At 34.6% G+C, this 59,400-nt stretch overlaps 1 protein-coding gene across 1 annotated transcript; it reads left to right on the top strand.

Moving 5' to 3' along the window:
- The first annotated feature begins 8,069 nt into the window (after positions 1–8,069).
- LOC105272444 (growth arrest-specific protein 1) lies at positions 8,070–36,487 on the top strand. Its single transcript, XM_011314592.1, has 5 exons — positions 8,070–8,359; positions 20,622–20,904; positions 21,456–21,667; positions 23,201–23,457; positions 35,907–36,487. The coding sequence occupies exons 1-5, from the start codon at positions 8,328–8,330 to the stop codon at positions 35,909–35,911; spliced, it is 789 nt and encodes a 262-aa protein (XP_011312894.1). The 5' UTR covers positions 8,070–8,327; the 3' UTR covers positions 35,912–36,487.
- The last annotated feature ends 22,913 nt before the right edge of the window (positions 36,488–59,400 follow it).

Here is a 59,400-nt window from a genome sequence, read left to right as displayed (position 1 = left end):
ACCCTATCTGAAGAATTATCCAAAGTCAATCTCGATCTCCACCCCCAAATTTACACTGATGGGTCAAAAATCCAAAAGGGCTCCTGTGTGGGCTTCGCAATCGTTATTCCTTCCAAAAATATCATCATCAAACACAAAATTACTTCCTACGCCTCGATTTTCACAGTGGAAGCTCTAGCTTTGCTATCCTCCCCAAAAGCCATTGATTCCCTAAAAATTGAGCGCTCCGTTATCCTCTCTGACTCCCTCAGTGTCCTCATAGCCCTATCCCACCTCTCAAACTAAAAGTCTTCCTGGCACATAATTTACGAAATTATGGATCTTTACTCAACTTTTTCCCTCAACGGATATCAAATCTCTCTCATTTGGATTCCCTCTCACGTAGGAATTCCAGGCAATGAAGCTGCAGATCTGCAGGCCAAAGATGCCATTACTAATGGTACCCTCCAAAATTCCTGTATTCCCCACTCTGACATCAAAGAATCATTCACGAGAAGCATGAAGGCCAAAACCTCCAAATTACTCAGAACTCAAAGCACCCGCAAAGGCACCCACTATTTCAAACACTTTTACAAAGGTTTTCGCCCCTCCTGGTTCCACTCCCTTAACATTGACAGGACCCAAATTTCCTCAATCTCTAGAATGAGATCAAACCATTTCAACCTCAATGACAGCCTTTTTCGCAAAAAAATAATTGACTCCCCGCTCTCCGAATGTCACCTTCCTGAAACCCTCTCACATATCTTCTGGTTCTGCCCTCTCTATACGAATGAACCCCTTTCCTCCAAACTCTGAAAAAACTAAACATTTCCTCATTCAATATCCTAAAGCTAATCTCCGACCCAAGCTCCAAACTAGCTTATCTCATTCACAACAACTTAAAATCTATCCACAAATCAATCTAATCCCTAGTTCGAATCTTTCCCGCCTTCTCTCTGCGCTACCTCTCTACCTACCGTATCACCTCCCACCCATTCTCACGTAACGTTCCCACATTGGGAACAACGACCGCAAGATTGAAAGTCAGTGCCAACTTAAAAATTAGAAGAAGAAGAAGAAGAAGTTAGACTAGTTTTAGACACGACTAAATGTCTTAAGAACGTTATATCAAGACTCCGGTAACAGTGAATAAAGTTCTTTTGCTAATTTATTAAATAATCGAAAAACGATCAAGTTATTCGGGTACACAACACTAGACACTTGAAATAATTCAGCAATAACATTAAAAAGACCGTAGCATACTCAGCGTTTAGATTCCCTTAACTCTTTAAATCACCATGTAACCTCAACTGTGTATTTTTGCCCAACCTAGACTGGGTTACTCGATACCACTAGAGTTTAACTCTGGGTATGAACCATCAGGGTAGTACCTATCATAATCAGAAAATCATTGAATAAGACATGCCTAGTCATGGAGCTCTAGTCAATTTTCCATGATGATATGTCAGTTCTTAAAATTATTAGGGAGGAACATAATGTCAAATGTATAACTTAAGAAACGAGTCTTGTATAAATACTAAAACCTAAGAATACCAGTTCGTTCGATTAATTGAACAAATTAATGATACGAATGCGAGAATGATTGATACATGGTAAATTAAATTTTAGGAGAACTAAAATCCAGAGAAAAAAATGCACTGGATTATAGCTTAAACTATAGTTTAGCTTGTTTTTTCTGGGAATTTCCGTCATGTCAAATTTTCATTTACCACGTATAATCGATTCTAGTTTTAGTGACTAATCTATTCAACAGTCCTACCAACTGGGATTCTGGTGTATTACCATTCATTCAATATTCAGTTTTTGAGTTATACACATGACGTCAGGGTTTATTCCGATAATTTCTAAACTTGACATACTATCGTGAAACATAATCGGAACTCCTTGGTCAAATATTTCACACTGAATGGTGTTCTGATTGTTACCGATACTGATGAGTTCAGTGTCTTCGTAGTTACTAAGTAGGGAATAAGCAGTAGCATTGAAAATTAATTGCAAACATATTGTGATACTATAACGTTATTAAATGGAAAAAGTAATGACAAGCATCTAATCAATATTCATGGTTTTCATGAATTCGAGAAATTTTAGCTCGTCTAAAAAAATGAACTATTCAAATATCGTTTACTGTTTTTCTGAGCCACATACTTTTTGATTCATCTATTATTTAATACACTTGACGAAACGAACAGTTAAAAAAATATATTGTTATTTTCCATAGGTGAACTTTTCCATTTAGACTGTTAAATTCCCAATTCATTGACGATACGTTTCATATTATTCAAATTTCTGACGGCAAGCGTCCCACCTTTCCAGTGCGGATGCCCATATTTCTACCACTCTATCACTTGACCTTTGTTCGAGTTATTCCGCGCTTACGAAAACATTTCGAACTGACTGTACTCAAGCCCTAATTTGTTTTCGATATTCTTCAATTCGATTGTCTCGCAAACACCATTTTGTTTTTTTTTAATTTCATCAATGCGATTTTTGAGCGGTAGCCATTATGTTCTCTTTCATATATAAGACGAACTTTATATTATGGTTTTTCAATTCCATTTTCTTCATTTCCGTCCTTTTTTCTGCAGAATTGCTATGGTAATGAACACTATGATTAATTGCGATAATGCCTGTCATTTAACCATTTGTTCTATTTAAAAATTTATCAGCAATCCATTGCCTAGGTTTGAATATGTGTGCTTAGTGAGTAAGATTCGATTTTCAATTCCAATTATGATCTCTGCCGGAATTCTTTCCAGAGCCCGACATAATAGTCATGAAATTTCATATAACCAAAAATTTTCAATCTTTTGTATTCGTCTTCATTGCTCTTTATTCTCCTGTAAAAATTCTCAACTATTTATGCGGGAAAATTGTCCGTGGACTTCTAATAGTTTTCCATTGAAATTCCAAATATGTTCTCCTTTTTCATGATCTTCACTAGTCCATTCAAGGATTCCATTAATCAGAAACTTTTGTCCTTCATCTACAATCTAATCAAATTTTACATAAGATTCCACAATATTATTAATTTCGTTTCATGCGAGAAGAAAAACTTTTTTAGAATTGAGGAAATTTTTTTCTCTTAATTCTCCTTTCAACCAATGGGATTAGAAATGTGATATGATTGATACCTTTTCATTACACTCACTCTCCGTTTTTTTTTGAACAAAATTAATTATTCATCATTGTTCTCATTGTAGGACGGATCAGATCAATGAGAACTATCCATCTCGGTTCATTATCTATTCAATTTTCAAAAGTTAACAAGTAATTTATTAATACAGTATTGCTAGGCTCACTGAATAAAATTTTTCAAAGAATTTTGAACTCAATTTTCTTTAAATTTAATTTTTTTATTCAAATTTCATATAATCTAAATTTCCGGGTCCTCAACTTTCCCGGTAATTCCATCAACTTTGACTTTCGATAAATAACCTGAAATTCTCGTAAATGTCTCCAGTTATTCTTTTAATTTTTAGTTCTAAATAGAAGCCCTCTCACCGGTCGGTTTTTCAATTCGCTAATTTTGCAGAAAATGAAAAAATACGAAATTTTCGCACCATATATGTATTTGAGTACGAAAGGACGTATCAATGATTTCGAAAAATTTTATATATCAAGATATATAAATAAGTCAATGTGAAGCTCGGAGTCTAAAATTTCGTCACACAATATGGGTATTTCTGGAAAGTATTTCTGGGCGCAATTTCAGCTCCATCAGTAGACTAGTTTGAAAAATGCATAGCAATTCCTTGAAAATCTTAGATCCTCCCTGACAAAAACCGACCTGCCTGAATGCAATTTTTTTAGGTCGAAATCTTGTTATAAGTATCCTCCCTTTTTCAAAATACAATCGATATTCAATATTATACTTCATACAAGTTTTATGTCGATATTGCTTCCGTTTTTATTGCTTTTCTTTGCCCAGTTTGTTTTTTTAGTTTGATTGTTTTGCAAAATTATTGAGAAATATTCATAGAACGTGATTATCTTCTAGATTATTTTTCCGTACGCCGTATTACGATTTTTAGTTTAGGAATTGGTATTACATACTCCCCAAACTCGAAAACGTGAAAATACTTACGGAAGAATGCTATCCAGGATTTTAGGATGGAGTTTTTTCACTCGTGTGCTTGACCAGTTGTCGCCTGCGGCTCGAACGTCCTATCCCAACATACCGGAAATAAGCTTGGGTACAGTCAGCCCAAAATCTTTAAATACGTGCGCAGTAACTCGTTGTGCAGAACAAATGCTTATTCATTAATTTCTAAAAAAGCACTTTGTTGAATATTTTTACTAAATTCTGTGCAATTTTAGAAGTCAATAAATTAGATTTTTTGTACTTTTTAAAATTTTATTTGGAAGGTAGTAAGTTCAGGAAAGTAAATTCAGATATAAATAATTCATCATTGCGTATTAACTTTCTGGATACCTACAACATCCGCTCAACGTCGCAGACTTATGTCAACGCGACTTGCTCGGCACAGTGATCTCACCACTGTACTTTATCTTCCATCGCATGATTGAATAATTAACATCTTAGGCCGAAACACCCTCTTCAAATTTAACCATCAATCTGACAAGTACTCTATTAGATACGGTTTTTGCAGCTTTTTAAAAACTTGCAAACATATTTTTTTTTCAATTTTTACAATTGCTTATCAAAGAAGGATTTCAAATTGCACTTTGCTATAAGAATGAAATTGTGACATAAATATATCACTCTTTTGAAAAAAGAAATTCTTCCATTATTTTTCCGACACAACCAATATTTATCGAGTTACGATGCTATAAACAATTATGTCCGGAAGCACCTCCAATTTTGTTTGTTGCATAACTTTTGAAAACCACTTTGGTTTTCTCTTTTCTCGCGCTATAGGATATCTGAGAGGGCTTTCTACCTCATACTTAATTTATATCAAAATAAAAAAAAAAGTTTGTTCATTGAAATAGTGCGGAATACCTGCGTATACACACGATACCTCTTCAATTGTCTCTGTTACCTTCTTCATTATTTTTATATTATGTGTAGTTTCATTGATTATCTCAGTTCCCATTGATCCTACAGCAAAGTGGACAAAATTTCACCACCCACCCCCCTCCCTCGAAGCCCTTGAAAGGCATGGAGAGAAAGTTTCGTAATCTGCAAGTAATCAAAACAGTATTCAGTAATATTAGTATTACGGAACAGTTTCGCATTTTTTCACTGAGGATTCAGGAAAAACTACGGAATGTGTTACGTGCTGTGTCTCTCTGTTTGAGATCGTGAATGCAATGATGGATTCAAAAAAACTCTTTTGGGCGACATCTAATTTTCCAGTTTGAGAATATTCGGAGTCATCTGAATATAACATTCAGAGACATTTCTTCACAATTATGCAAAAGAAAACGTCTAGCCGGATAGCCATGCTGAATCAAGTCCAGCGAAGGCGGCAATGTTTTGATACTTTTTATGACCCAAGGTGATAATTCTATGAAAAATTTGAGATCTTTATCTTGATGCGTTGATTTTTATTGAGTAAAAAAACGTGTTTTTTCATTTTTCTTTTTTCCCTCATTCTAAAATTCGTTTTAAATCTGAAAAAGTTCTAAAAGCCAAACATGCTTCAAACTTGTAGAAAATTTTTGTTCCATATTTTTCCCTACTAAATTCTATTTTTTATCAGTTAATTTTTTTTAATTAAATGTGATGTGTACAGATTTTTCTACTACTCTGAGAAAATTTGAGATGAAAAAATAAGGGGAAAAAGTTTCAATGTTTCGCTTGCAGTACTTTTGGGAAAAATAAAATCGACAATGTTTCACGTTTTTTTATTAAGAAGGCCTACCATTCTTAGAAGCTAATTAACAAGTAATTATAATTCTGCATAGCTACAATTACTAGTTAATTAACTGGTCAATTTACAATTTCAGAAATGTCGTAAATTACCTTTAAAATTTCCTATGTTACGGCGAGTATTTTCTGTGTGTATATGTGAAGCCATATATGAAGAAAAATCCTAAATTGACATACATTATTAGTGAGTTACCAATACTCTTTTCATACATTTTAATATTTATGTATTTTTTTGCATATGTTTGTTATTAATTTTTTTGTTCGGGAATGAACGCGAAAGCATATGAAGTATCGGATTGGTCTGTTGATGTATAACCAACGGCAATTTCCGAAGTTAATTCTTTTATTTTCAAATCATTTGAAACGTGTGCCGTTGTTTATATAGGTTACTTTACTATATGCATTCCTTCACCGTAATCCAAAAGAATCCCCTTGTCGCGTCCTTCCTCCTGATCCTAAACCCCTAGCTGCAATATTTTTACCTAAATCCTCAAAGCCCCCTCCCCCCGGGAGAACCCGCTGTTCTCTTTGAATACAAGTCCAAGGCCCAAACCTTCATCTATTCAAAAAAGATCTTTACCTGGCTGTCTTTCTGACACTCACCCACAATTCCCCTCGGTAACCTCATGAGACATCACTCATTGGTACATGTTATTTCAACTTCAAAATTATTTAATTTTGTAGCCATAGTTCAATGAATCTCAACAGCTACCCTGTACATGACCGTATTTAGTCGCCTTCGATTGATTCAACGATTAATTTTGGAACAGTCAAAGGAAATAAGGCAATTTTAAAGGAACTCTTTTTTCAATGATGGAGATTTTTTTAACGATTTACGTTCGATTTTGGCAATTTGAAGGACTACAAACTCATAATATCATGCCGTGTGCAATCATTTATCTAAAAAAAAAATTATTTTTCAACTCTTTCAATGTTTTGTGACGTTTCGACCATTCTTCCGGGAAACACAAGATGTGTTAAGCTATTATGCACTGCAGAAGTCTTGCAGAGCATTGATGTTTTTTGAACTTTTGACAAGACGTTATAGCCGATTCTTGCTTTTAATTTTCGGGAGTTGTGCTCTTTGAGAGCCACTAAAACTTTTAATAGTTTTAGCTACTTTATTGTCATGTATATTATGAGTCAACTGCAAACAATACTTTCATAATATAAGTAAAAAACAAGCCGTGACAGCAGTTATGCGACTGTGTATGAGTTATTGAAATGTATGGGTATATAGAAAATATTTTCTTTGCCATCAATAAATTGATAAGGTTTTTTGTTTTTTTTCTATTAATTTATATCTATTAGGAATGTTGAATATTATATCTACTACCAATGTATTAAGATGAAAATTTTTACATCAAAGAAAATTGATTCGATTCTATCAATTCTTATTTGTCATATAATCATGTTCCACTAAAAATTAAATATGTATGAGACTAATTGTTCAATTACGCTTGTTTTTTTTGCGCGTGTGAGAGGGCAAACGACATTTTTTTTTTCAAAAACAGAAACGTGACAACAACTAAAACGTCCAATCAAGTTTCCCCCGTTAACAGCAGATTTAAGTTCTTGAATTCAATTGTGAATATTCTTTAAAAATCTTAAATCTTATGAGTATTCATTCATAAGTGTTTACATGTGAACAGAAAAAAGAGAACCGTAAGGAATAAAAAGACGAAAATGATGACAGATACACGGAGCTGAATATTCACTAAAAATTACAAGGAAATGAGGAAGTGTGATTGAAGAAAATTGTGCGAAACTGTTAGAGAACTTAAATGTGAACTTCCTGTGAAAAATTAAGACATTGCGTATTATGATAAATTTTCCGAGGGTTTTTCAGAAGACACTGGCAAATCGCAATCGGATGCACTGGTTGTATTACTTGTACCCAATATTTATCGCAGGAAAAAGAATGAACAGGAAAATTTAAAGCAAAAATCCTCGGGAAGTGGAAAAATTTGAGAGCCCCGGTGGCCGTCGGAATGGGACAGCATCTCGGGCTCCTCGGAGAGAGACACCACTATGAAACCAATGTCAAAGGACTTACGGCGCGGGGGTCCGCGCGGAGTGGAAGACAGGCTAGGCCACGGGCCCGGCTGGTTGGTATCTCAATCAGGTTAGGCTACCCTGGACCCTTGATTCTCTTTCCCCTCTTTTTTTCTCCACCAGTGGTGGGGGCATATTCCTTGCACTACTCTGGAAGTATCGGGCCTTCGGCTTCGGAGCCGTCACAACTCAATCTAGTAACTCCGAGGCTACCGCAACCTTCATACCTGTTTCTCTTAACACGTTCACAACTTTTTTTTGTCGTCTTCCAAACATAAACAATCTATTTTTTCTCATCTCTTCCAGAGCAACTTCATCTTTATCCATTAACAGATCAAATTTTATGCATTGCTGTTGGAAAAATTATCCATGATTGTTTAAGTGAATACTGTGATTAAGTGTTGTAATTTTGATTTTGTGGAGCCATGTGATAATGTGCAAATATCTAGAGAGTGAAATACGAAGGTAAATTACATCAGGCTATCTGCAATTTTTAATTAATGTTTCTTATTGCTCCTAATACACCAAAGATATGTATAATACCATTTCTATATACTTCTCCAATTTACAGAGTATATACCGTAAATCTACACAAATGTTGCGTTTCGATGAATTCCAGCCTGTTTATGATAGTAAATAGAATAGAATCCGTAATCACAGACACAAAAGAATATTTTTATTTAGTTGATGCTTTCACTGTAAAGCTTGCTTGGCATATTTACACTTATCATTGAGCCTTCAGAATCAGGAGATTGACTTAGGGAAAGATAGTTTAAACTAAAAAACCAAGTTTAACAGTCCTCATTTCAAAGCAAAAAGAACAATGGTGAAAAGAAAAAGATGATACAATTGAACACGTTCAAACGCATGCACCATCGCTCAATTCGTTAATCTAATAATACACTTCCAATCGTTTGATAATGTTGTATGACTAACACTTGATAGTTTATACTTGATGAATGTGTCCTTGCACAAAACTCCACTTGAGAAGAATGATACCGAGTTATGTTGCACATCGTCAGCCAGATCCGGGAAGAGTTAGGCTATTAATGATAAGGCGAGTCTGATCAGCACAAAAGTGTGCGTAATTGTGATCAATATGAATCCCAAAATGCTCGAATAAATGATAGGAGGAAATTTCATTGATTCCGAATCAGACAATTCCGACGAGCTCGCTTCTTTCGACGTTCTTTGATAAAGATACAACGAGACTGAGGATCAATTTGGAAAAATGGCAGAGTTCGAGTTCGATCAATGCAACGTTTCCAAACGTGAAATGTGGACATCGCATTCCGTAGATGAAGGCGTGTATAATTAACATTTTAATTGATTCTGAAAATTCTCAACCACAACGCAAAACATATATTATATGTATCTTTTAAAATATCACTTCTTCTGTGCGGACGCAGAAAAAGTTCCTCACATACACAATTCAACTTTTATTCCGCGACAAGCGAAATTCCTGTGTGAGTCGAATGAAATTGTGCAACTAGAAATCGGGTTATTATACTACATACTGCAGTAATTTAACGTACTTCCCTTGCATATTCTTTATCCTTAACTCTTTAGAAGCCATTGATCATACTTTTTTTATGGTTATTTTACATCGCTTCGACTCTGTTAGAATATATGGCGATGATGATTAAGACTTCAATTGATTAGATCTTACCATTCTGCCCGGCCAGAAATCGAACCTGGAACCTATCCGTTGTGAGGCAACGACCTTAACCACTATATTAGGCCACTGACTGTTGATCATACTTCATTGTGGCTTTTCATAATCTTTATTTTCTCAACGTACGGAGAGTTTGTTGGGATTCATATCATTTTTCTCATGGCAAACTTTTGATGGGATTAACATGAAAAAAGATAACATTTTTGATTTCTTTTCTTTCGAATGGAAGCATTGCAATAGTTCGATTTTTTGATCCTGTAATTTTGCTTGGAATTGATGTAGAACAGTCTAAAATTTAAAATACAAAGTTTGAGAGCTCTGTGTGTGTGGGTAGTCAACCCATGGTCAATTTTTAGAAAAGAGGAAGAATAAAGCAGTGAGTTTATTTCAAAAACTCTGTCATTTTGTTAGTTTAGAGTTCCTAATATGAATTCGTTCTGGGATTAATTTCAGCCTAACCGGTCGAGTAGTTTTCGAAATGACGTTGATTATTTTTGAAAAGTTTTTAGCAAATATCTCAGAAACTATCCAACCGATTTCATTGTTTTTTTTTTTTCAAATATTCGTCCCATTGTGCTGTACACAGATCAGGCAGAATATATATATATATATATGTATTCCTACAAAGTTTTTGAGACATTTAAAGTTTTGTTTTTTCGGAAAATTCGTTTTACGCGTTCTCCGATTTTTTCAAGTAAACCTAGCAACTTGTTTTATCATGCAATGCTTGTTATGACTCACGAAGTTTCAAGGTGGTGCGAATATTTTCCTGTGTTTTTTCTGAACTTTTCAAATAAATCATAAAATTGTTCAAAAAACGTAAGAAATTATCACATCATCACGAAACTTCGTGAGCCACTAAATAATAACAAAACGTAAAAGCTTTAATTGGTTTCAGATCAATACCATCGTAAGTTTGCCAACAAAAAAAGGGGGGGGGGGAATTTTGGGGGAAAAAAGCGAAAAATGATCTGGGGGCCGATTCTCGACACTTGGGGGTGTAATCCGTGAACGAATATTTGGTATTCCCTTGAGAACGCTGATTCGTCAAACACGTACCCATACGAATGTGATTCGTAGACGGATCGGCAATATTCGTTAACGGATTAGTCATTTCGTAAGTCTTGCGATTCTCACCTCCGAATGTATGAATGCATCGTTAAAAATTATTGTGGTTAGTATTGTTGAACAACGTCAATCACTTGAATTACCCTCTTTTGTGCTTCGGTATATTTTAATAAAACCTTCTCCTGTCAATTCCTCGAATGGATCCCCTGCATTATACAGATTTCGAGGGCGATGCTGTTCTTCTTCGATCTCTTCCAGATCCCTCAAAATTTCATTATGTAGAAAACGGCGAAAATTATCCATTTTTTTAATTAGAAAATTTCATAATAGAAATTCAATTTTTTTTATGCAATATAGGTTAGGCGCCTTCAATCTTTAGAATACTTCGTATGGGAATAAGATTCGTGTGGGAAAACAAAATTGTTGAACGAAAGATTTTCCCTCACGAATTTAAAATTTCCAAACGAAAGTGATCAACGAATCATTCATTCGTTCACGGATTACGTTCCGTTCAGGGAAGACGTTTCCCATCCGTCGAGAATAGGCCTCCTGAAAATTTCTAAAATATCGACTATGTTCTACATTCGGTATTCGCTTAAAAACCTATTCATATAAACAAAAAAGCCAATCAAGCAACTCCCGATTCGAACGACAGCCATATTGCATGGTTTAAATTCGTGCGTTTATGACGTCTGGCAACGTTTCGCTCAAGTTATTATAGGGAACGAATTGACGAGATTATGTATGAGATATATGGGTAGCGTTTAGATATGATCATTGAAGGTTGGATCAATAAAAGTTGAGTGAAGAATTCAATAAAAAATTTTTCACAATATCTGATCAGAAGAATTACCAAAAAAACAATTTACTAATGAGAAATCCGGGAGAGTGTAGCAACAGCAATATTTTTCGCGGAACAAGAATTTTATTTGAAAAAAAGTTGTTAAATTCAAAAACGTACTTGGATGTGCTTGCAAAAATCATTTTTTCCTTTTTTTTCTTTTTCTCTATACTGAAGAAATATGTACCATTTGTTTTGTTATATTTACAAACTATCTTTTACCACGAAGTTTTGAATTTTCTAACAAGTAAAATTTTTTATAATTAGAGAAGAGTAGGGCAAAAGGAACGATGCAAAAAAGGGGAATGCGGGCAAAATGTAATAACACCGATTGCTTACATTAACTTTTTTTCTTCGTCAGAATCTCATCAACATTTTGCCGAAAATCCACAAAAAACATAAAAAGTGCGGAGAAACAGCAATTCCTTAATTTCTGATTCTGATATTTTATCATAGAACTTCACATTTTTCAACTAGTCGTCCATATGTTCTCATGACAATAACTTGAAATTCAAACAACTTTTGATGAATCAATTATTAGATTATTGAAGAAATACAGACCGTTGAAAAATATTCTATTAAGTTACACAATGATAGTAAACGAATATTTTCCATTAAAAATATGTTTATAATTCATATTTTGTTCTGCTCTTCGGCTCAAATATTAAAATTGACATTTATTTGACAATAGGTTGAAACCCATGTATACATATTTTTATTAACAGCCTGACAAACGGTAATTTAGGGATTTGATTTATTCGATCAAAACTGGATTAGAACCATTTTTAATGGGCCTAGTTATACATCAAAAAGTATCAAAAATATTTGGCAGATTTTGTAATTTTATAATATGTGATAATAATATACATGCATATGTACTTATCCAACAAGAAGAAAAATTCATCAAAAATTATAGATTTGTATTAATAACTGCATATAAAATGATCTTCATTTTTTTAGTACCATTTTCGAAATATTTTTACTGAACTGAGAAAAAAGGAAGCATAGCTCTTCCTGTATTACTAAATTAGTGTAACATAGTACATTTTAAGGCAAGAAGTATTCGAAAAAATGTTTTAGTTGGATTCGCTGGAAACGATTTTTTTTCCTCTTTCGGTTAAACCGTGGATTCCCTGTTTCAAAAGATCAATCAGTTATAACACTTATTATGAAAAGACGTAATCTCTTGACAAAGTCAAATTGAAAAGCCTTATAATTGAGAACTAAAGAAAATATGAAAGAAGAAAACTCCTGACCTGTACGTACACGCCCGTAGTTGCATTCACCGATCACGTTTGGAAGGCCTTCTCTCACTTCAACCTGGAACACCACTACCATACGTGTAAATCCACTCGTTCTATTGAGGAACAACGAAATCTCCTTTTTACTGTCTCATTTTAATCACCAGCTATGAATATGAGCACTCGATTGGATAAGCTTTTCGGAATGGTGAGCCAAAAATTATAGCCTGAATTGTTTAGAAAAACTACAGAATGAAACCGTCGTCGACGGCGGCTAAAAACGAATATGCAATGCTTCTCGATGAAGAACCCGAATTTGCGAATCCCCTGAACATTTCCATAGTTTATTATTACTTCACTTAGAAAGATTTTTTCTCATGAATGAAACTAATTGTTAACAAAATTCCAAATAATTTTTCAAGTTCAAGAAGTATATCAGTGTGGAATTTCAGAACTTATTAACAGTTTGTGCAACCTATTAAATTCGTTTAAAACTCCTCTACCAGCCATTCAATTTATATAATGATTAGAAATTCGACAAATTATTTTCAAATTCATGCACCTAATGATGTAACAGTCGCATTTCCAAGAACGAATCACTCCAATCGGAAGCTGCAGGATGGAAAGTAGTGCTAGTTTTGTTGCTAGAGTGCTCTTCCAATTAAGTGATAACATTGGCTAATTTATCACATTTTAACTCTCCTCCATGAAGATTACCACGTTCTCCCTCCCATATCTCATTCGATAATTAGTCAGCGACATTAGCTAAGAGAGTAATGCATTCTGGAGACGTTGAACTGGCGACATTACCGAGAAGACAAACCCAAAAAGAAAAAGAAAGAGCAGGAAAGAGAACGGTGAAGTCGTTCAGAATGATTTGTTTACTGAGCGCTGATGAATGCAAGAGCCGTGCGAGAGGACAAGTGTCGATAATTTCTCTTGGCTTCTCAGTTATAGCGGCAAATATTTACACGCCAATACTCTTTTACCCTCCTGAACCACTCAAATACGTCAAGTAATTTCAAAACAATTATCTAACTAATCTTTTTAAAACAAAAAATCTCTGGAAATTCCTAACAACAACGCAGATACTATGGTGAATACAACGCAGATTTCTTCAATACTTACCATTGTCAGAATAAATTTGAGTTCTTCATCCCTAATTATCCATCTGAAATTTTGTTTGGATACGCAGAAAAACTTATGCTTGTGATCCTTCAAAATTATAAAACAAGTCGCAAAGTGCTCTGTCATTAACTATGGTACAGTCATTTTTTGATAAATCAGCAATATGCTTCCGAATATTCACCTGAAAATTTTTATCAACATAGAGAGCCATGGTAGTTAAATTACACTCTAGTAAAGTAGAATATTCCGCGATAGGTTCAGAATTTAAATATTCCGAAAGTACAAATTTAGCCGAATCATCCCTCTACATCGATAATTTCGTTATTACTATTAAGTGCTCAACCCGTAAGTTGAGCAAACTTACTCATTTCCCAAATAAAGTGTTCAAATCATCATTGGAGTATCAGATAATATTTTTTCTACCGTTCTTCAAAAACGGGATTTTCGAAAAAACGAAGAAATTGAAAAAAATTAATAAGTGAACAAAATTATGGTTAAGATGGACGACCAGAATTCAAGAATACTCTCAAATGAAGAAAAAAAATTTAATTTCAAGAATACACTAAAGCGTCCCATTGAATAAGTTCGGAAAACTTGTTAGAGATGCATACGCACGCACACATACTTACGGACACCGTTTAAAAATGGCATTTGTGCCATTTAAAATTTGGCAGTGAATCACATTGGGGTAATATAAAAAAAGATAAGAAAGTTCATTTTGATCCATTTGGAAGTAACAAATTGATATATTTAAATTCAGCACTTTATCTGAAGAAATTTATTTGCATTTGGGATGAATTTCAAATGGGGAGCTATTCCTTTGACGCGGTTGCCTTCCTTTCAGCACGCATAAAATGTCTGAAAAAGATAGATAGGTGAAGATAAGAAAATACAAGGAGAATAAGATGTGCATTTTTTCTAGAATTGAGGAAATGAATTTGTTCATTTAGATGTACGGACCCATAGCAAACTCGGCTGCCGGTTTGCTATTATTATAAGTAACGGTTGGAAACTTTTCATTCCGGGAATGAGAGAGAGACAGGGAAAAGGGAGATGCGGGGCCAGTGTCGAGGCCAAAACGCAGGCACCCGCCCGGCCGTCGGCCGCCCCAGACGTGGCAACGAGGGACAGATGGTTCGGTGAGGCTTCACGGCTTCTCCATCTTCTCATTTTATTTTTATTTTTTCTTCATTTTTTTTTGCTTTTGTACACAAGCCACTTACCGAATAGCGCTCATTCCCTTGTATTCTTGATTTCGATCCATCTCACACATTTTCCCTTTTTAATAATTAGTATTACCGCAATCGTACCAGTTTTCAAATCTTCTTTTATTTTTTCATTATTTTTACATCAGAAATGCGAGAGTGGTATCTGTAAAAATCAAAACAGGGTCATGAAGAGAACTAGAATCTCCACAATCGAGATAAAAACTCAGCAATCTCTGCCGACATTAGATTTTCAATATTTGGAATATGGGCAAATGGAAACAAACATTAAAAGTTTATTGACTTTTCATGGATGCAATTGGTGAAAGATTATGGATTGCACTGTCCGATATTTCAATTTTCATTTACATTTGTATTTGTATAGTTTCAATTCAATTCTAATTCGGAGAAGAAGAAAGCCTTCACTAAATTAGGCAGTCATCTCAGGAATGTACGAAAAACTTTTTTTATATTAGGAAACTTTCGATTTTTTGCCAAAAACGTTAATTTTCATATATATTATTGTACACATTTCTAAAATTTTCACCGTTTGTCAGTGTTATATAGGATTTGACAATTGAGAATTAGTTGCATATTTAAGACATTCACTGAAAAATAGTATAGAAATAATTATAAAAATTGCATGGTATTCCTTTGTGTGCAATAATTCCAAAGCTTTTTGCCTTAAAATTTCAAGTCCAATTTTCTACCAGTGTGCCGATAACAGAGTGCCCACAATTTTTCCTGGAATAAAGAACTATGTTTCTAATTCAAATTAACGGTCTATTTATATGTCTAATTGAAATAATAGTATACTCCGGAAGTATGTGTTTATTTACACCTCAAAATGGATTTTCATTCATATGAAATGAACGGTCATGTGACACGAGGATACCGGAAGTATGTGTGATATTGAGTATTACAAAGCTTCAGATCCGCTATATAGCGCGAGCAATTCATCACGCCCCCCACTCAATCCATTTCTTTTTGTTGGCTTTGTAGTTTATTAAATTATACGACTCGATTGGTGAAAATGATGATCCAAAAATCATTAACATTCAGTTACACTGTAATAGTTATTTTACGTACACATAAAACTTTGCAGTCGTTCAAATTTATGTTTCCAATTTGTTTTCTTAGAGTACAATTACATATATGGTTTAGATGTCAAAGCCTGCAATATTTAGATGGTATATCGGGGTGTATGTAGGAGCGAGCGGAACACAATGAAACAAGATGAAAAATAAATGTAGAATGAAAATTGCGCATATCTCTTCTTAAATATTCGAAAGTAATAATTAATATCTGACTCAATTTTACTTATAGTTACTATAAAATGATTTTTAACTTAAAGGCTCAGAACAATTTTAATAACATTGCGTATTTTTGAATAAATTGAATACGAAGGAGGCCCATATTAGTTTGGGCGAATCGAAATTCATTCGCGAGTTGTTTTACACTTCCCCCTAGTTTGTTCGCCTTGCATTTCGGTGCGCTATATGTATATATTGCTCCCATATAGGCAGTGTTTTTTTGTAAATTTGTTTTTTGACTAAAATAATTTTATAAAGAATCTATCAGTTTTCATCATTTTTTAAAGGGATACAGGGACTTCAAGAAACTATGGCAGTTGTTAGCAAATAAAATTTTACTTTTTCAAGAGATTTGAGTACACTTATATTGGTCCAAAAATCGATTATTCTGTATTGGATTATGTGGTTAAAAAAGGCTAACCCGTTCGTTAACTTTTAAAATAATTTTAAATATATCTAAGACTTATAACAGACAGAAGGCACTTTATACAATGAATATCTAGAAGAGACTGAAGACGTATCTCAGGTACAAGTAAGGCCCTGTTGCCCCGGAAAGAGCGATATAATTTCCATCTCTTGAAATATTTGTCTTCTCCCTTTCCTGGCCCTTTCTGGTCACCAGATGTATTTTGGAAAATACCCAACTAACATGGAAACTAATAAAAGACTGTGGGTATTTTCGCTTTTAATAACCACGCAACATTTTAAAGGAATATGGCAATAAACTATCTTCACTCGAATGAGAAAAATAAAATTTGGAAAGAGTGATAATTTTGTAGCCGGGGAAATCCTTGAAAACCACCATTGCGGATCCCTCAATGGATTTTTATGAATGCGAAATTAGTTATGAAAAACTTGATATAATTAAAATTTTCCGGAGAATATTATTTCCTTACCTGCAACACTTCACGATTTTCCAACAGAATTCCGACATAGGGTCGAAAAATTCTTTCCAAATGTTTTAATTTTTAATAACTAGAAACCGAACGTGCGCGTAGCAATGTGTCTTCCGTCACAGATCATTAATCTGTGAGAGTATATTATTGAAAAAGTACTCCTGAAATTTCATCGAAACAGTTTCGAATATTTAAGCATAACACATTCCTATGAAAGTTCCTCGTTATTATTACTGATAAATCAGTCAGACTCTCAACTTTTCAGGCATTACAAATTTTGAAAAATCTTGTTTTTAATTAAATTCATATAGAATGCCGCTATGAATATGCGCCATGAGAAATTTCGTGCACAGGACATAGTGCATAGACGCCAATGAAAGAAAATCTCGCGTACAGTAGAGTACATACGCGCCAATGAAAGATGAAGTTTGAGTGGAAATAAGTTTAAGTTGCGATCAATAAACGGTGAGGAAGGAATGTGACAGATTTTAAGCTTCATCGAAATTTTTGATTTGATTCGATACAAATGTCCACCTCCCACGTAGATAGGACGAGCGCCGATGCGACCGCGCAAGCGTCCTCAAAGTTGATGCCTTTTCTTTCTGCTTTTCAACCAAAATCATCAGTGTCCTCATGATGATAAATTTTAATATTCATAAAAATAATACATGTCATTTGACCACTGGATAAATTCCAAAATTTATCAATAAATGATTTGCTAATTTTGAATTACTGTGTTTAGTTACTGAAATTCGATTCTCAATCATTTCAATTGTAATTTATGCCGGAATTTTCTTCAAAGTCTGACAATAATTCTCAAATTTCATGCGACCGAGTCCATTACCTATCCAACTTTAAAAGTTCAATAATTGATTTATTATTGCAGAATTGCTAAGCTGACTGAATGAAATTGCCTAAATAATTTTTAACTGAGTTTCATTTAAAGAGCACTGTTTTCGAAATTTCGTATAATATACATTTTCTGGCCCTCACCTCCCCCGGTAATTGCATCAACATGACATTCGATAAATAACCTGATATTCTTGTAATTCTCCATAAAATTCAGCGATTTTTGTAATTTTTTCCTTCTAATAGAAGCCTTCGAACCAGTTGTTTTTTCAAGTCGCGTATTCTACCGGAAATGAAGAAATATAAAATTTGAACAGCATTCGGCAATTGCCTCCTACTTGAGTGAGAGGCGATATAGCCGTGAAAGGAATAGAATTGAGCACCATGTATGTATGTGTGTCTTAAAAAATGTGGTAATTATTTCGAAAAGTTTGATTGATCACGACATTAGAATAACGAAAGTCAGAGTTTAGAATCTAGAACTTCGTCACTTAATGGGTACTGCTGTGACCATAGTACAGTGACCATAAATCGTTCAAAAAACGCATCGATACCAAGAAATAATTCATTGTTACCAGTTTTGTAGAAAACAGATGGAAATTTGAGTTTTCGATCATCAAAGTCGCGGAAGATACAATCAAATAACGTGAAGATTTACCGAATCACTATCAAAACAATTTACTATTACCGACGCAGTACAGCCAAATTTCTGCGGACATTACTCTTGTAATTGCAGTAAATATTCGGATGACTCGCAATTCACAACGAGTATGATTACGTTATATCGGTGATAGAGTTCAGTTTAAGTCATATATTAGTATATTTAATCATTGGTTCAATTAAAACTGAAAAAAATAATTAATATCAACGTTGTGAATGGAACTGCAGTGTTCAATTGCTTTATCACATTAAAAGGTGGCTTTCGTCTCCGCATTAGAAAAATCATACAAAAATGAAGGACTAATGGAAAAATCTAAAAAAAAATCTGGATGCGTTTTTTATCGAGTAGAAAGATGATTTTAAAAATAGATGAATCTGAGATGTTCAGATTTGAAACGATTCGACTTGAGATAAAATGATATATTTTCATTGTTTAAGATGAAGGGCATCAGGAGGAGCATTTTGAAAAAAAATGTCAGGTGGTTGAGTATTCGTCGAGATTTTCCTGAAAAAAATCTAAACAAATGATTAGTTCCTTTTCGGAACCTATTCAACTGATCCAAGTGACCCACATATATATTTAACCATTAAAGATCAGAAGATTATGGAAACAACACATTAAAAAATTTGAATGTGAGACAGAATTTTACGTTCAAACGAATGTTTTGAGATCATGACTATAATTAACATGAATAAGCGGATATGACACAACAGCCGTTTCAAAGTTGATTTTATAAGCTTCAAAATGGTATAGCATATGTATTCTTTAACTAAAAAGTGGGCTTTGAGAGCAGAAAGTGTCAATTGACTCTGAAAAAAAAAATAGATTGAACATATCTCTCACTGATAGATTATGGGTATTTTTGTGGCTGAAAATAATTGTCGTAATATTTTACTTCCGATATGCCATTCTAAACAGGGCTCAGCGCTAATACTATTCTCATCAATATTCGTGTTAATATTTTGAATTTATTTCATTTTATGATAATCTTTACAGATTGATGTAGATTATACTTAGATATTGAGTATTATCGATTTGTCGATTGCCAATTTATAGGCAATGAAAATTCTCAATATTAATATCACTGACTTATGTATTGTTTTTATTTTTGTTAAATTCATTTTTCATTGGAGATTCATTATTTTTGTCGGTCCGATTTAATTTCTCCATTGGCTGCTTACTGATGTTCATATTAGTATAATAATTTTAGTTTTGCTTGTTGATCTCGGCAATCGCTGATTCTAAAATTTCTTAAAAATTTTCAGTTGTAATACCACGACAGCTTCAAAATCATCGAGTATTTCCCGATAGGTGCGTTGCAAACAAATGAAGGAGTCAAGTTTTTCAGGCATAAAAATTTTTCCTGAAAAACTTGACGACTTCGTTTGTTTGCAGGGAACCTTGAGGGAAATACTCGATTAATTTTGCAGCTCGAGCGGTATTCGTCGGATTATTTGTTCAATCCAAATTTCGGTTAACAGAATTGGTCCATGAGACGAACCTCACAGTTGTCAAATACAAATTTTATTTTCAAAACAAATATATATTAATTCAAATTAAGGAATCGAATTAAATCTGTCATTGACATCTAGGGTTCATTCGACTGGATATTATTTTGTTCTTATATATAGGAACTACCAGACAAAATTATCAAAAAATTATCAGTATAATACCATGGTCCTTGGTACAACGTGACGTCGAATGGGCCAATCCTTTAACGGAAATTTGGATTGGAAAAATAATCGAAACAATTCTATAAATCGAAAAAAATCAATCAAGAAATTTTTCATTCTATGATTTGAAGAGATACGTAATTCATGTAATTAATTATTCAATATTGAATTTTACAGAAGGAGAATGTCTCGAAAAGTTCAATGGAGCTTCATGCTCTCTGCACTGATGGTACTCACTGTTGTTGCTGCAGATGATGAGACAAATACAACAGGTATATCCATAAGTTGCGAGAACGCAAGGGTGAAATGTGCATTTAGGTCAGGATGTGGTACTGCACTTCAACAATACATCGGGAGTTGTGCAAGTGACCTTCGTGGTGGTGTTACAAGTTGTCCAGAGACTTGTCTTCTTACGCTTATTGCACTATCGAGCACTGATGAAGGAAAACAACTTATGACAGTGAGTTCAGAGTTTTATGAGACCGATATATCACAATTTACTCCAATGTTTATACGATTTTTTACATTAATCGCCATGAATATGTCAAATATAATTAATCCCTTTAATTTTGCAAAACCTGACTTACCGTACAGGAAACAGTTTGTAAACGATATATACATCAATTATATATTTCGAATATATGTCGGTCATAAATGCTGTCTATCAGGTGTATATTGAATATATATATATATTTGCATATGTGTATCACGTATCATCAAAATGCAGTATGTCATATATATGTCGCATATAATCATTAACATATATATTTTTTTTCTCGTGAAGTCTAGTTCTATGGAACGCTTCTGCTGAAAAGCGCATTATTGTCTTGCTCTATCCCTTTTCAATAGCGTTGAAAAAAATGTTATGTATTGAAAAACTATCTTCCACATTTTAATAATTGGAAAGGACAATGTTTTAAAGCTCAAATTCCTCAGGTTATTAAATAGCACTATAAAAATTCTATTCAACAAATTTGGTAAAAGTAACTAACATTTTACTTTTTTTTTCAGTGTACATGCAGTGAAAGTGACAGCATGTGCATTAGATCCAAACAGAGAGTGGAAGTTTGCAGAGCATCAGTATTAAATACACTGAATAAAACTAGAGTATCCTGCAAGATAGCAACGACTATTTGTAATGCTGACACGATTTGTTCAACAGCTCTTTCTTATTACCATCTTCATTGCAGAAGTATGATTCATGGGAAAAAATGTACTCACAGGTAAGTGCCTCTTCAAGTATTAGAGCTTTTAGTTAAGTATTTGAGTATAATATGTAAACTATATATATGTCTATATTGATTGATAAAGGGTGATTGCAAGAGAATTTTTCTTTGTAGAAACTTTTGGGACTTTTTTGATCGAATCTTTAGTTAGTTCACTTTTGAAAATTCCAGAAAAGACCTGTAGAAAGTAAGTAAGTATTTCTGCTAAATGAAAAGTTATAAAAATATTTTACAAAAGTACATCTATTACCTCTCAGTATTTTTACTTACTTTTTAAAAGTTTTCATGATACTTGTGGAAGAGTATGTTTCCGGGCTGTTCGGATGGGATCTTTTACTCGTATTCCAGCCGCAGGCAAGAACGGGCCAACCATACACGTCAAAAGATCTTATCCCATAAGCCCGGATAGTATTTTTCAACAGTGATTTTCAACACCATTCCCAGATGAGAAATCGTGAGCAGCAGTACGGAAAAGTAGTTCTTACTTTTCAGAGGGAATATCTGTAATTTCGATTTCCCCTTGATGCATTCGTAACTCATAATTTTGAATGAAAATTTTGAGCTGTGAGTTGGGGACAGAGAAATCATGGTACTTCTAAATTTGAAATTAACGAAAAAAAAATGGAATCAATGAGTAATCGAAAAAAAATGAGAGAGAAAAATAAAATTTGTTAGGCGCCGGCAGTAGTCACGCCGGTGGTGTGTGGCTCTGGTGGTCATCCAAGCTAAGCAACGTTTAGTTGGGTTAGTACTTGGATGGCTTTCTGCTTAGTTACACCTCTCTGCGTGGAGACTGTCGGCGTTAGGCATGGGTGTCGAGAACTACTGTGTTTACCGAGTCAGTGTGAATGATAAACACAGCAAAATTTCTGCATTACCGGCCGGCAGGACTACTGAGGTTTTCCATGGTTTCCCTCAACATAAGAGCAGGAGAGACATAAAGCTATACAATGAGTGGCGCCTATCAAATTCTAAATAGTAGTAGGAAAATTAAAAACATAAGCTTCACAAAAGAAGATCAAAATTTGTCATAAAATTAGTTGACTGTCTAGAAGCGCTTCCTCACCCGTAAACATTGTATTTAAATCGCCCCCGGTAGGATGAGCGGCGCGCAATTAAGCTATCGGGAGTCTTCTTTTTTTCTGGCCAAATTCTGATCTATTTATACCCTTACCCCTGCACACTCTACTGTGTGCAATTGAAATATAATTTTTTCGATTTAGGAATGAGGAAACTATTCTGAACATCTGGCGACAATTTTCTGTTTATACTTTTCAAAAGTAGTTTCTTGACTGGCTAGGAGTCATTCTTTTTTACACTGTAAAATAGTAATGAAATTCTAAATAATTTAATGAAAATTTTTTTCTTTACGAATAAATACTACGTATGAAGACTTAGCAATATTCGTTTCTAAGATATGATATTCCAGAACGAATAACAATTTTATGTAAAATTTGATTAATCTAACCAGAATTGTTCATTTACACTATCAATCCAGATCATTACTGAATAGCATTATATTTTTCACAGATGCAAAAATTCGATTGACATTCTGTCACGTCAAGAGAAAGCAGCAAAACTTAACACATGTCTATGCGATGGTGCTGAGGACCATGAGTGCCGAGAAATTCATCGAAACATGAATAATTTGTGCTTCGGAAGGAATCATCATGACTACACGGATCATGAGGACACGGATCACGACACCATACCCGCTGGTGGGTTGAGTACAATTGCTGAAGCCCACCTAATTCTTGGTCTCGTTCTACTTGTATACATCTCACAAGGTAATTGATTGAATGGCTTATAGAAATTTATATACTCATTCTCAGTCGACTCATTCGTCGACTCTTCAATCCGTGATGAAGGCTTTTGCTGACAAGCCTCCTCTTGCCGAGTGCCTAGCTTGAGTTTTAGTTTAAAAATACCTCCACAGTCCCTTACCAAAAATAAAATCCAGTATTTTCCCCTCTCCACGTGTCGGCAACATCTTTGTCCCCTCTTATCATAATAAGGACTGTAGTAGATATAGGAAAGAGGATAAAGCGCAAATATTTCGAATAGATTCTCATGTTCTATTTAGATGCAAAATCATTGTGGAGAGATAGCTTTTGAGAATTGCTTGGTACAGCAATAACGAACTATGGTTTCTCATATTGCCAACGACTAAGTTGTCGCACGGGGTCGAGATTTCATCAAATATTCGTCGAATTGTCATTGTCTAATCCAATAATTCAATATTATATACAATATTGTTTGAAATTGTTCAGGGATAATGAAAAACTTGGTTGATAGTTAATAACTGTTTTCAGTTGTGTTGGAGTACACTCCTTGCATGTAAAAAAATATTCAGTTTTAATACTCCGAAGATATAAAAATGATCGAATATTTTGCGATTGTTTCGTTGCACGGGTATGGCAGGGAGCTTTCTCCAGACTGGCGCCTGGGAAAATTTGATTGAAGCCACACCGTGGAAAAGAGATCGCCCTTCCCCACATGCTTGCATGCATGCGATCAATCTTGCGTGTGGGGAGGGATGATATGTTTTCCACGGCGTGGCCTGAAAATAACTATTCCTGCGAAATTTGACATGATTGTTTAATTACAGGGAAGGTGGAGGGAAATCTTCATTTCATTGTACAGTGAGAGAATTACTATTGTTCGGATTATTTTTGGCGTACAGATTTCGGCTAGTCAGGTTGCAGTATTTTGGACAGTAATCAAATTTCTATCGAAGATAAATATAATATTCGTTCTTGTCCTTTTTCGACTCATTCGCCGAAAAATTTCCGAACGATGCAAAAATTCTCAGTAGATGATCTGACAGAAGTACCGTTTATAGTTAGAATTGGCAAATTACATGGGAGAATAATTAAGGCTCTAGTGTGAAATGTTCAGAGCAATATACATATGTTAAACGCCATAACATTAACGCCATATGTCGCACATAAAATTTAGGCTGTCATTTGTCATCACATTCAAATAACCGGATTCATCGAAATCCCTACGCGATAAATAATAATCCATATATATTTCTCTGAAGCTTGCTTATTGCAGGCGAATTATGATTGCATCAAATTGCCAGATTGTCAAGGATATTCAAACATTTTGAAGTCTGAAAATAACCTGTTGATCAATTTTTTTTTTGTATTTCACAACAAAAAACTTTGCAGAATTTTTGTACAAAGATTTTTTCAGAATTTTTTTTCGCATCCGATACACAAAAGCGCTATCTTGATATTTATGTATCAATTTAAAAAATCAATTATTATTTAACATGAAAACTATTTTTTTTTTAAGATTTAAGGCAAATTAATAATTTAGTAAGCGTTTTTTTGTTGAAATTGAAAACTTATATAATTGAGAATTCCGTAGACTTTCTAACTGAATTTTTGAGAAATTTTTAATAGTGCAGTGTTAATAGTATCTCATATCTCATATAAGTAATATCTCACGTTCAACTATTAATGGAGAAATAATCCTGTGCCAAAAAATAGTCTTGAAACCAGCAGAAGTCTTCGATTAATGATTAATGATTTGATTGCGAAACTGTTTCGGTTGAAGCCAAAATCTCAAATCAAAAGAAAAAATAGTTGAGTCAAAAGCTCAAATCTTGAATTTCATGATTTGCTTCATTTTGACATGTTTTTTTATGAGGTATACCATCACCGTCTTCAAAAAGCCTACGAAGTGGACCAGAAAACAACTGATACTCATCAGTTTAGTAATATAATATAAAAGACCTTTTAGTTGCGAAAACTTGTGGATGTCTCATCTAAAATCAAAATCTTGTATCTCCCACGTAAAAAGGCCGGATTGGGCTGAGGCTCGGGCCAAGTTCGACAGCAACTTGGAAAAGGGACTGGCCCAATGTTCTGTCAACCCTTGGATGATAAGCCTGGTCCGATTGTTGGTGCCTTGATTGGTCCACTGATGGCTACCGATTAACAGCCGAGACTCATTATTTTTACCAAAAATATTTGATACATTCATTGTTAGTTGAAATTTATTCTATTATTAACCTTTGCACGGTGATTGCAAGAAGCTAGTAATAAAATCAATAACAGAGTAGACTGGAAATGCTCGGCATATGATTGGCTACCGAGGTACTCATTCAATTAATTAGCAAAAAGTGAAAAAATAATTTTTTTCGTTTTTAGGATTTACTAGTAATCAACGACTACGGCGGCAACGATACCTTTCGCATACTACTGCTACGCTCTAACCACTAACTCAATACCCAAGTTTTGTAGTAGGAGCTATAGGAGCACAAAAACGGTTTCATAAATTTTAATCAGTGGTTTTTGCGTATTTCTGTCCTTTATTCAATTAACAGGCAGTTGATCATCAGTAGGTTATTGAGGATTTACGTTATTTATTCAATTAAAAAATAAATCCAAGAATAACCGACGGTAGTGGTCGTGCGGTGAGAATGCTCGACTAGCGTGCCAGTAATCCAGGTTCGGTCCCGGGCACCGGCAGTCAAAATTTATAGCGCTCTAATCTCACAGTTTCACTGTCGAGTGGTAGTTCTGTCAAAAGGACGACTGTACTAGAGCAGTTTTTTCCCGTCGAATGAGGTTTTTCCCTCCCCTACGGCCAATGTGGTACAGGGGGATGGGAGCTGGGAAGGGAACAAATCGTAAAGACCCGAAAGGGTATAAGAGAAGGAAAAAGGTTTTTTAATTCCCGTAATAATAGCCATTATTATCTTTATAGCAAACGCCTCTTTTTCCAAGTTTTTGCTTCCGAATGGAAGCTTCATAATCGTTCAATTTTGACATTGTCTAATTTTCATGAGAAATGATACAGAATGGTCTGAAACGTAAAAATACGAAGTTTGGCTACCATATCTGTATTCGCCCCCCCCCCTTTCGCCGATTTTTGAAAATTAAATTTTAAAAAATACAACAATAAGAGGACAAGAAAAATTCCAAAAAATATGAAATTTCGTCAAATTACAGGTCCTACTTTGAACTAACTCTGGCCGTAGAATCCGCTCGATCAGTCCAATAGTTTCCGAGGACAGGCCTTTTCTTGTTCAAACGTTTTTTAAAATATTTGGAAAACTAGTCGACCGATTGAACTATTTTTTCTTTTAAAATGTTCATCTCGATAGTCCTTGTCTAGATCAATCAAAACCTACATAGCCATCGGTAAAAAGTTTTCGACATATTTCCGCATTTCTTTTTTTTTTCCAAAACATCGTTGTACGCGCTCTAGCCTCCGCAAAAATGGACATATCAACTTGAAATTTTAGAAACGTTTTCGTACTTTGATAGGGACGATTTCTATTTTATTTGGGCTTAATCAGCCCAGTAGTTTCGGAGATATTCGATTTTTTGTGCTAATCAATTAGGTCTGATATCTTGAAAAATAGTGGGCCCATTTAACTGTTTTCTTTCCAAATGTTCATCTCGATGGCCTCTATCTACATCTCTCAAAATTTATATAGCTATCGGTATAAATTTTCCGAGATATCTCCACATTTCTGTTTTTTTCAACGCATCGTTCAAATCACATTCACATCTTACGTATATAAATAACGTTTTACCAACGCACATTTACATACTGTGAAAAATAATCCCATTGTACAACACCAATTCCATCATCACTGTATGTACTTATGTATTCATTGAAATGATTTTTGAGAAATTTAGTAGATAGAAAGTTTAATTATTCAAATACTTTCTTGCACATACTTTGACCTTGATAAACAAACTGATAAGTAAACTTCTACCGAATCTGGTGATAGTAAGATGATTCATGCTTGTATAGAATTATGAAAATAGGAAGATCATAATAGGAATACAAAAAAAATAATGCATGCTCTTTCTAGATTATGTAGTACAATGCTTGGGCAAAAATAATAAAGTATCTCCACCTGAAATACTTTGTGTTCCTACAACGTTTTCGAGATATTTCATTTTTTACGTTTTTTGAAGAAGTTCGTTGTAAGCGTAAGATTCCTGTTACAACCATAATGTTTGGTGTTAAAGATGGGCTAGATTGGATAATTCGTTTAGGCGATATTCAGTTTTGTATCTGAAACTTTGAGAGATTACAGGTATTCCATTTGGAAGACAACCATCAATGAAATTGATCGCAAAATAAAATTAAAAAAAAAATAAATAATATGTGAAATAATAATAATAGGATATCTGTTACCGTTAGGGACGGCAAGCTGCTTGTTCAAATATCGTTTTGTGCAATGTAATCCTCTTTTTACTTCAAAAGACCTTTGTTTTGTAATAATTTCCCTTTCTGTGGACATGAGTGGAAATTGCAAAAAATGCTAACACAAACTTCTTAGTGGATAATTGATGAGTTATGCTTTTAAATTTCCCCCTATGGATTTTAATATATGGCATTTCTTTTACCAGACTTAAGTGAGCGAACTCCATTGTCACTTTCTTAAAGGAGAAATGCTAGATCCCGAATATGCGGGTCCATCGAGGAGTAGCGCTTTACTGCTGAAAATCAATCATGACATAATATTTATATCTGTATTTATGTTCTGCACTAATTTAATGAGAAGACAAGCAGTAATAAACTCATTTCTTTCCATTATCAAAGATAAATTTTGATCTCCTGAGTTTTTTTTAATTATTATCAGTTTTTTTACAATTTGAATATCGTCGTAAAGAAAGATTATGTAATTTTCTCATTAGTGAGGTCAAATCGATGATTGGTCGACAATTGATTAATTGATGTAAAAAAAAACGTAAAAAGTGTACGGGAATTGGTATAGAATGGTCCATATATTACACATCAAAACCGATGATTAACTATAGTATATTTCTCCTCTAGAGAGGAAAAGTAGACAAGTTCTCCCCACGTGCAAAATTACCACCCTCGCCTTCGGCTCGGGTGGGCAGAAAAATTCGTTTCTTTATTCAGTATAAAATTTGACATTATAGTTTTTGCTCATTATGATTAGTTTCTTCAGAAAACAGTGATACGAAAGTTTCCGCAAGAAAACAGAAATTTACCGAGAAATTGCGCAGATCATCGCGTTTTGCTGTTCATGTATTTCAACACCCGATTCGGTAACTATTAAACTTGGTCCACAGTCGAATCATAGACCGCTATACTTTCGAAATTGATGTTTCTCAATAATTGAATTTCAATGAATTTTTACGATTATTTTTTCAACCCAAATTTCCGTTAACAGGATTGGCCCATTCGACGTCACGTGATAGCAAGGACCATGGTATTATACTGATAATTTTTTGATAATTTTATCTGGTAGTTCCTAGATATAAGAAACAAAATAATATCCAGTCGAATTAACCCCAGATGTCAATGACAGATTTAATTCGATCCCTTAATTTGAATTAAAATATATTTGTTTTGAAAATAAAATTTGTATTTGACAACTGTGAGGTTCGTCTCATGGGCCAATTCTGTTAACCGAAATTTGGATTGAAAAAATAATCCGACGAATACCACTCGAGCTTTAAAATTAGTCGAGTATTTCCCTCAAGGTTCCCTGCAAACAAACTAAGGCGTCAAATTTTTCAGGAAAAATCACTCGCGCTTAGCACTCGTGATTTTTATACCTGAAGAACTTGACTCCTTCATTTGTTTGCACCGAACCTGTCGAGAAATACTCGATAATTTTGAAGCTCTCGTGGTATTACAACTGATAATTTACTGCAATTAGGCGACTAGTCTGTAAAGAGTCGATTTAGCCGATTTTAAGGCAATTGGGGTTCCTGAGTCGATTTTATGGGAATTTTATATGACTTTGTCGAAATTGCGACAAATCATGGCATTTTACTGTTCAGGTATTTCCACACTCGAACGATACATTTTATTCGGTAACTATTAAACTTGGTACATAGCCGGAATATGTACCGGCTTCCTTTCAAAATAGATATTTCTCAATGAGTGAGTTTCAATGAATTTTGACGATAATTTGCTGCAATTTATTTGGTCCATTATACTGTCTGGTTAAATTGTACTCAATTGCCAGATGACAAATAATTCAATATTGAAATTTGAACGCCATTTATTTGTGGTTGTCGCAAACTTCATTGGATGAATCACTGACATTACAGCAAAGCGAATATATTTTTCCTTCACCAAATATCGTTGAAAAAATTCATTTAAATATCAATTCAGTGATGCCAAGTAACCGAAAATATCTTTTAGTTTTTTTCCGCTATATTGTTAAAATTTAAAAGATATAGTTTTCAAGAAAAAAATCGATCATAAAAAGCAATAATCGAGTATTGAACGAGAATGGATTAATTGATGTCGAAAACAAATGAAAATTTACTTGCACTTTTAATATAAGGGAACAGCACTTTAATGCGCGCTTTGCGCGCTCAGCACGCAATTTTTTGCACATTTTTATCGATGATAATATGAACATTCTAATTATGCAGTAATTTGTATAGTGAAACTATAGTTAGAACCACCTACCACTTGGATGTTCACAAATTCACCAGGGGGACTATATTCTCACCAAAAATCCGTTTTTTCGAAACTGTGATTTTCCCTAGCCGTCCAAAGAACTTGATGATGTTCCGCGCCCCCATTATATGCAAAACTTCATCATCCAATGATGAATTAGTATTCTGTAAACCATTGACTGTTTCTGCAGGATCAAGAATGAAAAGTTGTCCGTATTTTGGCCGATCGTTGGCAGCGGGATATACTGCAGCATTAAATTGATAATAAATTTGTCCTAGAATTCGAAAACAATAAGGCCTCGCTCGTCGATTTGTGTAATTCATTAAATTTGCATTAAATGAAGCAAATGAGAAAGAACTATTCTAATATCTAATTCGACTGAAAAATGTAGTAGATTTGGGGTGCGTTCCATGGAACACAATTTTCAATTTCTGTGGCATTTTAGGTAATGGGGGTAATTTGACTTAGCCATGTTCACAACATTGGTTAAATGAATTTTTCTTGTTACGAATAATTTCGCATCGAAAACATTTGACATTACAATGCTGACAAGTTTCTGTCTTTTTATCCCCATAATGTTCTCTAATTTCATTGAGATTCATCGTCTATATTGTTGCATCAGAGGAAGTAATAGTGCCTTGTGAATTCAGGATCATTCTATTTCCATGTGAAATTTTCTCATCGATATTCGCACCACGCTTTTGATCTTATGAAATTTCCTCTGCTGACATTGTTTGCAAATTATCCCATGAAGTTCATTGTAGGTACCGATTTCCGGTTTGCAGAGGTAATCGTATACATATCATGTTTATTCTTTTGTAAAATGCTAGAGTTCGTTTTACTCTTTCTACTTGGATTGTTAAGAACATTGGAGTGATTTGAGGAATTATTAATACTATATACAGCCTCAGAATCATGATTAGTGGGGTTTTGATTGATTTTGTTGTTAAGGAAAAAATCCGATTTTTCCATAATTGTGAATTATTATTAATTTCAACATTCATTAATAAGTCCGATGGTTTAAAATACTGTGATTTCTGAGGAGAATCAGTTGAACTTGGAGAAAAATTTGCAACAGTATGAGTAGAACACTGCATTTTTGTCAATCCACGTAATTTTAAATTGAAACGACTAAAAATTTCATCAACTGAGAGAATTTCCCGATACATCTTTTAAGAATTATTAGATTTACTAAATGTTGAATGAGATACTGTTTTACATACATCTATACGTTTCTCAAGCAATACATTTGGAGTTGTCAAATTCGTAAAACTTTAGCCTGTTGTGATAATACATTTTTAGAAGAATTTTCGGCCGTGTCTACTGGACGTTTTAGTCGAGACAATTTTTCAGATATTAAAGCAATGGAATTTCCAACAAATGTATTAGAAATAATCAATTCTCCATCATTATTTTGTAATGATAATTTATGAGATTTTCTTGACATGACGTTTGATATGACGTTTTCTTGACATACTTTCTGATATGTTTGACACAACAGAGTTTGCTACTTGCAAAGGCACCTCGCGTCCAGGATGGCTGGGAATATTCGACGATTGAGGAGGCTTCTCGTGGAGTCGTAGAGGAGAGGGCATTCAATGTAACAATACAAGTCATAATTCGGGGTTTCCGTGCTTTATTTCTTCTTTTTCAGTGATATTACAAATTTTGAAACAAAAGTTTCTGATTAACGATAATATTTTTATTAACTTTTGATGATTTAGTTATTTACACTTTTTTATTGATAGCACATTTTTATCACATTGGTATGCACATTTTAATACACCTCTCAATATTAATACATTTATTCGCTTTGATATGAAAATGTACACATAACTCTCAATAATAACCCATTTTTTTGCTTTGATATAAAAATGTTCACATATTCACATAACTAACAAATATTTTATATATGCATGCTTTTTTTCACGTCAGGATCCTGAAACAAAAGAAAAAGTTGATCAGATAATTTGATTTCCATATTACCTTTTATTGGTAATATTATGAATTGGAATTCAAAATATAGAGAAAAAAGAAGGAAAGTGGAGACGGGCAGACACGCATTAGTGGTGGATTATTTTTTGCATCAATACTATTGAAGCTTAAGCTATTTTATCACGAATTTATAACCCTGAAGTTTGCTGAAATGAAGACTTACCAATGGATATCTTGTAAGAAAATTGTGCGATTGGAATTTTTCAATTTTTGTTTTGTTGAAAAAGAATAAATTGTGATGATGGCTGAATATAAAAATATGTGGATAAGAGGGTGGTTTTTATGGCAATTAACACGAAAAAACCTTCAACATGGGATATTCCGCATCGGGATTGATTTATTTGAAAAAAAAATATAGTCACTGTGAAAACTACACAAAATCGTACTGTGATTCCATTCGATTTGATTTTATTCAATCACTCGGAATTTTAGCCGCTGTGAAACAATCCATCTTCGTCACAATGTACAATACATTTGAATAATGCAGTTGGGAAAAAAAGAACATCACATCTGAAAAATTGAAGAATCTTCATGTAACTACTTGAGTTTTCCGTTTTTAATATCCAATTCATACATCATACAAAATCATACATCACATGATAATTCGAAAAAAATATCAAAATGTTTTTTTTATGGAGATACCTTTGTTTTTTTCGGGGATATGCGCTGTGGAAAATACTCGTTTTTGAGATTTTCACGTTTTTTTCAAATGAAGCATAGAAAAATTTTATCAAGCATTGCTCATGTCAGATTCTCGTTGCAATACAAAGTTCAGTTTTTGTTTTTTTTTTAATTCACAAATCTCTTCTGCAAATATCCTCGGTTAAATTTTTCTCAAAGAAGAAACTTTGCATATATTCTTAAATAATGATACAAATCGAAAACCTCGAATAGTGACAGGATGTTTTTTTAACGTTGCAGATGTGACGCTTCCATTTTTTTAAATTGGTCTATTCAAATGTAACGTACATTCAGACAAAAATTGTATATGCAAATATATCTTGATAATATACGTGCATATATCCGCAATATATTTGATGACGGTCTCCTTAATTCATTAACCATAAATTCATTGATTTTATATAATATCATAAATATTATATGTTATAATTAAATTTTTACTCGTGCTTGATTCTTAATTTCAATGTTCGTTAAAGTAACGCTGCACAATCTCGTGATCGCTTGTAGTCAATGAAATTAACACGACAACAGAAAAAATGGTTTGTGTTAATTGTCCCCTCCTATCAGTTCCGTAATAGTATTTTTCACGCCTAGAACGGGAAAAGTGAATTTCAGGAATGCCGCTTATAGTCCGAGCCGAAGTCGAGTAACGCGCATGAGTCAGAATGACTTTTTTGCCGTGGCTATGATGCTATTTTATGTCATTGTAGCCGAAAATGCGTTTTTATCTGAGCGAAGTGAGGTTAGGTCTGTCATTAAATTAACCTTGGCATTTTATGGGTATACGTTTGACCAGCGCTGGGTAACTCCCATAAATTGAGAGTCACAGAACGGCAAAAATGAGCATATGTCTCCTGCAACGACATGACCCTTATCCAAAATTTGAATAGCATGAAGTCCATAGCCAATAAGTTATAGTATATTATGCAACACGTGCGTAATATATTTTTTTACTCGTGGGAGGTTTGTAACACGAGCCGAAGGCGAGTTTTACAATCCCACGAGTCGAAAAATATATTACGCACGCGTTTCATACAAAATTTTATGTCATTGTGCCCGGAATCCGCGATTTAACCGAGCGAAGCGAGGTTAGAATCGCGTGATTACGGGCACCGATGGCATAAAGAATTTAGCAGTCAAGTGATAAAATTCGTTTGTGGGAAATGCTAAATATTTTTAGAACTTTATGCTCCACCAAAAGAATTGAATAATAGAGGAACTAATACGAATCTGTTGTAGCAAACTTGTCTGACTATTGAACGATGTTTGGACAGATTACCTTTTTGCACGAGTCAAATATCATTAGATTCATAAAAATTTTTAGTATTAATTAAGAAGTTGTAATAGTTACGTACTTTAACAAAACGACATTGTCGAAATGTATTGGAAATGGTGTTCTCATGCTACTATTTATTATCTGCTTCGCGCACTTGGAGATAATGAAGTCAGCGGTATTCTTAAGGTTTTTTAACCGATACTGACAATATTCAATACAGTCTACATTTTTTTTGTAAAATAGCTGAGAGTATGAACCATACGCAAGCCACATTTTCGATTCCCCGATCCATCCATTTTGGCGAGTAATAATTAGTGAAAACACCTGTCTGTAACCCAGTCTTATGGGAAAACGTGGCCCCGTTAGCTTTGATTGAAAAGGGCACTAGGGTACGCACTTGACATCATGAAAAAAATCCACTGATTTTTTTGCCAATATGGGGAATATTTTTACAATTACGGTATTCGATACAATACGCAAGAAATTCGTGATTGATTTTTTAGAAGATTCCGTTTATAAAATATTGACAACGTTGCTCTTACCTTGGTAGTCAGCCATACGGCACAGTTTATAGACATTTTCCATATTTTTACATAATTCGAACTGAAAGGTATGCCACTGGTGCAAGTATATGAATTGATAAAAAAATAATTTATATCGTAAATCATTTCTTTCAATTTTTTAATTTCATTTTCCGACACCGTTTCTCATTTGGGTGGTTAAATGTCCTAATAATCAGAACACCATTGAATAAGGCATGTTTAGTTATGCAGCTCTTATTAACTTTTTCACTCGTATACCCTTGCGGGTCTTTACGATTCGTTCCCTTCCCACCCTCCAACCCCCTGTGACGCATTTCCCGAAGGGAGGGAAAAACTTCATTTGAGGTAAAAAAAACCTTCCCTGGTACACCCGTCCTGTTGACAAAACTACCGCTCGGCAGTGAAACTGTGAGATTGGAGCGCTGTCAATTTTGACCACCGGTGCCCGTTATCGAACCCGGATTATTGGCATGCTAGTCCTTATCATGAAAGCAGAGATAGGTAAATGAAGTTCGCCTGAGTCGAAGCTCGTAAGGCTGATTCCCTATTGGTCAACTCGAATCCGAAGTCAAAATTCAAATGCTGCGCACGGAGTGCGCAGTAGATCTCGTATGTACTATACAGCAGTATACTACTGTATACAGCAGTCTAACCGCACCGCCACTACTGTCGGCTGGAGCTCTTAATTTTCTATGATCTTATGTCAGTTCTGGAAATGATTAGGGCGGAACATAATGTCAAATCTATAACTCAAGAAATAAACTATGTAAATATTGTTTCTCAGGCAGATATTTATTTTTCCGCCTATTATTTAATACACTTGACGGAACCAACAGTTTTTTACAAATATTGCTCTTTTCCACAGACCAAGTTTTCTGTTTTCACTGCTAACTTCCCCATCCATTGCCCATACATTTCGTACTATTCAAATTTTTAATTTAGTGTCACGCCTTTCTAGGGCGGGGGCGCATATCTCTACCAGTCTGTCACTGGAGCATTCTTCGAGCTACTCCGCGCTTATGAAACAATGCCTTTTTTATTACATAAAATTTTTAAATTATGGCTGTTTGTGTGTTACACCTTATCCAAATTTCCCAGCTTTAATGTGCAAAATATGCCTATCATAGTGGCTAATGGGCAATATCCTACGCGTTTTTGAGATATTTTTACTTGTCTATTCTCATGTGCAGGAAATATAGAAGATTGTTGAAAAAATTTTTTTTCCGAAATTGTTGGTTGTACAAATAATTTTTTGATTTGACTTTTTTTAAAAATCGTCTTTTAAACATCTTCTTTAATGTTCATTTCATTATTTTTACAGACTGATGAGGAAGCCGTAGCCTAGCAGAATTCAAAAACAGTATTCCGCATGTCAACGACCAAAGACCCTAAATGCTTACCATTTGGTGCAAAATGAACGAATGCAATTGTTCAATATATTTCTTTTTTCTTCATTTTTTTTGTTTACTTTTCTGGTTCCGCATAAAATTTAAACGTTTATGTGTTCTTCGCCGAATAACAAAGACAGTAGTTGCAACGATCAAATCATAAAAAGATTTACGTCTGTCAGAAAATGAACGGAAAATGGAAAAAACGTTAATCGCTACACTCAATTTTTTTATAACTATCTTCATTTATCTTGGAAACAGGCTACGTTAAGCAAAAAGATGACGATATTTTTCATAGGTAACAAAATTTTTCATGAATGAGATGTTTCCACTATTTCATTACTCCGAGGATGAGGGTTTACCTAAACTTCTTCACAATAATATTTTTTCAAACTTTCCCTCAATTTCAATCATAAGACTGATAATTTCATAGATAACAAAAATATTCTTCCTTGTCGATTAATAATGTAATTGTCTCATGAGAACATAAAAAAAAGTCACAAGACCTCTTCAATTGCTTGGAAATTTTTTCAGAAAAAACCTTTTGTGTTATTTTATCGTAAACCTCTCATGATCGAGACTATTTTTTATATACCTCGACTTGAAACGTTTCATGGTTTTCTATTGATTCATTTCTTTTGTCCAAAAGCCATTGAAAAACTCTCAGATAATTGAGTCTGCATTGTATATTAGCTGTATCATAGAGTTTATTATTAATAGTTATAATACTTGATTAATTTATGATATGTATTTGAGTGATTGAATAGCTGAATATGAGACGTGTAAATACATTTAATATACCTGCAAAATATTAATGAAAATTAGTAGAAATTTTCGATAAAAAGACCTGAGTAGTAATAATGGGGAATACAGATTTTTTTTCATTTATTGGAAATTTTGATTGATATCTCATAAGAAAATGACGAGTGTTAGCTGTGAAGGCTTCCATTGAGTATTAGCTGTTATTGTGGATCCAACTACACGGATGCATGCTTCTTGGCCACACACGTTGGCCACCGATATATACATGCCCTCCGCCCTTCACTCTTTTTCCCTACTCTTCTGAAGGCCTGTTACTGCATGTGTGTACTCTCACGTCCTTAATATTCTTCTGCACCCATTAGGCGTTCATTCCCGTCGGTTTTTGTGTTTTCAGACACCAAAACTAATAGTCAGACGACCTTGGCGTCAATTCTTAGGTAAATAAATTTGAATTTAGCATTTTTCCAACAGGAGCCAGGTGTTGGATTCCGGATCGAAGGAATGGTTTGCTTCAAATTAACACGAAATCTTTATTCTGAGATTTGATACAAGTACTATAATATTCTGGTAATCTTCCTGACTGTTGGTTACCTCCTAGTCTCCATTAATCATGAATGGTTTACTCACTAAGAGTTTCTAGTAGAGGTCCTCTTGAGAGTGCATGGTAGGGGTTGAAGAAAGTGGAAGGAGAAATTTTGGAAGTTTTGGTCAGTTGAAGTGAAAGATTGTTCTAAAGGGTTGCAGTTTGCAGGGAAAAGAGTAAGAGAGTTTATGGAGTGGGTAGAGAGTTGGGGGAGTTGGGACTTTCCCAACTCCTCCAACTTTCTAGGCACGAGGTATTGGAGAAAGTCGCGAGGAGGCAATCAACCGATTGCGGAAATCACTTGTCGGGGTTTTGGAGAATTGGAGGGTATTTAATTGGGAGTATTTATTTCGTAGTATTTGCACTGAAATTTTCAAAAGACGTTTCTAGGCATTAATGAAAACGTCAATAATTGATACTTGTGAAATTCACGGAGCACATACACGAATTTCTACATACCGAATAATGGGTATACAATACTGACAATTTATGGCATTAAGTGTTCCTGTATAATGTATACTAAAACTATGTGAATAGGCAGATTAGGAAGAAATTGTTGTGAAAGGTGGGTTTCCAAGCTTAGGGAAATTAAAAAACGACTATTACTTCTGAATCGACTCATTTGGAACAAAAAGGGATATCTGATTGGCGTCAAAACACATGGATATTCTCAAGCAACTGAATTTAAAAATTTAGAGTTTTTGTAACTCATTTTTCGTTTCCAAGATTGCTCATTAAGCCATGTATTTCAATGAACAAAGAAAGCATGCAAATTATTGGATTCAGGTAAAATAAGAAGAAACTTCAAACCTTATGTTTTCCAAATCCTTATTATAATAATTATATTGAGACGGAGAACAGAGTTACTACTTGTGGATATCTTCCTGGTTGTTGTTCTTACTTAAAGCGTTCGATTTACTCTAATCTGTTAGATTTTATAAAGTCCAGAGTTGAGGTTGTGGTGTGCAATCAGTAGGGGTAGAAAGAAAATAGAAGGAGAAAGGCCCAAGGTAGGTGATTGATGAAAGGGTTGATAGAAAGGGTATGGCCTCCAGGTTTTATCAGGTCAAAAAGGACGTCTAGGTCAGAGGTGGGCAACCGCAAGAAAGCTCGGAGATGCAGCCAAAAAAGTATTAAGGTTACAGTTATGAGGGACCTAACGTTATTACAAGGGTTGCCATATATTCAAACATTAAAGGACGCTGATAATGCTTTTCATTCTGAGAAGTTTGTGCATTTCAATTTGGCATCGAAGGCGAGAATAATAGCCACGGAAAGTTTTAAAATGCATTCTGAGTCAAGTCTATTAACAAGAAGATAATAATTAATCATTATTTTCCAAACAATATTCCCTGTTCTAGAAATCTATGGAAGGTACGAATTTTGCTTTTCGCAAAGTCGATTGAAAAGCACCAATAATCAATCAAAAAAATAACAATAAAAAATGTAACAATTAAAGAAAATCTTTGCATTAGACATTGAAAATTTTCCTCTTTTACTTTTCTTAACACCAAGATTCTACCGAATATTCCCACTCCTTTCGCCTACACGCAGGAAATCATGAGCCCGAAGGGGAGTCTGCCATAACCTTTCTGGCTTGGGACAATTTTGTCTAATGGAGAGCGGAAGCCGGAGTAGCTCCGAGAGCTGAGGCTGCCCTCCTCTAAAATAAAACAATTTGATGCATTTCTAGGAATGGAAAAAGTGGGAAAATGGAATAAGGATGTATAGCGTTGTTACCAGATGGTGGGAAATTACTCAGTATATGTTAAACAAAATATTAAAAATAATGGTTATACAACAATGATCAGTTCAATCATTTTAATAGAATTTAAGGAAATGCAATAATCTGAATTCTTCTTTCTGTGCGCTAAGGAGACAGTAGTAAGCGAAAATGGTGAACACTTATTCAGTGTTGTTCCTGAAAATTTATAGCTCACTTTGTAGGGTGACTTTGACTTTTCCGTCTTTCCTTTTCAATTCCATAATTCATTCAACAATGCAAGAAAATTAAAAAATGAGAAGAAATTACAAAAAAAATGAATAGCAAGTCGTCTGTTAATTGAAACTATTAATTCTCTATTTAGCAAAATAATGGAAAATAGGGTTCGCCTATTATTATGTACTCGCCTGAATTACTATTTAACAATCACTTAGCCCGACCTAACCTTGTTCTTTACCGACCTAGACCTGGTTAGAATTCGGTTAGTTCAATAGGGTTAGAGTAAAAAAATCTATCTCAACAGTTTGGATATAATTTTTCCGTAGTAATATTCAAGTGTTCGAGTTTGGCATGTATGTAGAACCGATTCTCAAATCGTGAGAAATTGTGAGAAACAGTATGGAAAATCCCTTTGAACACCCTGTGACGAGCAGTGTTATTAGTGATTATATCCGCAGACTGAGACTATAGAGCGATTTATGGATGACGTGACAAAAAACAAGGCAAAAAAGTGGCTAACGTATGTAGAGAAGTAAAGACAGTGTGCGGTTTTGTTTCAGTACCATGTCTACCAACACGATATTCGTCTATTTTCTCTTGGTTTCATAAAAGTTATGCAGTAAAAGTGTGTAAAAAATAGTTTTTAGTCTGATTTGGTTTGTTAGGGAGACTGAGATATGGTGCAGGTTTCACGTGAGTGGAGAAAGAAGAGAGAACGAGGAAAAAGGTTAAGCTTTTCTGTAGAAGATAGAGAAATTACGAGAAAGAGAGAGAGAGTAAGTTTGACGGTGGGAATCAGAGGAGGCTATCGGCAAGTTGGAGATGGACATGTGTATGGGAGAAGGATGAACAGTGGTGTTGGCCACACACGTAGTGCAAGAAGACGACACACCAGTGAATAAGAGTGCGAAAGGATAACTGGAGAAGGAGGAAATGGAGCGGAGGGTGAGATTATTGCTCTCTCGCACTCATTGATCTTCACATTATCTCACATTGCGAAAGTGAGAGGACAAAGCCACTAGGAATAGAAGAAGAAAAGCAATGAAGAGACTGGAGAATGGAGAGGAGCGGCAGGTCCCGTATGCCCCGCAGACCCCGTACGAAGGACCACCCACCTTGGTTACTAACCTCTGCTCTCTCTCTCCACTACACGAAACTTGAACCATTTTCGTAGACCACGTTTATAAGTATTACCAAAATTTCAAGTTTCGCATTTTCTCAAACGATTAGAAAGAAATTGCTAGATAGAAGTTGCCAGAAATACCCATATGTAGGAGAGACAATATTTTACGATTATTTAATTATTTGACTCGATTGTTCATTTATTGTTGACAATTAAACTTTGGTTAAAGACTCGATATAATATAAGCTGGGTTGGTTGTGGTATGTTTAATGTTGCTTGCTCGAGAGTTCGTCTCCAAGTGTCCTCGCTCACCAATTCGTCCAGGGTGTTAGCTCTACCCACAAGGCCCTTTGTCTATGGAGTTGGTCCACGTGTTGGGCTGTTCCGTGATAAACAGCCTAAATGTTTCCATTGTTCCCTCTGATCAGTTACAACCACTGATCTCTATATAACTGGATGGACTATCCCTATGCCCCCACTACGCCGACACTGAGGCAGTATTGTAGGACAAGCAGCGCCTCAGAATAGTAGCTCGAGTACTACAGTGCCCTTGACTGCGCATGCGCGTCACCCAATGGAGGGTGATACAGACGGTAAATGACGTTGGAAAAACGACGCCATAACAATTTAGTTCACGTGACGACTCGGTAATTTTTTAAAAGTGTTCGGTTGACAAAAGTATATTTTCTTCGTTGAGAAAAATGCAGTGTGTTTACTGCGGTAAAACAAACAAGACGCATGAGAAGATATCTTTTCATCCGTGAGTACATAACAGTATTTAATCAATATCGAATAATTCACCAACAATATCAAGTATCAACATCAAAAGTAGTTATTCAAAATTTTGATCATTATAGGTAAAATTTGAAATACAGGGAAGTAATTAATATCCTTAATTTTTAATAATTTATTGAGGGAACAGAGAGATTAAATAATCTGCGATCTTACGCATTTGATATTGTTTGCAAAAATACTCAAGAATTTGGTTGCTCGATTATTGTTGAAAAATTCAATCACTTATTGTCACTGGCTAAAAAATGGAACGTTAAAAATTTTCTCCTTACGCAGTAAAGATTTTTCATTGTAATCAGCTCAAATTGAACTAGATAGGGAATCTTATTTCCCGATAACGAATATAAAAAATGCCAAGAATATTAATTTCCTTTTAGCTTTTCCTATGCAGATCCCATACCAAGAAATACATTAAAAGTTCAAACGACCCACTTCCCGCTATTTTTGATGATTTGTGTCTCGTGGAAATTTACCCAGAAACTTTCCGGCTACTCTGGATAAACATGCTTCTCCCCTTCCACTGACAACTGTGCGGAGCATGCGCACTTGATAGAACTTTAGTTCGGAGGCACTGATTGACTTTCAAATTGACCTCACTAGGGGAATGCGCGATAGTCTATGCAGTTATATAGAGATCAGTGGTTACAACGGGTCTCTTGTTCGTTTTAACGTCGAAAACATTTCCTATATTTACTGGGTGTGTTATAGCATATTGCCCACCAAGGGAGGAAAACAGGGCATTCGAACCTGCGTGTGTATTAACGACCTGAGGCGAAACCGAGGGTGGTAAACATCGGGTTTGAATGTCCTGTTTTCCTTTCTCGGCGCACATTTTTCTTTCCGTCATCACTAAACAGAAAAGCTTTTCTCAAGAACTGGAGTTAGAGCCAAAGATTATCGTCGATCACTTCTAATTATTGATCGAATTTCATTTTAGCATTATCCTGTAAATAAAACCGCGCCAAGTAAGTTGTTCCTGCCTCTACTGATTTTTTAATTTTCATTATTGAATCCTTTCAATCGAATCGTATCACTTTTCTTGGCGTTTTCATTTACATTTTCCGAGTTTTTTAAAATTTTAAGGAACGCCATATTTTGACAAAACACGAGTTTTTTACGGAACCAATTGAAGGAAACTTTTACTTGGGTCAGTTTTTTTTTACAAAAACACCATTTTTTGTCATTTGGGGAGATTTCACGGAGTTTTTCAATATAAGTAAAGAATTATTTTCACGTTTTTCAAATTTTTGTCACTCACATCACGTTTTCAGTTCATTTGAAGTATATTAGTTGCATGATTTTTTTTACACAATAGACGATGTGTTTCAACAATTCAAAAAACGTCTTTCTACATTTATGTATGTATTAGACCGAAGCAATTTTTTTTTAATGTCGAAATCTCGAAATTCATACTTCCATTAACCTCCAAAATTCACTTCGGTCACATGTGTAGTTACACACATAAATAGGTCAAGAACTGCATATAATTTTCGGACGAAACGCAAAGCTAATATTCGTTACCGAAAAAGGACCAATTATAATTATGGAACGAAGTAAAAAACAAAATCCGAGGGAAGAAATGAAACACTCTCCTCTGTTTCCCTATTACAATTCAACGGTTTGAATACACTGATGGCAACATCTCAACACCAAATTTGGCCCAGGTTAAGTTGCATGGAACTGCTGCTAACTTAGTGGCTTCAATGTAATCGAAAGATAATAGAAATCAGGAAAATATTACAATGAACCCGTTGCCATGGGCGTATTTTTGCCAATATTAATCAAAAAGAGGAAAAATTTATATCAATGAAACGTTTGAGGGCGATCTATATAATGTAACTGTGCACAGATTTCATGTAACTTGTGGTGTTTGTATTTTATGGATTGAATAAAATTAGGAGGTAGTGGCAGGGGTAGTTGTGTCGTGTATAGATACACCGTAGCTCTCGGCCTTATTTGGTGGATAAAGACGAAACTTTTACTTGGCCGATACCTTACCGCCTATCTCGATACGTAAATATTCTAGCAAAGCCATCATATTATTCTTAATTAATTTTTCTGTGTGTACTCTCACCATATCTTTGTGTTGGAAAACATAGAATCTAATGGCATGAACATTTCGACTGAAAATGAAGAGCAAACTTTTCACAAGCTCACTGAACATAATGTTCTAGGCATTTTGTTGATGTCTTCGAGGGTAAAAAAAATACTGTAACCGTCTATTACATGGAGAAACATCAAACTATAATAAATAAGATTTTATCTTAAGCATATGGTAATTGATTTTTCCGATCTGTCTTGCTGGTTATTTTTACCATGTAGAGTACTAGAAATTACATTGCTCTCTAGTAACTAATACCGTGTGATTATAGTAAAGATTACCATTCGCTCCAACAATCATGATGAATTTTTCTGAGGCGCTTTAGGATTGTGGATATCGTAAATGTTACTATCTGCACATCGGGCCGTTTACCTCACTTGATATCGTAGCAACTACTACACGGAGAGAAAAATACCAGAAAAATGACGGAACTTTCACGTATTCGTAGGGTGACCTTGCTTTTCGGGAAAAATTACTGCAGATGCCGTAAAATTGCCCTGAATATTTCGTAAAAATTCCTGCTCGCTACAAAAATTTTTACGGAACTTACAGTATCTGTCCCCGAAAACCAAGGTCACCCCACGAATACGTGAAATTACAAATACGTAATTTTTACGGTATTTTTCTTTCAGTCAACACATACGGTAACCGTTTTCGCTGTTCAACAAATGATTAAATCTTTTATATATTAATCTTAATAAAATCATCTCTATTATACTCAAGTTAATACCACACTGTAATCTAGTAATAACTATTTCTGGTTTTTCGTGTTGTTGTATGATTTTTCTCATAAATTTTTTTTTCTGTACTGGTTCTCCCGTCTAGGTAAGAATTGGAAAGGTTGACAATGAGAACAGGGCTGACAAAGCCTTAGCTCACTGAGGCTGAGTGACTCAGACCTGATTTTATTTTTTTCTATGGCCCGATTCGACGGTGGTTCATGAGGCTATTGGAAAGGCCCATTTGAGCCCTGGCTCAGATTAAGGATTAAGCGTAGTTTCTTGATTGTAGAAATGAACGTAGAAAAATTTCTTTTTCAGCAGTTTCCTGACAAACAAATCGAGTTAGGCCTGAACGAGGCTTGCGACGACCTTTGGGGAAAGAGCCTGGTTAATCGTTATTTTATAAAAAGAATTAATTATTTCCGGGTACATTCATCCACTAGATGATAATCTAGTATCTTTTTTACCACATACATGCTTCTTGATTGTTAAAAGAAAAATACCAATTCATACACTTTTGATGCCTCGTAGACTAGAATGAAATAACCTCTCTCAGCCACGTGCTATTGCACCTCCTGAAAGGTCCAACCTTCACTAAAAAAAACATCGAGGAGGAACTCTCTGCTGTCGTAATTAAGGTTAGCCAAATTGCCAATCTTCGCTATCACAGTTGGACCAGGTACCAAAATCACTTATATATCCAAAATTCCCACAATTATCCACAAATATTCCAACTCTTACAGAATAGTTTTTTTCCCTGTCTGCAGCTTTGAATCTAATGAACAAAAATTTTACTCTGAACTTCATTCGAACTGAACTCTTAGGGAAATTTTATAAGTTATTTTGCTCTTCCGTTAGAGCAGGGGGATACAATTTGTCAGGTAAAGTGACAAGAAGCAGGAGATATATGAAAGAAAAGTAACTGTGCCCCGATAGATAGGGAGGAAGAGTGATGCACACGTGTTGAACATTTGAGCTGAAGGGCTGCTTCGTGGGAAGGACAGACAAAAAATAGAAAATTTTTTTATTCAAGAATTTCGCTCTGATATAAGAACCAAGTTTGCCGAAATTTCCTCGAAACGTTATAATGGTCTTCTCGGGGTTACAGAAATTTGTTTTTTTTTAAACATTTCCAATTTTATTTATAACCTTGTTTGTGTTTATAAGCTAAAAGTCTCGAATATTCGAAAATTATTTTTTTCGTTCCGAAAATATTATTATAGAAATAACAGTATATGAAGAAATATGAATATAGAAATTTTCTTAGAGAAACATGTTGCGAGGTAATATATTCCATTATAATTTTGTGTTACAAAACACTCGTGCTGTGAAAGTAGATTCCTTACTAAAAAAAAACCCGGTCATATATTGAACGAATTCAATATGTATGAAGATCGAGAATATTATAATTTCATAAAATATACTTGCGAGTTCTCATCCATCAATTTTGTATATCTCTGTGTTGAGAATAATATAGTTTCATTTTCATATCAGTGTTTGTGTTAATCAATTGTTTGCATAGACAATTCGCCTTCCTACTGTTCGTGTCAAAAATAGTTTCCTACCCGAACATTTTTTGGGCCTTCGAGCCGGATGAGTTCTCAAATGCTGTAGTTTTTCCACTGGCGATAATGCGTGTTTATCGATGGTTGCCATGAAGGCGTCGTAAAACATAGGCCATTTTTCAATATAATATTTTTGCAATACAGTTGTGCTTAAATATTTCAATTTATATTGCGAAATTTCATTACGGCGGATTTGAATTTTTTAATACCTATGTAATGATCAGTGTTTGAAATTTACAAGCATTTTTAACAATGTACACATTCAAGGTAGAGAAATTTCAGTCTGACGGCCAATCTCTCCAACGTTTTGGCTGCCAACGTTATGAACAGGCAAGTAGCCATCTCCCACGTCGTTGTGTCAAATGTGGACCGAATCGTGGCGCCAAAAATTTCGAAAGTGCGAGGCTAACCACGTTGCCAGTTTTAAAGAACGTTCCGTGAGGAAGTCATATATCAGCAAGATGATCACCTCCTAACAAACCGGAAACCTCCAGGTATTAGACTTACTCACCCCGCCGCTCCTGGCGTAACAAACACTCCAGTATTTACGGGATTATCTGCAGCCAATCAACCTTCTCAGCAGATTCTCCACCGCTCACTTTACCTCCATCTACTGAGTCCTTGTTCAACCCACCATCTACCTCCACACAGCCTCTCACATCAACCTCATCCAAAATGTGGGTTCGGGACTATTTAACAGCTCATACTCTCTTAAGCACCCCATTTAATTACTTTGCAGAAGGCAGAGAAATTGTTGGTGAACTAAAAGAAATTAATATTTTTTCCACTATGTCTACTGCCAGGGAAATGATTACTAGACTTAAACAAGCAGTTGGCCGTTCCTAACGGTAGACGACATATGAATGTTATTTCAGATGTTATTTGTTTTTAATTTTTCTTTTGCCATCAATTTCATTAATGGTTGAGTTCCGAATGGAGAGGACAATGGAAATGTCTTCTCTTCGGTTCATTTAAAGAGGGCATAATATAACGAATATTTTGAAACAAAGAAAAATTGAAGCAGTTGAGTCGTGGTTGAGATATTTGAGACAATTGTTTCAGATACATAGTTGAATATCTTGTGAACGAATTATTCGATCTAGCCCATTTCCAATGTCACATAACTAGCTGAGCACCGAGAGCGCATTTTGCCCAGACCTGTCCTACATGGTGCACTGGGTTCGGTTTACTCGATCTAAGGCGTCTTATCAAGACCGACTGTCCTGGTTGAGGTGTCAGCCTGATCTCTCGGGACTAATTGCCTTCGCTCACTCCTGACCGTAATGTCCACCAGGACCGACTGTCCTGATTTGAGTCGGCCCGTGATCTATCTTCCAAATGAGTCTCAGAGAATCTTCAGCCCCAAAATGCTTAGCTATAAGCCCTCTCGTGGTTTGGTACACGAACATTGTTATATCATCATCAATCAGAATATCTGTACACACTCAAACAGTTCCTGTAGGGAACTGGACTGCACAGGTATCGTCGTAGGAGTGCTGATGCAAGTTAGATTGCAGAAACTGAATAAGTCGCTGAATACAGACTTACTTGGACGCCAGATCACCTTTTGTATCTCAAAACAATAAAATCGCTGTTAGCCCGGTCTTCACATCATAGTGCAATTCATAGTTATTTCATAGAAAGTCGTGGCGCGATTGTTTAAACAATGCATGCGTGAACCCACGAAAATTCACGAATTCCTCCAATAGCTCTACATATATCTAATTATCTACATTGCTATTAAATTTTACTGGTTTCTGCAATTTTGTTTTATAATGCTGTCAGATAATTTTTTATCAATTATGCGCAATGTTGTTCACAGCAAATAAAGAAGTCCTAGAAGTAATGAACGTTCATCACGATGGAAAAATTATAGAATACGATAGAAAAATTTTCTCTGAGCAAGTTATGAATAAGAAAAAGAAATTCACTTGACAAAAATGCAGAGAAAAGCTAGCACTGCTCCGACTAAAAAAAATCGATCGATGGACATCAGCTCACAACAATCAGTGATGGCTATTTAATTGCCCTTGGCAATTGTGCATTAATGCACAAACACCCAGGGCAAATTAAAAATATTTAATAAGACTTGCCTTTCGTCATAGTCCTCGATTTATTTCTGGTTCTATTCATGAAGACGAGGCTTCTGCAATTCATGAAAGACAAATGCCAGGATAGAGTACTTCAGTGGTTGATAAGCCACAAATATCAGAAGCAAGTAATGCCTCAAAATCCTGACAATCAGATGGAGGTGGACTGCTTACGGGCCCTACCATGAACGAAGACGATTCCGTCGTCGTTGCCCTCGTCCCTAAAGAAGGTGAGTCAATCAATAACAGGGGAAGTCAAAGGAGTGTGGATTCAGGGGGAAATCAATTTTTATATGAATCAAAAAAGTGTCATGAAGTTATCAAAATATTCCCACTTGTAAAATTATAAACGTCGGCGTGTCTATTTATTACATTGTTTCTAAATTCAATTTATCTGCTCTAAAAGTTGATAGTTTATCCCAGTAAACTATTTTATTATTTATACTTGAGAACGAAATCTCAAAACGAAGTTGGCGATTTTCTGGGGATCGAAGACACTTTTTTGTTTGAAATTCTCCTCATGATTAATAGAAACTATAAATTTTCTTAATTCTACTTAATTTAATTTCCTCAATATTGTTTCACAGTAAATTTGAGAGATAATTGATTCCGACGAAAACTCGTAGCAGCCATGGTGAAACGATATAGGATGAATGCAGGAACGTCTGCCAATCTTCAAATATTTCCTGATTACGAAGTAATTCAATTTTCGATTCTAAGAAATAAATAATAAGTAGAGTTCAATAAAGTGATGTGGAGGTTTTCCCAAGTTATTTTTCCAGAGATATAAAATTCGAAGTGTATAGGCACAGCGTCTAAGGTACCTTATGCCTAATTTTTTTACCTCACATCTAAGGTATTTTTGACCTTATGTCTACTGTAAGGTCTGGTTTTTCCATACATGTAAGGTATTTCTTTCCCGTAGATATAAGGTATTGCCATATATCTAGATAAATTTTCATATCAGGAGACTCTTTTTTATTTCCATATGATCTTCTAATAATTAGAATCACACTAAAAAGAATACTATAAGTAATATTTTCAGAGTCATGATCTAATTATGAACATCTGGATCAATTAAGAAAAATCATCCTTTGTTTCTATTGTGTTTAAATTAAGCGTACTTCATAACAAAATGAAGAGCCAAGTGCTCTCCAATATTTTTCTATGATTATATTATATATTCTAGGTAGATTATTTGTTATCATGTGCTTGTTTGTACTCTGAAGCGTACTACAATACAAAATAAAGAGCCAACAGTCGTTTAATATTTTTCTTGAGTTTTTTTTTTTATTTTCATTTCTCAAGTTAAAGCTGATCTTTTGGATGTTAACAGTTTTCTGCCTCATTCCATATCTTAAAACATTATAAATTTTTTTATGATTTTTATATTTGTAGCCATTCCAATTCACTACACTATCACTATCAAATTCAATATCACTATTCAATTCACTATCCCCATTTAGTACACTCATGGCATTCATTATTCTTTATTTGTTCAGGGCATATATACTAAAGTAATAAAATATATCAAGATGACAAGTTGCATTCAGCTGTAATATTCAGTCATTATTTTACTAAGATAAATTTATAAATTATGAAATATCCAAAGATCAATAGCTCGGGGTTGGATTAAAATAATTAAGCTACGTCAATGATACGAAGGGACTACAAAGGAATTAATTCATGTAACAAATTTGCATTGCGTGCAAAGGTTTTCCAAATTTTTCGAACATAATTCCATAATGAAATTGAACTATTGGCAGGCAGTAAATCTGTAGTGCCATGAAAATATGAAACCACTTTTATATAAAACTTTTTTCTCCCCCCATCTTTATTCCTCAGGAAATTTACCTTAGGTGTAAGGCAAAAAGGTGAATCAAAAGGGGTTTTAGGCGCAGTAAAAAATTATCTAGATATACGGCAATACCTTATATCTGTGGAAAAGAAATACCTTAGGTCCAAAGAAAAAAATGCCTTACATGTATGGAAAAACATGTCACGAGATGTATAAGGCAGAAAAATCCCTTAGATTTAAGGTAAAAAAGTAAGACATAAGGTACCTTGGACTCTGTACCGATACCCTGCCCTTTTTACTCTCGCTGGGACCTAGAAAGTATTTAGTCCAGGCAAATTAGGTCTAACATATGTGTTTCATAAAGCCAAGACGCTTTTGAAGTAGAAATGTGTGTTTTGATCGTGTGATTAACAGGCAAGTAATTTTAAGTGATCAAAGTTCGTGCAATCCGAGAAAAAAATTAAAAACTACCCTCAAAAATGGGGTTTCGCGATTGACTTGCAAAGTACACTAGATACGGAAAAAAAGGTCCAATATAATTTGTAGAGCAAAATATTTCCGATAAAAAACATATGAAGCACTTCATCCCTATTTTGTACCGTTCAACCCCTACAGCCGTTCAAATGTACGATAGGCGAAAAAATTGATGAAAAATGGAAAAAATGTCATTTTTCAATTTCAAATAATGGTAGGAAATATTAAAAAATCTGAGTCATTATATTTTCATAGCAATATAATTTAATTCAAAAAATTACTATGAAATAGGAAGGGTAACTTCTAATCTAATCGATGAAAAAATTTTTTTTTTCCTCCATAATTTTTATTCTTAAATATGAAACAAAGTTTAATTGAAACATTTTTATACATCCTTTATATTTTAGAAGGTAGACGCGATTTTCCGATTCCACCCCACAATATATCTCCGCGCTGAGAACCTCTACTCATAGAGCCCACTATATCTATATATATCGCAAGACTCTACTATATCGATATATATGGCAAGGCCCCACTATATCTATAGATATCGCATACGTTGCCAGCTACTGTGACGTCACATTCACGCTGTGTGCGTACGCAGAATGACAACATTGGATATTTCAAAGCCCGAAAATGATGGAAAGACCCGTGAAAGTCTTTTTGCCAGTTGCTCTGTCTCTTTTCCTCCCTTCCTCTCTTTCTCTCATCCTTACTCGCTCAAGCACGGAAGATAGGCGAATGATAAATGCTAAATAATGATAAGTGATGATTAATTAATTAATAATTAATATTTAATTATCATTTGTTAGATGATTATTGAGATTCGCACGAATAAATTTTCAATAACCATTTTTTTTAAATCATTAAATTTCAATTGATACCAAAATTGAAATAGTTTTTGATGAATAAAAAAGTCCAATTTTGAATTTTTTTTCGCAAATATTTCATACTATTAAACCAATTTCATTTTTTGGGAAATGTTCGTCTCATTGTATTCGACATAGATCATTTTATCTTATAGAGCATTATTTTATAGAGCAGTTTTGGTAAAAAACAGAAAAATTGAAATATCTTGGAAAATTGGAGCTAACCGGTATATATATTTTGATTGCTCCTTATAGCTGACATCAAGACAAATACGTTAAAAGGGAAAAGAATCATATCGGTTGGATAATTTTTGAGATATTCCAGAAATAAGATCTATAAACGAATGAGAATTTCTCAAAAATGGCTGGATTGATTGAGCTGAAATCTGGCACACAATCGTCATTAATAACTATCATTTGACAAAATGACGAATTTTTCTGAATTTTTTGAGCCGGATTTGGACCACCAGATGGACATCCGCACATACACCCGGGGTGATCAAACTTCTTATTTTTACGTTACAAACCGTTTTACATCGTTTCGAAGCGAATTTAAGAAATCGAAAAATAGATCGATTACAGTGCTTCCATTCGGAAACAAAAAGGAGTTAAAATGGCCCATTTCTTTTCAAGATATAAAATATATATCTTTTTATAGATATAAAAAATCGAATATCTCCGGAACTACTGGGCTGATTGAGCCCAAATGAAATTAGAACCGTCGCTGTCAAAGAATGAAAATGTTTCCGAAATTTCAAGTTGATATGTCCATTTTTGCGGAGGCTGGAGCCCGTACAACGATGTTTTGGAAAAAAAAAGAAATGCGGAAATATCTTGAAAACTTTGTACCGACGTCTATATAGATTTTCATTGATCCAGACAGGGGCCATCGAGACGGATATTTTAAAAGAAAAAATAGTTTAATCGGCTAACTAGTTTTCCAAATATTTACAAAAAACGTTTAAAAAGGAAAAGGCTTTTTCTCCGGAACTATTGGACTGATCGAGCCGATTCTACGGCCAGAGTTAGTATAGTAGGATCTATAATTTGACAAAATTTCATATTTTTTTGAATTTTTTTTTCCTCTTATTGTTGTATTTTATAAAATTGAATTTCCAAAAATCGGCGAAAGCCGTACACGCATGGCAAAAGCCATGTGCGTATGGCCGTGTGCGTATGGCTTTTGCCATACGTGTGTGGCTTTTGCCATTCGTGTACGGCTTTTGCCATTCGTGTACGGCTTTTGCCATTCGTATACGGCTTTTGCCATACGTGTATGGCAAGAAAGGGCTTAAGCATATGGTAAACGTTACCTTGGGCGTATGGCAATTGCCATATACTGTGTCTATAGAAACTGCCTTTTTTTTACGAATCCATAAAAATTGTAACCTAAAGATGTATTTAGTAAATTAATTAATTTTTCTACATAATGATCTCCGATCCTGCTAATTTTTCTTCCATTTCAGTGTGTCATTTCAGGAAGCCTCTGCTTAAAAAATGAAATGTCTTTTTGCTTCCGAATCGAAGCTTTGTAATCGTTAAATTTTGACTTTTTATAATTTTGATTGAAAATGATGCAGAATGGTCTGAAACGTAAAAATAGGAAGTTTAGCGATCATGTCTGTACGCCCCCCCCCCCCATTTGGCCGATTTTTGGAAATTAAATTTTAGAAAATAGAACAATAAGAGGAAAAAAAAAAAATTCAAAAAAATATGAAATTTTGTCAAATTATAGATTGTACTATACTAACTCTGGCCGTAGAATCGGCTCGATCAGTCCAATAGTTCCGGAGAAAAAGCCTTTTCCTTTTTAAACTTTTTTTGTAAATATTTGGAAAACTAGTTAGCCGATTGAACTATTTTTTCTTTTAAAATATTCGTCTCGATGGCCCCTGTCTGGATCAATGAAAATCTGTATAGCCGTCGGTACAAAGTTTTCACGATATTTCCGTATTTCTGTTTTTTTCCAAAACATCGTTTTACGCGCTCCAGCCTCCGCAAAAATGGACATATCAACTTGAAATTTCGGAAACATTTTCATTCTTTGACAGCGACGGTTCTAATTTCATTTGGGCTCAATCACCCCAGTACACTGAGAGATATTTTCTTTTTTATATCTATAAAAAGATATATATTTTATATCTTGAAAAGAAGTGGGCCAATTTAACTCCTTTTTGCTTCCGAATGGAAGCATTGTCATCGATCTATTTTTCGATTTCTTAATTTCGCTTCGAAACGATGTAAAACGGTTTGTAACGTAAAAATAACAAGTTTGATCACCCCGTGTGTATGTCCGGATGCCCATCTGGTGGTCAAAATCTGTCTCAAAAAATTCAGAAAAATTCGTCATTTCGTCAAGTGATAGTTATTAATGACGACTGTGTGCCAAAGTTCAGCCCAATCAATCCAGCCATTTTTGAGAAATTCTCATTCGTTCCTGAATCTAATTTCTGGAATATCTCAAAAACTATCCAACCGATATGATTCTATTCCCTTTTAACGTATTTGTCTTGATGTCAGCTATAAGGAGCATTAAAAATATATATACCGGTTAGTTCCAATTTTCCAAGATATTTCAATTTTTCTGTTTTTTACCAAAACTGCTCTATAAAATAATGCTCTATAATATAGAATGATCTATGTCGAGTACAATGAGACGACCATTTCCCGAAAAAATGAAATTGGTTTTATAGTATGAAATATTTGCGATAAAAAAATTTCATAATTGGACTTATTTATTCATCAAGAACTATTTTAATTTTCGTATCAATTGAAATTTAATGATTTTTAAAAAATGGTTATAGAAAATTTCTTCGTGCGAATCTCAATAATAATTTAATAAATGATAATTGATGATTAATTATAGATGAATTAATCATCACTTATCATTATTTAGCATTTATTATTAACCTATCTTCCTTGCTTGAAAAAGTAAGGAAGAGAGAAAGAGAGGTAGGGATGGAAAGAGACAGGTCAACTGGCGAAAAGAGTTTTACGGGCCTTTCCATCATTTTCAGGCTCACAAATATCCAATGTTGTCATTCCGCGCACAAACACAGCGTAAATGTGACGTCACAGTAGCTGGCAACGCATGCGATATATATAGATATAGTGGACTCCCAGAGTAGAGGTTCTCAGCGCGGAGATATATTGAGGGGTGGAATCGGAAAATCGCGTCTACCTTCTCAAATGTAAGGGATGGATGAAAGTGTTTCAAATAAACGTTGTTTCATATGTAAGAATAAAAATTATGGAGAAAAAAAATTTTTTTTTCATCGATTAGATTAGAAGTTACCCTGCCTATTTCATAGTAATTTTTTGAATTAAATTATATTGCTATGAAAATATAATGACTCGGATTTTTAAATATTTTTTACTATTATTTGAAATTGAAAAATGACATTTTTTCCATTTTTTATCAATTTTTTTCGCCTATCGTACATTTGAACAGCTGTAGGGGTTGAACGGTACAAAATAGGCATGAAGTGCTTCATATGTTTTTTATCGGAAATATTTTGCTCTTCAAATTATATTCGACCTTTTTTTCTGTATCTAGTGTACTTTGCAAGTTAATCGCGAAAAACCATTTTTGAGGGTAGTTTTTAATTTTTTTCTCGGATTGCACAAACTTTGATCACTTAAAATTACTTGCCCGTTAATCACACGATCAAAACACACATTTCTACATAAAAAGTGTCTTGGCTTTATGAAACACATATGTTAGACTAATTTGCCTGGACTATATTATTGACAATTCTTTTGAACTATCTCGCCTTCACTTCGATTAACTATTTACAAAAATTTTCAGGTAAAAATAGCTCCAGGATCGTCTATATATTTTCCACAATATCTAAAATATGACATTGAAGTAAAGGGTATAGACGCAAAAGCTGGTTCTTTGATTGGAAGGAAGCTCTGAAGACTGCAATGTTAGATGCAATGTTAGAATCTATGGTGACAGAATAGTAGGCTGTTCTGCTGAAAGAATGAAGTTGGGGTCGAGGACGAAATAATCCAAAAGAGTTTATGATGCTATGTATGATAAATGCAACAAAATATCTTTTAAATTTAAGGCCCGGCTGGATTATCTGGTACAGACAGTTTTTTTTTGTTTTTTATGTAAAGCTTTGGTGTCGTCCTGTATGAAGCAGAGCTGCATCACATAAATGCATGAAGGCTGAAAAAAAAAATTAAAAAAAAAATATACATAGAGTCCGAGCTGTTTCATTAAAATGGGAAGATAATTGTACATAGATAATTGTACAATTGTACATGTTAGATTTGTCGGATCAGAAGGGAGAGGGGGGCAATACAAGAAAACATCTTCCTGTGCGGTTGGTGGGGCATTATTTAACAAAGTCGTTCTTTGAAAAATTATTAGATATTTTTGAGATTTTTTTAGTTATAATGTCCTTATCTGATCATTAGCAGATGTCTCCCAATTAGATATCGAAAAATTTAGATGGCTATCAGCTGTTACATTACCTATAGAGCGAAGAAGGGACGGAGGGAAAGTATGCTGAATGTAAGTTATTACGTACGTAGCACATGAGGCATATTTATAACATTTTGTTCTCTGCAAAATTCTTAATTTTTTATTCCATTTCAAAAATACTTAACCATTTTTTAGATTTTTTTTTTATGATAATTTCTTTACCTTATAATCGGCAGATATCGTGGACTTAGATAGCGAAAAATCGAGGTGGTGATCAGATGTCAATCTAGCGGGCACGGCGAGCGGCGGGGGGGGGGGGGGGGGGGGCTACAAGAAATAGGATGAACGTATAATGTTTCATCTATTTGCTCTCCTGCAATTACCCTCCGATCTCAATGAAAAAGCACGCACTTTATAGATTTCTATTAAAAAAAAAATTTTTTGAGCCTACATGCATTTATGTGATGCCGCTCTGCTCGATGCAGAGCTGTACTAAAGTTTCAGATGAAAAAAAAAAGAAAAAAAAACTATCTATTCGGGATAATCAGATACTCCAACCGGGCCTTAAATCTAAATGTTCATCGATGAATTATAGATTTTCAATTGACTTCTGAATTACCTCGGGTACTAAGGATTACACAGAAAGATATTAACGCAATTCTTATCGGAGTTGTAAAATTGCAATCTAAAAACAACTATGAATCACTAATTATCAAAATAATGGCATAATTAGCATTCGATTCGGCTCGATCCCTTAATTGATCAATTGGTTTTTTTAGAATTGTATTTATCATTACATTGAAAATATCTTACAAATTATTAATTTTACTGAAGACAGTCTACAGATGTTCTTGTCAATTTTTATACTACTACTAGTACTACGACTACTACTACTACTTTTACTTTTACTACTACTTTTTATTGGATATCGTATTATTCTTACAGGCTGGTTAAGCAGCAATACAAATTTAAAGAAGCCGGTAAATGACAAATTTTATCTGAAAGTCATTAACAACTCTCAGCTAATAAGGCAAAATATCAAATGAAGAAGAGAAAGGTAGAGATTCCGAAGGTTGTGGGAAAAACGGGAAGTTCTCTGAGGAGAAAATACCAGACATCCTATGTAGATGCTGTGTATTGAGGACGAGGTGTATGAAGAGCAGAAAAGAGATGTCAGTGCAGGCTCAGAGTATACGCACTCTTCAAATTTACACGTAAGTCGCTCAAAACGCCAACCAATGAGTGATGAAAATGAGGAGAACTTTTTGCCTACAACAGATGATCATACTGATGGCTCAAAGAATGCTGTGTCCAATCTCATGAGGCCATCACCAACATCAGTTCCTGCCTCAACTTCAGAACCACCGACTTGTCCAACATTACCAAGAAATCCTTCAAAACGAATGGCGTGATCAAATCCTGAAACCCTTTCCGTAAATAATTCCAAGTCTCAATACGTGTAATAACGTGTAATCGATAAAATTTAAAGTTCTCATTTTTTAGGTTATATCAACCCAATATTATTCAAAAATCCAAAAATGAAATTCTTTAATCCTGTCCGTATGTATCGTGAGGAACCTCACAACAAAAATATAATAATTAAAAGAAGAACAAAAAAAAGGAATTATTATCTCATGGGATGAAAGCGGGGAATAATAGTATATTGCTCACCTAGGGAGGAAAAGTAGACAAGTCCTTCGGCTCGGGTGGTAATTTTGCACGTGGGAAATGCTTGTCTGATTATCCCCCCGAGGGTTGCATACGATTTTTCTGTCGATATGCGGCGAAAGTGACGTTTCTAACCGAACGAAGTGAGTGTACGGAACAGCCACCACGGCTTTCGCTGTCGCCAACAGAAAGCGAACATGCTGTTTATAAGTCAAGAATCACTACAGAGTTGATGAAGCAGTATGTAATTAGCCGCAAATCATCGTTTGACTCATCCCTGGTTATTTCCACCCAAGCAGAATATGGGCTGACAGAACCCTATAAAATTTGTCATGAGACATTAGTTTAACACTTCTGTTTAACAAAAAAGTATTAGTAAAAAGTATTGAATTCAAGGTTTTTGCCCAACCCTAACTGGGTTTATGAAATTGACAGCATAAGTTATAAGCTTGGGTGGGAATAACCAGGTATTACTCAAACGATAATTGTTCTCCAAATGTCACCCATTAGTGAACAAGTTATTATAATTATTAATGTACTTACAAAAAGTACAATGGATTCGATGTGTCACTCAAGCTTGAATTAAAAGACAGCCGTAGTGAAATCTTTCAAAATTAAAGTGAGAAAGACATTAATCTATTTTTGAACGTATAACAGAAACATCCTCTGAATAGTTGCGCATGCGCCGTCATACTTGCAAAGTCTTATCCACTCCACGCAATTTTGCAATCACGTTTATTGCTGATAATTTCCAGACTAATGACTCTTAAACGTCGATTCAAATGAATATAGTATTTACAAACGAATTGCAAACGATTACAATAAAAAAAAATCATTCAAGAGTGAGTAGAAAAAAAATGCGGCTAACTACATGGGTCATCAGTTTTTTATTTTCTATAAAAAAACTATCTGCTCTTAAACATTATGACCTTTTTTTACAATCACCTGGGAACGATTTACAATCGATTGTATGAGTTCGTTTTTGTAATTGTTGATAATTTGCGGCTAATTACATACTGCTAGTTGATGAAAGAGCAACAGTGGTACAAGTCGTACCTTACCGGTTTCCCTAACGACGTTAGTATTTACGGATGGATCCTAGAGGTCTATACTTAACATCGCGTGTTGCGGACGGCTTCCAGAGGATGTCATATTTTGGAGAACAGATGGTCGTTCTTGCACTGGAGATTAGTTCGAGAAAAATGCGACGCCGGGTATCCGTATTACAGTGTGCGATCATACCGACGGAGACTAGGCCGGAATTTTCCAGATTAAAATAAGGAAGAAGTCGATAATGCAGATCAATCGACAAGATAAAATCATAATTAGAATAATTAATGAAGAAGAACGGTCAATAAGGCAGAAAATACCAATGATGGGTAAAACAGGGTTTTGGAAAAAATTGACAGGAGAATTTACTTGAATACTTTAAATAGGGATTTGAATTCATCAGAATTTCAATGGTTATTTTGAAACAAATAAAGGAACAAATATTCGTCGTAGGTTTAACAATTTTTGTAATCTGTTTCATTTATAAAATGTTTGGCGAAATAAAGATTTTGATAATAATTTGTTGGTTAATACAGAAAATAAAGAAACAGTAATCTCCATGATGAACGATTAGCTGACAATTATTAATTGTCACTATCCACTGAGAGATTCGTTTCTATAAAATTAAAGAATGAGGAATAATTAATAAAAGAGAATAATTAGATGAGAAAGCAAAAGATTTGCGAAATGATTAATTCGAGACAAAGAAAGTAGAACCAGATTCCCTCAGAGTCCCGCGAATGAGTAGTTTCTCCGTAAACGAGATATAACGAAGAGAAAGAAATTGTAGAATTGGATCGGACCGGCCTTAAACTTGAAGTGTTATAATTTTGGAGCGTCTTTCGATCATTGCATTCGGAATGGATGGATTTGCGACAAGGCAAGGGCAAGAAATTAGGGACTTGACGTTGATTGGACCCTGACTGATCCACCGACGAGAATTAGACGAACCCCAGCGTGGAACCCAGGGAGATACTGGACACCAGGGAGCAAGACAGAACGGGGAAATGGGGGACTCGAGAAATTCTGCGAAACTGAGGGGATGGGGGATTTTAAAAGAAAAGTCAATTTTGGAAAATTTGAAGAATTTTGAAACGTGAAATTCCCAAAAGATAATTTGATTAGAAAAGGGAAAGAGAATTGGTAATTTGCGAACGCGTCGAACTTATTATGCTCTAATTTTTTATATGCTCTAAGCTTTAAAAATTTGTGGCCTGGACACTGAGCAACGAGCAGCACAAGACTAACACAGGTGAAAATAATTTTCTAAACGTTGTTGTGTCCCAGATTTTCAGATAGTGTCATCAAGTGACACAATAATGTTATGGAATAATGTAATATTGAAGAATTTAAGAGTCAGCAATGTATTACCAAACGAGAGCGTTTGGTAATATGAATCGAGGCAAGTGTGCCACGGTTTACAATAAAAACCGAGATCACACAGGTCTCAGGG

Source organism: Fopius arisanus, unplaced genomic scaffold (genome assembly GCF_000806365.1).
Source record: "Fopius arisanus strain USDA-PBARC FA_bdor unplaced genomic scaffold, ASM80636v1 scaffold00175, whole genome shotgun sequence".
In the NCBI taxonomy this organism is placed as follows: domain Eukaryota; kingdom Metazoa; phylum Arthropoda; class Insecta; order Hymenoptera; family Braconidae; genus Fopius; species Fopius arisanus.
The sequence above is the reverse complement of the archived record's forward strand: the minus strand, read 5'-3'. Positions and strand labels throughout refer to the sequence as shown.

Excerpts from the sequence above, each read along its gene's own strand:
- LOC105272444 (XM_011314592.1), top strand. The coding sequence starts at position 8,328 with ATGTGCAAATATCTAGAGAGTGAAATACGAAG. Across the intron at positions 8,360-20,621 it reads CTAGAGAGTGAAATACGAAG|AAGGAGAATGTCTCGAAAAG; the intron begins GTAAATTACATC and ends TGAATTTTACAG. Across the intron at positions 21,668-23,200 it reads GGGAAAAAATGTACTCACAG|ATGCAAAAATTCGATTGACA; the intron begins GTAAGTGCCTCT and ends TATTTTTCACAG.